At 37.3% G+C, this 72,089-nt stretch overlaps 1 protein-coding gene across 2 annotated transcripts; it reads left to right on the top strand.

Moving 5' to 3' along the window:
* The first annotated feature begins 38,588 nt into the window (after positions 1-38,588).
* Positions 38,589-62,465, top strand: VSTM2A (V-set and transmembrane domain containing 2A). 2 transcript variants are annotated; one of them, XM_022593175.3, is made up of 5 exons: positions 38,589-38,728; positions 40,526-40,692; positions 41,757-41,807; positions 44,593-44,929; positions 60,562-62,465. In XM_022593175.3, exons 1-5 carry the CDS (start codon positions 38,653-38,655, stop codon positions 60,648-60,650), a joined length of 720 nt encoding a protein of 239 aa, XP_022448883.1. In that variant the 5' UTR covers positions 38,589-38,652; the 3' UTR covers positions 60,651-62,465. The 2 variants fall into 2 exon arrangements, with proteins under 2 accessions (XP_022448883.1, XP_022448884.1); XM_022593176.2 differs by having other exon boundaries at positions 60,440-60,599.
* Positions 62,466-72,089: the final 9,624 nt, after the last annotated feature.

The raw sequence follows: 72,089 nt of genomic DNA, 5'->3' as shown, positions 1-72,089 counted from the left end.
ATAGTAAGTACCACAGAAGGACATTCTTAAAATGCAAGAAATCCTGGTATCTATGAATTTTTAAGAATATCAGAAATTACTGAAAAATGATATATTTAACATTTTGCTTTATATAACTCCTGGCTCAAAGGGAAAATATATATAAACATAATAAAAGCAGAAGGAAATGAATACAAATAAAAGTGAAAAAAATAATACATTCAAAAACAGAAAGACAGGACAATAGATAAATTAATCCAATAACAAGTTTTATTTTTAATCTATAAATTAGTTAATCATCTGGCAGGGATCATTAGAAATGAGAAAAATTAAAAACCAACTTTTGAGCCTTAAAGGGAGAATAAGAAAATGACATTGGCATCAAGCTATACAGGGTATCCTAGGAATATGTGTGTATATCTCCCAGACTTTCCCTGGCTAGCGTTTGGCTCCCTCTCTTTTCCAGGTTGAACACTGTATTTCATGTTCTGATTTTTCCACATCCATTAAACAGAGGCTCAAGCTGGTTATCTATGTCCTTTAAAATTCTTTGCTGTTATTCTTATATAAAAAATGTTGAATTATTTTTTTAATTATGGGAATAAACCATTCTTGGTAATGATATATCAATCTTTTTGGGATTTGTTATTGTCATGTTTGTATTTTTCATCTATGTCATAATCTACAGTATTAAAATCTGTATCCTCTAGTTTTTTTTTTCTGCTTTTTGTTTGGTTGTTTGGTTGGTTTTGGAGACAAGTAATCATAGTTCTGGTTTTAGGTATGTTCTTTACATTTTGTGCTCTAGAACATTTAAAGTAGCACAAGAATTCTTGGTTCTTGGAGGCTTTAGAAATAAGTCCTTGGTCTCAGATATGTGGGTTGAATTCTTAGATGATTCTTCAAATTCTGCCATGTTTCTCAACTATCTAGTTTCTCAGTTCTTGCTTGGGACAATTCCCCAAACTCATGAGTAGAATTTCATTCAATAATCTGTTTTGTCTGTTTTTTTCTAAGATCCTTTCTTTTAAAAATATTTTTATAATTTGTTTTTAAAATAGCATGAGGCTTATTGAGATATAATTTATATAAAATAAAATGCACAAGTACATAGTTTAAAATTCTGACAGATGTAAACACCTGTGTAATCAATACTCAAGATATTTCCATCACCCCCAAGACTTTCCTTGCGACACTTACAGTTAGTCCCCACTGCTGCCAGGCAAACACTGTTCTGATTTATATCACTATAAATCAGATTCACATGGAATATGTGTATGTGTGTGCTCTCAGTATAATGCTTTTGTGCTTTATGCATGCTATTACATGTAATAATAATTGCTTTAATTGCTGAGTACAATGCCATTGTTGGAATACATCACAATTTGTTCATCTGTGCTCTTGTTAATAGATATTTGAGTTGTTTCTGGGTTTTAGCTATTATGAATAAAGCTGCCATAAATATTCATGTGCATGTCTTTTGGTGGACACATGTGGTTATTTTTCTTGATAAGCATGTAGGAGTAGAACTGTTGGATCATAGAGTAGACGTATGTTTAAAAAAAAACCCACAGAGGGACACAAAGAAACTCTTAGAGGTGATAGATGTCCATTACCTTGACGTGGTAATAATTTCACAGGTGTTTACATATGTCCAAACTTATCAGATTGTATATATAAAGTACATGCAGTTTTTTTGTATATGAATTGTTACTCAATAAAGCTATTATTTAAAAAAGAAAGTGCCAACAAATTTCCTAGAATGATTTTACTCTTTTACTTCTGACCAGCAATGTAGGAGTTCCAGTTGTCCCACATCTTTTCCAACACTTAGTATTGTCAGTCTTATCAATTTTAGCCATTTTAATCTTTATACAGTAGCATCTCATTGTGGGTTTAACTTGCATTTCTTTTTTTTTTTAAAACAGATCTCAAAGACAAAGTCTTGTTGACCTTATACAGAGCTTCACTTCATAAAAATATGTTTCAGATCTTTTATTTATTTATTTATTTATTTTTGGCTGTGTTGGGTCTTCGTTTCTGTGAGAGGGCTTTCTCTAGTTGCGGCAAGTGGGGGCCACTCTTCATTGCGGTGCACGGGCCTCTCACTGTCATGGCCTCTCTTGTTGTGGAGCACAGGCTCCAGACATGCAGGCTTATTAGTTGTGGCTCACGGGCTTAGTTGCTCCATGGCATGTGGGATCTTCCCAGACCAGGGCTCGAACCCATGTCCCCTGCATTGTCAGGCAGATTCTCAACCACTGTGCCACCATGGAAGCCCCTAACTTGCATTTCTTAATGTCTAATTACAATAAGCACCATTTAATGTACCTACTGGATAGTTTTTCTTCTTTTTGGAAATGTCTGTTCAAGTGATATGCCCATATATTTTTTAACTAGGTTGTTTATTTTTATCAGCATTCATTTTTGAAAACTTCTCTTTAGTTCCTGCAGTTATAAGTTCATTCTTTTGTGCTAATTAGTGTGGATTCTAATAAATTATTCATCATAGTGATTAATAACCATATCTCATTTAATAGATGTTATAAATAGTTGTTAAATTTCAAAACTCCATTTTTGTACAAATAAAATATAATTATAAGAAGTAAAGGAATAAAAGACCAAGAATATTAGCCTCAATAAACAACCAACATCATACTTAAATGTAAAACTCTAGAAAACACACTTCACAAATCCTGCTATATCGTGCACTGCTAATGACAGTGAGGATGGAAAAGGTTTCAGAAAAATTTGACCTTTTTTCACCCATGATCCTTTAAAATGATCATACCATTGAGACTGAAATCTCACTTATAGGAATTTTTAGATATTCATGCAGAGCTCTAAAAAAGAATTTCATTACAATATTATTTACAACAGTGAATAAATTAAAGCAACTTAAATATCCAGTATAGGAAAGAAGTTAAATGAACCATGCTAAGGCAAAGTGATATTAGGTTAAAAAAAATCACATTTTAATAACACAAGAGAATGTATAAATGCTATGTATAATGAGAAGGATTATTCTTGAAGTGTGAAAAATTAAAAAAAAGTTCAAAGAAAAAAGTAGAAATTATATCTCATAGCTTTAAAACCAGAGATGAGATTGCTGACAAGAATTCTCCCCAACTGTATGGAAAGATAGATTTGTGATATTTGTGAGACACATCTATTATTTGCTGTATATATTAATGTTTAATACACATACATGTGATATATATCATATGTATGATACTGAAATTTATCAGATATGCAGTGCATGGGTTTTAGGTTCAGATGCCTGGGTTTGTGTCTTCACCTGCTACCTTGAGAATTGATTTTTTCCCTTTGACTCTTAATTAAGAACAGCAGCTTCCTAACAGGTTTGTTATAAATACTGAAAGAGTTAATGAGCAAAAAGCAAAAGGCCTGGCAAAAAGTGAGAGGTATCTTAGTAAGTATTAGCAAAAATTGCTGGCTTTCATTACAGTATTATTTTTACTATTATTATTTAGTTATTACTTTATATTATTGTTATTGCTACTTTATCTCTGTATTTCCTATTGCTGTTTAAAAGCACATTCGTTATTATCTTTCTGCATGAAATGCAATTACAAATCATGCTCCATATATAGTGTGCTCATTTAATACAATATGCTACCTTTTCGAAATTATGTGTAAATATATTGATGATTGCATAATGTTTCAACAATGATAGTGTCACTATTTAACCTCCTGTATAAGGATGATTTCGTAAGATCCATATCTTAAAGGTGGAATTAGCGCGCTGCCCGTTTGTGTCTCAGCTCCAAACCCACTCTTGCCGGCTCTTCTCTGCAAACCACGTTTCAGTTTTTCGCTCCCAGACATTTGGCGCTGTTCGGCCCTCTAGGACATTAGAGGGATTCTGGAATGCTCAGAGGGGGCAAGGACTTGCTCTGCCCTGCGCACTTTCTGTCCTTCTTTGCTTCGTTCCCCAGCAGGCTCCCGAGCAAGGCTTCCTCTCCCAGGCAGTGGCTGCCCTGCCCGCAGCCGCTGGTGACAGTTTGCAGCGCTCCAGGGTTTGCAGTGAGCAAGCTTCACTGCCCTCTGCTCCTCCCAGACCCGGATCAGCTCCCGGGAGTTCTGGTCCCACCTGCACTGGAGCCTCCGCGGAATTTCTGAAGCATCTACGCCAGCCTAGCAGCGCCCTCTTCAGAGACCTGACTCCCAGCTCCTCAAGAGTCGAATTTCAATTATCTCCAGCTCCTCGGTCGCCCCTGTCCTGGAAGTGGTACCTTCATAATACCTTTACATCCTATTACTCAGTCTCCAATACTCAATTAACATCCTTTATATTAAACTTTGTCTGTTAAAACAACTAGCATGGTTCCTTTGTCCGGACTAGATCCTAACTGGTGGAATGGGTAAAAATGTGAGTCCCCCCCAGACTCAGTACCGGTTTGGCTGTGATGTTGGAACTGCCCTTCAGCCAGTCCACTGTCACCAGCAGTAAGCTCCCCTTGCTGCCTCCTCTCCATCAAACTGGACACATCTGACATATTAATATGCATTTCTGTGATTTCTGGCTTGAAGAGTGCATCCTAAAATTATTGGCCATTTATTTGTTTTCTTACTAAATAATATTGTCATGTCCTTCAACTCATTTTTTTTTCATATTTTCTTCCTTTTATTCTGGTTCTCTTCTACTTCTTAAATTAAATCTTTATATTTTAAAGCAGCGGTCGCCAACCTTTTTGGTACCAGGGACCGGTTTCGTGGAAGACGGTTTTTCCACGGAAGGGAGGGGAAGTTGGTTCAGGTGGTAATGAGAGAGAAGGGGAGCTGCACAGGAAGCTTCCCTCGTTAGCCTTCCACTCACCTCCTGCTGTGCCCACCAGGTTCCTAACAGGCTGTGCACCGGTAGCACCTGGGGGTTGGGGAACCCTGTTTTAAAGTATTTTTTAATACTTTGATTTCAATTTTTCCTTAAACCAATTTCTGAAAGTTTTTTTTTATTCTTTTTAAAGCAAATCGACCACTGTCTGATAAAGTCCTAACTGTGGAAATACTGTCTTCTTTGGTCCCATGTTTCTAGTTCTGTTTCTCAACTTACATCCTGCTCCAGGAATAGCTCTGTCCTCTTTCCTCTCAGTTCCCTCAATTCTCATGTGTGTTTGATTTTGCTCCCAGATGGCTTGCACACTCTCCTCAGCACTGAGTCCCCCAAAACTTGGCAAGCCCAGCCTGCATGCCCTGGGGGCAATTGACGAAGGGGAGGGGGGAGGGAGGCTCTGCTCCAATATCTCCACTTTGATCACACATTGCAAAATAGTTCCTTGTTCAAAAAATATTTATTAAGTACCTGCTTTGTACCAGATATGGTTCTTAGCACTGGAGACAACAGAGTGAAGAAAGAGACAATGAACAAATACACACACGTATGTATCTCAATTTGTCACACAGAGTATTTTATATGTATTTCTGTGAGGTAGTTAGAAGTGCTGTGATCAAGAGGGCATGTAACTGATTAGAGAGTAATGGGCATAAAAGTTCAATAAAAACACATAGAAAAATCCCAAATGCCCACTGGAAGGAAAATGGATAAATAAATTATGGTATTGTCAATGAAACATCAGCAACAGTAAATGTAAATGAACTGCAGCTACACACAGTAATGTAAAGAAAAATTCCCAGTATAAAAGTGAGTGGGAGGGCTTCCCTGGTGGCGCAGTGTTGAGAGTCCGCCTGCCGATGCAGGGGACACGGGTTCGTGTTCCGGCCTGGGAAGATCCCACATGCTGCGGAGTGGCTAGGCCCGTGAGCATGGCCGCTGAGCCTGCGCATCCAGAGCCTGTGCTCCGCAACGGGAGAGGCCACAACAGTGAGAGGCCCGTGTACCACAAAAAAAAAAAAAAAAAAAAAAAGTGAGTGGGAGAGTTAAGTTCCAAAAGATTAAATAGCGCATAATACCATTTTTATGAAGTTAAAATATATATTTTTCTTACACACTGGACACAAGATTCAGTATGCCTGTTATGTCTGGTGGGAGTTGCAATAGGACAGAACAGAGGAGAACTGTATGTTTAGATGTAAACTACTGTCAGTATTCTCTCTATGTGTTAGGTGGTAATTTCAGGATGCCAAGTAGGGGAGAGAAAAAGTGAGAAAGGGAAGAGGCAGAAACAATTCTAAAAATTCTTTTAGAAGAGATAAGTTCCTTTCTTTTCTCCCAGAAAAAATTCAGTTCAAAACCCTACAGGCAGGGCTGGTGAACATAGGTGTCCCTAGAGGGGTGGAGAGACTGGATGCTACAATGGTCCAGGAGGGGACGCAGAGTGTGGTGAGGAGGGCAGAGCCATGGGTGGGTGTTATGGACTGAACGTTTGTGTCCCCCACCCCTAATTCATATGTTGAAGCCTAACTTCCAGTGTGCCTGCATTTGGAGCTGAGACCTCTTTGAACTCTGAGGTCATATGGGTGGGGCCCTGATTCAATAGGATTAGGGTCCTTCCAAGAAGACTTGTGAACTTGTGAAGGTCATAAAGTCAAGAAAAGAGTGAAGAGCTGCTCCAGAATGGAGTGTACTAACAGATATGACAATCCACTCAGCAAAGGATCTTGGATTTGATCCTTTTGTGGTACATGACATTAGTTGGTCAACTGGTGAAACCTGGTTGGGGTCTGAGGATCAGATGGACATAGTGTATCACTGATTTAGATGGTTGTTTGTGGTTATTCAGGAGAATATCTTTGCTTGTAGCAAATACACAGCACAGTATTCAGGAGTCATGGGCTTCAGGTCAGCAGCATACTCTCTCATGCTTCAGGAAAAATATTATTTGTCCTATTATTGAAACTTTTTGGCAAATTTGAAATTGTTTCAAAGCAAACAAATTTTTAAAAAGAGAGAAAAGGGAAATAATGATGGCAAGTACAGGTCAAGATATATGTCTATAAAACTAGCAAAACAAATAAACAAACAAAAAATACCATAGCTCGAGGGAAAGGTGGAGTCAGCTGAAGATTATCTTAAGGTGGGTATTGGGTATATCCAATGTGTTTGTAAGCTATTGGGATTGATACAGCAGAGAATGAAAATCTATTATTGTGTAAAGAAGGGTAGAGTGGCCCTTGAATATAAAGCCCTAGAATAGATGAGAAGGGTGGGATTCAAGCAGGAGGGCAGGAGTTGCCATTTTCTAGGAGCATAGAAAATTAATCTGAAAGAAAGATAAGACAAAATCTATCAGTCTAGAGGTAGGTGAGTTTGTAGATTTAATCATGGGATTATAGGTAGGTTCTTTGTTCTATTTTGTCAGTGACATATCAACTTGTCAGGCAAGGGAGAAAGGTTAAAAGAAGTTGATTGTGTTACGGATAATGGAACATAAGCTAGATAAGAAGAGAAATAAAGGATGATTGACCAAGAAAAGGTGATTAGGTTAATGGATTGGAGACTTTGATGGGATAAAGTATTGGAGAGGTCATGCTGGAGAATGTAGGAAATTTAGGGATGAATATTCAAAGAGTGGGAAGTTTGAAAATATGTCACTCATCCTACTAAGTTGTATTTCATAAGAATATCAGAAATAACATAGTTCAGTTTCTTAGGACTGGAGATGTGTCAGTGTCAGAGACGATGTGGGTGGATAAGAATGAAAACATTTTTGGAACAGTGTTAGATACAGGATTGTGGAGATGGTGAGTCTTAGGAATATCATTCAGGAAGACACTGGTATGCAGGAGAATCAAGTCACTCACATTTTTTAGTGTTCATGTTTTAGTTAAATGTATAAGTAAGGGATTTAAAAATCATAAATGAATAGATTTAAAAACACAGCCAGTAAATTTTTAAAACTTTATACAGTATGATAGAAATATATCCAGCCATTTTTCTATTCTTAATTATTTGTCCTTATTAGAAATGGGTTTATTTTACTAAGAAAAGTCTATGTCTTGCCTAATGATTGCTGAAGACAGGTAAACAAAAATGAGGAAACATACTCATTTTGATAATGCCTATGTTGAGCCACTTAAAAATATATTTGTTAAATAAAACCTAGGAATCATTGCAGAAGTTGTGGAAATCTTTATAACAATATGAAATCTCAAAGTTAATTTATATTTTATGATAAATAGTAACGACAAGTAATATGTTTGATGAATAACTTGGGTCTCTTTCTGCCATTGTTTTGCTTTTATTAGAGAACACAGGGCACCAACTGAGGACCTTTCTGAGGTCCTTCTGAGGTCTGTGAAGTAAGTGTAAATGGAAAGAGAGATGATTATTTTTGAGAAAAGCTGGGACTATAGTAAGTGGATAAAAACATGAGTATTTCATCTATTGTTTCAAAATAATTAAATCACAGAACATTAATGGTGAAATATGCATATTTTAATGAGTTTCAGGGTGCTTGTTTACTCCAGACTCATCTTTAATGTATTCTCAAACTTTTTTCTTCCTTTCTCTTAGTCATGGTTCATTAAATGTAGTTCACAGTTTCCATAGAACCTTGCATTTCTTCTCTCTCTCTTTTTTTTTATAGAGCTGAAATAGATTTTTTACAATTTCCATTTGTTCTATTATGCTTTAGAATCAGCACAAATAGGTGTAAAAGCTACTTTTATAGGTCATTATTTTTCTAAATTAAATGTACAACTTTTAAGTCCAGAGTTTATGGAATTATAGGGTAGAACCAGCAGTTAAAAAGATGAATGAAGTCCTGTGCACTTGTTTTCATGTTTAGGAGCTGTCAAAATCATCCTGGAGACAAAGATTGAAAATAAAAGCCTGGCAATCAATACTGTATTCTCTAAAATTGATAGATTTAACTTAATAAAATTAAAGAATGGCCCAATCCAAGGAATAAATTCCTAGCTTCATAAAATATAAATATGTGTTGCCTTTTAAATATATGATGCATTGCTTACATGTAGGAAAATATGTAATCTTAATTACAATTTATGAATTTAGAAAAATGTATATACATTTAACCTACACAACACAACAACAAGATACAGTGCATTTCTATCATCCCAAAAGATTCATCAAGCTCTCTCCCATCAGTCCCCCCACCTTGCACCAGAGAAAATCGTCATTGACTTCTATTATCATAGATTAATTTTTTCTATACCTGAATTATAATCATTCATTATTAAGCTTTTATGTCTAATCTCTTTTACTGAACATTACAGCAATGTGGTTCATTCATGTTAGTTTGTGTAGCAGAAGTTTGCTCTTTTTTATTGTGTAATATTCCATTATATGAATATACCACAATTTATTTATCCCCAACTCTACATTAATGGACATTTGGATTGTTTCTTATTTGGAGCTCTTAAGAATAAAGTTGCTATGAGCATTCTAATTCAAGCCTTTTGACAGACATATTTATGCATTCATACTGGGTATTTACCAAGAGTAAGACTGCTGAATCATAGGGTAAGTGTATAGTTATTTTCAGTGATCCTGAAAAAGTTTCTGACTTGCTTGTTCCACTTTATACCCATACAAACAGTAGATAAGAATTCCCATTGCTCCACATTGAATCCAGCATTTGGTACTGTCACTGTTTAATTTAATTAAATCATCCTTGTGAGTGTGCATTTTCCTGATGGCAGGGCCAGGACTAGGGTAGGCAAGTAAAATTCTACCTCAGGCACAATGTTTAAGAGGGAGGACACCAAAAAACTCAGTAGTAAAGATAAATAATATTTTAATTCAATAATTTAAAAAACAAATATTAATGAGAAAAATCCATGTGGAACAAAATATCAAAAATTTAAGGAAATATGTGTCATGCTGACAAAGATAGGGAAAAGACTTTGTGCTTTGCATTTAGTATAATGTTAGCAGTAGACCTTTGGTAAAAAGCCTGATGATCAGGTCAGATCAATTTCCTTCTATTCCTAGATTTTGTGCATCTATTGAGATAATCATATGGTTTTTTTCTTGACTATTAATTGATGTTAAAATTTCAAACCATTCTCCATTAATGTCGTTGTGATATGCAAACCTATTCATACATTGCTGAATTCAATTTGTAAAGATTTTTGTAGAAATTTTATCCCTATGTTTCTGAGATTGAATACCTGTGATTTTTGTGTTTTGCCAGGTTTTGGTATCAGGTTTACATTAGCCTCATAAAATGAGATGGAAGTATTCCCATTTTTTCTACTTTCTGGAATAATTTGTGTAAAATTAACATTATTTCTTCCTTAAATGTTAGGAGAAATTCACCAGTGACGATATCTGGACATGATAATATGTTCAGAATCAATCTATTTATAGATAGTATATTCAAAATGTCTACTTCTCCTTGTGTTGGTTTTGATAAAACTCAAGGAAGTTTTCATTTCATCTATGCTTCCAAATTTATTTGCACATAGCTGTTTATAATATCCTCTTATTATTGGTTTGTCTTACATTTTCTTTCCTGTTTTTTCTCTACCAGTCTTTCTATGGATTTATTAATTTTACTAAATTTTTTGAAAAACCCAGATTTAGTTTCTTGGTTGAGTTGCTCTGTTGTATGTCTCCTTCCTGTTTTACTGATTTTTTTCGCATATCTTTATATTTTATTGCAGTTTGATGATTTATTCTGCCACATTTTACTAGCTTCTTGGAATGAAAGTTTAGATCATTGGTTTTCAACATTTTTTCTTTTCTCATATATACATTTAAAGCTATAAATTTCCTTTCAAGCATTGCTTCAGCTGTATCCCACAAATTTGAGATGCCTTGTTTTTGTTTAATCTCTCATTTTAAAATATTTCAAAATTTTATTGTGATTACTTGAGTACACTGTAGGTTACTGAAAAAAGTTTGTTGCTTAATTTTCAACCCTCTGGGGATTTTCTAATTACCCTTCTGTCGTTAATTTCTAGTTTAATTACACTGTAGTCAAAGATTATAATCTTCATTATTTTATTCCTTCGAAATATGTTAGGACTTGCTTTATGGCTCTCTAAATATTTTTTTTTATTTTTTGGCAAAGAATCTATGTGCCTTAATGTATTTGAAAAGAATGTGAATGCTACATTTGTAGGAAGTGGTATTCTGTGTGTCATTTAGGCCAAATTGTTGATCAATGTGTTAATTGCGTTGTTCTAATCTTCTATATTGTTTATTGGTTTTGAGATTGCTTGTTCTGTTATTGAGGGAGTGAGTTAAAATCTCTAGCTAAGATTTGAATTTATCTATTTCTCCTTTTTTCTCTTATATTTTTGTTTCATATATTTTGATATTATTAAATGCATACAAATTTATGATATTATCTTTTAATTTTTAAATTTTTTAACATTTTTATTGGAGTATAGTTGCTTTACAATGTTGTGTTAGTTTCTACTGTACAGCAAAGTGAATCAACTATACATATACATATATTCCCTCTTTTTTGGATTTCCTTCCCATTTAGGTCACCACAGAGAATTGAGTAGACTTCCCTGTGCTATACAGTAGGTTCTCATTAGTTATCTATTTTATACATAGTATCAATAGTGTATATATGTCAATCCCAATCTCCCAATTTATCCCACCCACTTTTATCATTATAAGCTCTCCCTTTTTATTTCTAGAAATATTTCTTACTATAAAGTCTGATTTTTCTGATAGTAACATAGCCAACATAGTTGGTACCTGTCAGCCTCTAGTCACAACATATTCACCAATTGATAACTACATAACCTTGTTTTATATCTATTTCTGGCTAAAGACCCCTTATTTAATATACGTTGAACTCATGGGCAATAGCACTATAACACATGTCTGAATGAAGCTTACCTTAATTTCTCCAGAAGGCACATAACAGCCTTTTTGCCAGTAGGAACACTAGACATCACTTTAGTACTATTTTGGGAGGCCATTTAAACACAAAATTTCACAGAAAAAAACCCTCACAAAAACGTGAAAAAAAGTGGCACTAAATAGGCTGCAAAAAGGACACTTATTTACAGTATGAGAGTGGAAACAGGAAGGCAGAATGTCACCCTCTTCAACCTCCTCTGGAAACCTGTGTGTTGGGAGACTCAGATTTTTCACCACTCTGCACAGATTCACACATGACTTGAAAACACAGGAGCATTGATTTCAGGGTTACAAATAAATTTTAACTAGTAGGTGAATTTGAATATGTGAACAATGTGGATCAAGTATATATCTTTTTTCTGCCCTTTCAAGCTAAATCTTTCTGTGTTCTTATATGTAAAGTGTATCTCTTTTAAATAGCAATGGTTGAATCATGTTTGTTTTTTAATATCTATTCTGACAACCTTTATCTTCTAATTGGAAATTTTAGTCCATTTATAATTAATGTAGTAATTACATTAATTTTTGATGTAATTTTTGACTCTACAGTCTTTCTATTCATTTTATAATTTTTTCACATGTTCTGTGTTTCCCTATTTTACCTTTCTTGCCTTCTTTTGGAGTAATTATTATTTATCTTACCTACTTTTTAGTTATATAGTTTAAAAATTTTATTTAGTGGTTCTCTATGGAGCAGAATATTAGTCCTTTTCCTGTTACAATGACCTTAAATGAGTCTTGTAAAAACTTTCCAAGTAAATCAAGAACCTTACAACAGTTCAGAACAATAGGCTTCTGAAACATTTCAATAGTACAAGCCCCCAGAACATTTCAAAGTCACTTACATTCCCTTCCTAATTCAGTTCACTGCCATCACCATGTCGAAGAATAATTGGCTCTTTACAGTAAAGCTTTGTTTTAAAGAAATCAACTGAGAACTGTGTTACATTTATATTAAATTGTATTATGCAGCTCCTACTGCAGGAGACATCGCTCAGACATGCTTTTTTTATTGTCCAACATCAGCTCATCAAACAGGAGATAAACATTAACATTACATAAAACCTACAGAACAATCTTGTGCAAAGATTAAAGAGCTCCTTGAAACCATACCTTTGTTGCCAAAGTAAATTATAAAATGTTGTTTAACATTGAGCAGTTACTGTAATTAAACTATAATAATTTGTAATGTAATTTTATTCTCAGATTAGATTTTTAAGTTTTTTTTAATTGAGGTATAGTTGATTTACAATATTATATTAGTTTCAGGTGTACAACATAGCAATTCAAAATCTTTATAGAAATAAATCCATACACTTAATGTCAATTAATCTATGACAAAGGAGTTAAGAATTTACAATGGAGAAAAGACAGTCTTTCCAATAAATCATGTTGGGAAAACTGGACAGCTATATGGTAAAGAATGAAATTAGAACATTTTCTCATACCATAAAGAAAGAAAAAAAACTCAAAATGTATTAAAGACCTAAATATAAAACCTGAAACCATAAAACTCCTAGAAGAAAACAGCAGAACACTCTTTGACATAAATTATAGCAATATTATTTTTTGGATCTGTCTCTTAAGGGAAAGGAAACAAACAAAACAAAAATAAGCAAATGGAACCTAATTAAACTTAAAAGCTTTTTCACAGTGAAGGAAATCATCAACAAAATGAAAAGACAACCTGTTGAATGGGAGAAGATATTTATAAATGACATGTCTGATAAGGGGTTAATATCCAAAATATATAAAGAGCTCAAACAACTCAATATCAAAGAAACAACCCAATTAAAAAGTAGACACAAAACCTGAATAGACATTTTTCCAAAGAAGATATGCAGATATCACCTCACTCCTGTCAGAATGGCTATCATTAAAAAGTCTACAAATAACAAGTGCTGGAAAGGATGTGGAGAAAAAGGAACCCTCCTACATTGTTGGTGGGATATAAATGTAAACTGGTACAGCCATTATGGAGAACAGTATGGAGGTTTCTCAGAAAACTAATGACCCAGCAATTCTACTCTTGGATATATAGCCAAAGAAAAAAACACTAATTCAAAAAGATATATGCACCCCAATGTTTGTGGCAGCATTATTTATAGTAACTGTCACATTAGATTGATACAAGATTAGTTTAGCTTTGAAAATGATTTTTATGCTTTTTCAGCTTTTTCTATTCTCTGCAATAGAAATTTTCTGAATCTTGGTACTTTAGTAACAGACCTAAAGCTACATGGTGAGGTATTGCCAAATAGTAGAGTGAGAGAGAAGCAGAAGGGTATAACTAGTGAGTAGTTACTGATTTTTAATCCATAATTTATAATCCATAATTTTGTAAAAAAAATTGTCTATGTTATTAGTATTTTCTCCTTTTTACATGGTTTGTACATATTGTCCTCAAACATATTGCATATGTACTTTAATTGTGAAAGTATTAAATTCTATGATAGTAAATTTTAAAATACATTACAAAAATATCACTATTAACCTTAAACATCCAAAGAGAATCACTGTTAAACTTTTAGGGATTTATTAATCCAGTAATATCCATTCAATCTACTCATCTCAAAAGAGCTAATACTTGTATTGGCTCTATTTTATATTATTATGGGTTTGGATTGAAAAAGCAAGTTGTAAAAAGATACATTCAATATAATAATATTTAAGAATATTCAAAAATAATAATGAAATTATATTCTGGGCACATACATGTATGGAAAATATACTGGAAATACATAAAAATTATAGCCTTCAAATACTAGTTAACTAATGAAAGGCAGAAATAGAAATGAGATGGGGATACAGGGCTTTTTAACTCTCTGTAACATTTCTTGGATAAAAAAGAGAGTTGAAGCAAGTATGATAAAGTATGTTTTGTCTGTCTGACAAATATGTTGTTGCTTTTATTACTATTTTCTGGATTTTTCTATATTTTATCATTAAAAATGTATTAAGCAAATAAAAAAGAGCTAGTTACTGAACATACTTACCAATTCAGTGTTCTCTACTTGCTAATGCAACCATTTCTCCCCTTAAAATTCCATCCCTCCACCCACTTTCATGAAGTTTTACTTTTGATAACTTCTTTATTTGAATGTTTGATTTATTCATTTTTAATTTTCTTGGTTAGTAAGAAAAACATTTAAGTTGAGAAAAATTTTTTCTCAGTACAGCTTTAGAAAATTCCATCTGTTTTGGCATAAAGTATCCTTACTATTACAAATATATATATTTAAACAAATACCGTACATCTTTTGGATCATTTAGTAAACATTGATTATTTCCTAATATCATTGTCAGATTATTTATTATACATTCATATATTTCATGTTGCTTAATACACTCCAAATTACTCAAACGTATTTTTAAAAAATCAAAAAATTACATAATCTAAAATCTGTCCCAAATGTGACAAATTCATGGAGAATTCTAATGTAAATGTTCAAGTTGTACAATTTTTGTAACCCTCAGCATTTGTTACAATATTTTCTACATTAAAAACAAAAATCAGAGCACAAAAGTCAGTCGAAAGCCCATAAACACACTAAAAACTCACTCATTAAAAAAATAGTAAAATGCAAGTGGAAATTTTTGTTGTTTAAAAAAAAATCCCAATTGCACTATCATATTCTTATTACATTCACGTATTCTTCAACAAATTAAGTGTTTCTAGACCACCATTGGCAAGATCACAGTTTTCCAAGTAAAACTAAGACAGAAAACAAAGTAAATTACATAGCATCTTCCAGTTTGTTGTTAGCTCTCTGTGAAGACCATTGAAGTACTTCCTTCAAGATATTAAAATTTTTTACATGTTTAAATCATCCTACAACTGTTATACATCCCTCTCATAGAAACAATCGGAAAAACCTCACCAACTTTATTTCACACAAAACAACCAAATTTTATTTGACTTACTTCCAACCCAATTAAAGAAAATAAATCTAAAAGTTGAAGAGTCAAAGTGAGTTATTATATTAATAATTATTATATAAATTTATCTATAATAGAGTACCATCAAGAATATTTAATTTTATGAATCAAAAGGATATACACTTTAAATATTTCCAACAAAGAGATACCTAAAGTAGTTGACTCTTTCCGTGTGCACTATAGTTTATTCTGGGGTTTCCTATGGCCTTAGCTGCCCACCCACTCCTCAGTTCCATTCATTCAACAAATAATGTTGAGAATCTACTGTAGCCATCGAGTTAGGTGCAGTGAACACCATCGTAAATAAGAGAGATGTGGCCAATGCCCTCTTGGGTCTTATAGTCCAGTATGAAAGAAAAACATTAAATCAACTAAATGAGTAATTACTTATGTGGCATTGTGATATACTCTGGAAATACATAGGAGACAGAGTGCTTATACCAAGAGGTCTGAACTGGATTCTTGGACTGCTGAGTCTCTTACACAAATCAGCCCCAAGTGTCTGTAAAGAAAGCAATCATACATTTGTGGGACAGCTATGTCTGAATAGATTTCTATGCAAACAAATCGAATAAATAAACTAGGAAAAAAATGAAATAACTATAGAGAAATTTGGTTAAAAACTTTGGAGATAACCGCCAAATTCTAGCTCATAAAAGAATATATAGCTTGAAAGATATAGCATAGGAAATAAGCAATTTTTAGATAGTTACATTCTGTGCACTCAAATTAAATTATAAATTAAAGAAAATGTGTGTAACATATAAAAACTAGATTGTAAGACAATAGCCTAAGATGAAAGAGGGAGCAGGCTGTGATAACACAGTAACATCAAAGCAGAACTGAAGATTGCACTAGGAACTGAAGACAGCCTAGGAGGCATTTCGGGCAACTGAGTTAGCAATTGTAAGTGGATCTTAAAAAGCTATTCAGGGACTTCCGTGGTGGCACAGTGGTTAAGAATCCGCCTGCCAATCCAGGGGACACAGGTTCGATCCCTGGTCCAGGAAGATCCCACATGCCATGGAGCAACTACATCCCTGTGCCACAACTACTGAGCCTGCCCTCTAGAGTCCACGAGCCACAACTACTGAAGCTCATGTGCCTAGAGCCCGTGCTCTGCAACAAGAGAAGCCACCACAATGAGAAGCCCATGCACCGCAACGAAGAGTAGCCCCCGAGTAGCCTTTGCTCGCCGCAGCTAGGGAAAGCCCACGAGCAGCAACGAAGACCCAACGCAGTCATAAATAAATAAATACAATTTTAAAATATATTAGAAAAAAAAGCTATTCAAAAACGCAGCAGAAAAAATCAGAATAGAATATAATGAAAGACGAGATAATAGATAGGGAAGACAGAAGAATAGTGATAAACTGTATAAAGGGAACAAATCAAATGGATCTCAATTAATAATCAAAGTTATAAATGAAAAAAACATTTAGTTGAAGAAAAACAATGATGTAGAATAGAATGGCCCATCAAATTCAAGACAAGAAAACAGTAAAAATTACTAGTGGTTAAATTCTTTTTTATGTCTGTTAATAATTCTCTGAATTTTTACAATGGATATATAATTTTTAAAAGTAAAATCTTCATGTATTATTAAATAAACTTTTTATTTTAGAACAGATTTAGATTTATAGAAAGATTGAAATATCATACAGATAATTCCTATATTGTACACTCCACACCCAGGTTCCCCAGTTGTTAGCATCTTACATTTGTATGGTACCTTTTTTACAAATAATAAACAAATACTGATAAATTATTATTACCTAAAGTTGATAGTTTATTCAGATTTTCTTAGTTTTTACCTAATATTCCTGTTCCAGGGTTCCATTCAGGTTACCACAATACATTTAGCCATCATTTGTCCTGTCCTCAAGGTTCCTCTTGGTTGTGACAGTTTTTCAGACTTTCCTTATTTTTGATAGTTTTGAAGAGCGCTGGTCACATGTTTTGTAAAATGCCCCTCAACTGATATTTATCTGATGTCTTTTTTCATGATTAGACTTAGGTTATGGGTTTTGGGGAGGTAGACTCCTGAATGCCATTTTCATTATACAATACCAAAGGTCTATATAAGTATAGATTCATATATATTTATTTTATACTTTGGGTTATAATGCAATACTACCTCACTTACGTTTTGTTCAAATTGTTCCAGCCTTGACCTCTGAGAATTCTTTCTGTTGGCCCTGGTGTCCCTTTGAAATGTCCCCATCACTGTTCATTGTTGTCTTCAGCACTTCCTTACTCTCTGGCACTACAAGACGCTCCAGGCTCACTTTGTGTATATCCTGCCACTGTCCTAGAATCAGCCATTTCTCCAAGGATCTCTGGTTACTTTTACTGGAGAAGGGTGTTAGAAACCAACTTCTGAGAGGTAGGTGTGCTCATTGCTACTGCATCTAGGTCTTCTCAGCTGATGGAAATGGAAATATAAGTAGGTACTAACCATATATCAATATGTGCACACATATATATTTATTTCTGTGGGTAACCAGCTGCATCTAAATTACGTTAGACATGAGTATATACTGATGTCTCCAACTCTAATCTATGACCACATGGTCCTTCTAGCCTCCTCTCATTATTTGTCTGTAACTTCCCACTCCAACAGTGACTTGGCTCCCAACCACCTACCACCTGTTCACATTAATTCATGTAATGTGCAGTGGCTTGTGAATTGTTAATTCATGCCCTCATAGAAAACAGCTCTATCAACTAGAGCACAATGCTTGTGCTCATTTCCTCTTCTCGTTAGACTTTCCTACAGACTCCACTCCATTCCAAAGTTAGTGAGGTCAGCACCTTTCCCCCACTACATTCAGAAAATTTGTTTCACACACGTGTGATAGAGTTAGATCCCTTTGTTATATTCTGCATTCCATCCCGGAATCCTCAAACTTCTACTTGATTTTTTAAATGTGCATATGCTAAGGTTCAGTCTTCGTGCAGTAAAGTTCTATGAGTTTTCAAAAAAACATAATATTATATATCCACCATCACAATATCATACAGGCTAGTTACATTACCCTAAAAGTGTAATGTTCATCTAGTCAATATTGTCACCCTCTTTGATCCCCTGGCAACCACTGTTCTATTTACAGAATGTCATATAACTGGAATCAAACTGTATGTAGTCTTTTCAGACTGATTTTTTTTTCACTTAGTAATTCGTATTTAAGATTCATCCTTGTTGTATGGATTTGTTAGTTAATTCCTTTCCATTGCTTAAGAGTATTCCATTACGTGGATGTCTTATAGTTTATTTATCAATTAACCCATTGTAAGATATCTTTCTTGCTTCTAGCCATTATGAATGAAGCTTTATACGGCACTTTTGCATGCTGGTTTTTGTGTGGACATATGTATTCAAATAAGCTTGGTAAACACCTAGAAGCACTATTGCTCATCATACAGTAAGGCCATGATTAGCTCTGTAAAAAGCTGCCAACATGCCTTCTAAAGTGGTTGTACCATACTGCATTCCCACAAGCAATGAATGAGAGTTCTTATTGTTCTGCATCCTCATCAGCAATTGGTATTGTCAGTTTTTTGGATTTTAACCATTGTAATATGTATAGGGTTATAATTATAATTTTAATTTCATCTCCCTGATGAAAAAGATGCTGAGTGTCTCTTCACATGCTTGTTTTCACTCTGGGTGTCTTGTCTGCAGATATCCCCTTTGGGTATCCTAATCTCCTTGGTGAGGTATCTGTTCAAATCCTTTGTTATATTTTAATTTTGTTGTTTTCTTATTGTTGATATTTAAGAGTCTTTGTATGTTTGAGATCAAATATTGTTAAGTTCCTTATCAAATACGTTTTTCAAACATTTTCTCCAAGTCTGCAGCTTGTCTATTTATTCTCTTAAGACTGTCTTTCACATGGTAGACATTTTTAAATTTAATAAAGTCCAACTTAACTATATTTTTTCATGGATTATGCTTTTGGCTTCGTATCTACAAAATCATCACAAAACCCAAAGTCACATTGATTGTCTCCCATTTCCTTCTAGAAGTTACATAATTTTCCATTTTAGATTTATGTCTGTTATCCTTTCTTCAGATAAATTTTGTGAAAAGTATAGTGTATATGTCTAAGTGCATTATTTTACATACAGAAGTCCAATTATTAAAGCACCATTTGTTGAATACTATTTTTCTACATTGAGTAATCTTTGTGCCTTTGTCTCTTAATGTATTTTTAATCACTGACATGGGCACATATTCCAAAATCTCTTGAAGTAAGGATAATAGATTTAGACTAGTTTCATTATTTAATGAGCGAGTATTTATCTCAGCAATGGTCCAGGCATTGAACAAAAAATACATCCAGTTTCTAGGTATATAATGTTTTATTGAGCTGTGTTTGCTATTCCTTCCCAGGAACAACTTTTTTATTGACAGACACCAAGTTAGGAACTGAAGAAAAGATATTGAGCAAAATAACTCAGATTCTGCATCAACAGAGCTAATAGTCTGTCAGGAAAAACAGAATATTAAATAAGCAATTACCAAACAGTATAGCAAGTTTCACAAGAGAAATACAGGGTGATTAGGAATCATAGGACAGTGTATTCTAGTATGAAAGGATTGGGAGTGTACTATTTTTATGTTGATTTAGAGTCATAGGGTTGGGGTGGGGACTAGAAATGGCAGGGGTGCGAGTAGGGAAGGTATTGTTCAGAGAGAGAAGATTTTGTGCTGACAAAGCACAGTTCTTCACCAAGTATGAGAAGCAATGTAACATTTAAATGTGTCAGTGGCAAGAGATACGGCTAAAGAGGTAGGCAGGAATCTGGTCATAGAAGTCACCCTAAGACTTTGCAGCAATTATTCCAGTGATCATGTTGAGATAGTGACAATATCTGATTTGCAGTTTTGGAAAAGCCTTATTCCTACAGAGTGGAAAAGACATGGGTAGTGAAGAGTGGAGTGAAACGATCACATTCGAAAGTTGTGTGTGATTCAGGTAAGTGATTCTAGTGACCTGGTGTTGAAGCTAAGAATTGAAATTTGAGTAATAACAGCAGGTAAAATCAGCAGCACTTGTTGGCTCAGTGAACACAGGGAAAGAAAAAAAAAAAACGAAGGAAGCGAGGTGACTCTCAACTCTTTTAATTGCAGAGTGATTTACAATCTAAGGCCATTCCTGAGTTAGAAAGCAAAATAAGTACAGATTTGGAGAGAAGACCACAAGATAAGTCCTGGACATGCTGAGTTTAGTGTGCCTGGGAGATATTAGAGTTGGATATTTTCAATAGTCCTAGATCTTAGGAAAGACATTTTAAATTGCAGGCTCAGGAGTTACCAATAGTGTAATGAAATTGAAGTAGCTGAAACTTAAGAATTAGATAAAGAACAAACAAAAGGTGGCATGGAACAGAGTTCTTAGCAGTACTGACATTTAGTGGAGAGTGGAAAACAGGGTCTTGAAAAAAAGATACTGAGTGAAACTGAGCAGGATCCTGCAGGGCTCTCCCAGGTGTTCCCTGTTTCTTGTTTGTAGTAAAAGGTGTTAGTCTCTTAGGCCTTCCCTTAGTTCCAAAGAGTAGACTTAAGTAGTTACTAATCAGGGAAGTGAGGGAATGCAGAAACAAAGGAAAAGCAATCCAACCAGAAGAGTAATGAGAGGTTAAACAATAGTCAATGATAAAACAGAGTCCTAGTTCTTCCTCAAGAGATAAACATAACAATCTGATGCATATCTTTGAGTTGTTCTACAGAAACTAAGAAGACCCCTACCCATGTGGAGGATGGTGATTACATGCTGAGCACAAGCTCCCAGACTGGTTGGAACCAGAAGGTTTACAGTTAAGATTCCTGTTATCTCACTACCAAACAATCAGAAGAAAGTCATGCACCCTGCAGCCCTCACCTCAAATGTTGCCTTTATAAACAGTTCCCTAAAAACCATCAGGGAGTTTGGGTCTCTTGATTGGAGGTAAAAAATCAAGAGAAAGATGTTCAGAAATCAAGGGAAAAGACAGTTGATGAAGAATGGGGTAGCCTTCAGGATGAAATGATGTTAAGAAATCAAAGTAGGTAAGACGTGAACAATGTCTATGGGTTTTACTTTGCAAGAGAGATTTAAGTCATCGTGGTGAAGCAATTTCAGGGAATTTTTGTTGGCAAAATCTAGATTACACTGGATTAAGTAATGAATGAGAGTGAGTATATTACGTCCTTTTTTACTTGTGCAAATGGTTGGGTTGTTTGCACTGGAGCTGGCTGCACTTTATAGAAGCTCTTATGGATAAAATGTATTACAAATGGGAGAGAGAGCCAGTTTAGAACCATTCTAAATTTGGCCCATGAGGATGGTCAGGGAAAAAATGATTCCAATAGAGTGAGTGTGGAGTGAAGTACAGAAAATCAGTAAAACAGAAAAGCAGACCTAGAGGAACGTGCATTGTCCATCACAAGTCCCCCGCCCATCTTCATGTTTGTCCTGTGTCCTTTCCTTTCTCCTATGCTGCTGTCTGGAACGCACATGTGGCCGTGCTGAACTATGAAGACAAAGGCACATTCTGCCCTTCTGAGGCTCCCAAGGGTAGAAAGCCTGATGGGTCCTGAACCACCGACTTCCACTGACCCTGTTGTTTACGGGACTGAGAGATGAGGTTCAGTCTTGCTTAAGGTTATTATTATTTGGGTTTGTTTTTTTTTTTTTAATCACTCTGAGCAGAACTGAATTATTACTGATAAATCTGTCCTCTTTAAATAACTAACTTCAATCCTGCAGGTAAGTTTGTGTGTCTGGTGACAGAAAGTTAGATGAGCTTTTCTTCTGATTGAGAGATTCTATTTAATATCTGGAGTGAGAGCAGAGGGTATCTGTGCATCACAAAAGGGGAGCTCTGAGGCTGAAGGTTGAAGAAGCCGGCAAAAGTCTGAAATAGTCACTGTGGAGAATGTGGAGTGACCCAACTAAGAAAATAATAGATTTGCTATTGCTGCAGTGAAAATAACAGTTACAGGCTTCACTGAGGGCCGTTTGAGGCTGGTGAAAATGAATGTTTAAAGATGTCAATTTAATGGTGATGATTTTGAATTTCTTGTTAACTTTTTATTAAAGGGAACTACAGAAAACATAAATGTTCAAATCAATAAATTATCACACTGAGGATACCCACAGAACCAGTTCCCAGGTCAAAAAACAGATATGACCAGCCCCCTTCGTGCCACTTCCTACAATTTCAATATTGACTCCCAGTTGTGTGGTGTAGTGATATCTGGGGGGTTTTGTAATTGTATTGAATAGTACAATACAGTACATATTCTGTGTCTGATTTTTTGCTCAATATGTGTATGAGGTGTGTCAATTTTGTTGTCTATAGCTGTATTTGTTAATTTTCTCTGATGTCTGATATATGAATATGGCACAATTTACTTATCTATTCTACTATAGATAGACCTCTGGTTTATTTCCAGTTTTGAGTTATTAAAAGTAGTGCTACTGGGCTTCCCTGGTGGCGCAGTGGTTGAGAGTCTGCCTGCCGATGCAGGGGACACGGGTTCATGCCCCGGTCCGGGAAGATCCCACATGCTGCAGTGAGGCTAGGCCCATGAGCCATGGCCGCTGAGCCTGTGCGTCTGGAGCCTGTGCTCTGCAATGGGAGAGGCCACAACAGTGAGAGGCCCGCGTAACGCAAAAAAAAAAGTAGTGCTACTGTAAATATATTTGCACAAGCCTCTTAGAATACATATATACACATTCCTATTCTAATATCAGAATAGCTAAAGCTAAGAAATTGATATTCCCAAGTGTTGGCCTGCCTGTGTAGCAATATAGGAAAACTCATGTTATTTAGTAGGAGGAGTAGCAAATTGGTGCTACCATTTTTAAACAGAGTTTGATATATCTATTAAATCTAAGGTGTACTTAACACTACAAACTGTAATTCCCCTCCTATGTATATATACCATATGAATGTGTATATATCTATATATACAAGAGAAACTTGTACAAATATATTTACAGTAGCACTACTTTTAATAACTCAAAACTGGAAATAAACTAGATGTCTATCTACTGTAGAATAGACCTGTTTTCATTTCATTTGTCCATTTGTAATCATGCTAATGTGACAATATCTTAAAAATTCTTTACACTGTCTTGATATATCTAGTAGACCAAGTCTTCATTTCTCTTTTCTTCTAATCTTGCCTATTTTTATACTCAAAAATTTCCAAAAGAAATTTCAAATTAGTTTATCAACTAATGAAAATAACTTCTTGAGATCTTGATTGGAATTGCATAGATACATATGTCCATTTGTCTTCCAATCAATAAAGTTGGAAGTACATTCATTTTATTTAGGTCTTCCCTTATTTCTCCCCAAACGTTTATAGTTTTCTGTATAAAGACACTTGATATTTTTCATTAGATTTATCCCTGGGTATTTGACAATTTTATTCTATTGTAAATTCTATATATTTTTTATAATTGTATAGCCTAATCTTTATTGCTAGAATATAGCAATGCAAATGATTTGATATATTGACCTCTTGTCCAACAATTTTTTCAGGACTTACTCATAAATTCTGACAAATTATCTGCATATTTTATATTTTCTACATATATAATCATATCAACTGCAAATATTAATAGTTTCAACTTTTTTTATCCTTACCTATTTTATTTATTTTTCTTAATGCATTAATTTAAGTACCTTAAGAACAATGATGGGTTGTAGTAAAGATTGTGGAAATCTTCGTCTAATTCACAAACTCAGAAGTATGCATTAAGACTTTGTGATTAAATATGATGCTTAATATTGATATCTAATAGATATTCCTTATAAGATTAAGGAAGTTCTGTTATATTCTTTGTGTACTAAAGGATTTTTTACAATAATCATAAATGGATATTTAATTTTATCATATTTTTATTAATTTATCAAAATGGTTCACTAAATGAGATTCAAGATTTAAGGTGGTAGCATTAGAAGTTAAAAGTAACCTTCAGAATGGACTTGACTCAGTAACTAAAACTTGGATTTAAAGATGGCTTACATTCAACAAAGTCAAAATGATAAATTTCCTTAGTATAATGTGGAGGAAGATAGCTAAATGTTTAGAAACATAGGAGTGCTGTATGTATTTATTATATGAAACACATTAACCTTCCCACTGTTCCCTATGAAAGATAGGAAGACACCTCATTCATGAAGACTTCGGCAAATACCTTAGTGAAGTGTCACCAACTTCCATGAAACCAGCGCCATGGTGTCAATGTTCTGTAAGGCATCATTGTAATGAGCTCCTTTTCTGATGGGAATAATTACCTGGTGGCAGCACTCAACCACAAAAATACAATAATAAGCCAAAGGAATGCTATGGTAGTCAAAGGGTCTTGACCTCTAGGGATCTCTGGTTGTGGCCAATTGATCATGAGAGCACTAGAAATAAAATAGATGACTACTCTTTCAAAGCATTACTCAATCTGTACAACTCAGGAGAAAAAAAGAAAAAAAACCTTTATGTCTGATGAACAGAAACATGACTTTGGTCATTATCAAAAAAATTTTTAAAAATCCTCTAAGTTTCCAGACAGAGGTTAGATCACAGATGGGACCTCGGTACACACTGAAGTCATGCCAAGCCCTTTCCCTGATGTAACTATGTTAGATAGAACATGGCTCCATCAAATATAGAATTCTGGACTGTTGCCTTGGTACCTCCTCATACGCATCTCATGAATACAGCCTCAAGGCCCTAGTGTATTTTTTATTTAGTGTTGATGTTTTGAACTAACTCCAGTGTTTCTCTCAAACATCAGGCTCTTTATCCCAGAAACACAATTTTAATTTACTACTGTTTGCCTTTGGAGGAGCCCAGAATACTCCAATACTTTCCTCTTAAAAACTCATTGTAAGGTTTAACAAGACTTCCCTTTTCATTCAGTCTGAATTTTATAAAAAGGCTCATGAGTCAAAAATGGGATAAATGACAATAAAATAATAGCTAGCTTTTGCTGAGCCTTTACTGTGTACATGGCATTTTCCTCACAAGGTACAAAACAGGAACTCTTATTTATGGGGAAACTGGGTGACATCTAGGGATGACAAGTCACTTCACTTGCTTAAGGATTTAGAGATAATAAATACTGAGGGGAAACTTGAACTCAGTCTATAACACTCAATAATTGGGAAACGTGTACTTAAAAATGTAAGGCTAGTTAAATGTTTATAAATTGCTTTTGTTTCTTGAAAGCTTTTCAACAGCATTATTATAAGTTATTATTAACTTTCCTTCAAATTGTAAATATAGGCAAAGAACCATGGACAAGTTTGAAAATTATAGACTCTACCAAAAATTGCTGGTTTTCTTGTATTTTGGTTTTCTTTCCCCAAATAATTATCCGTTGTACAAAAATAGGTGTAGAAGGTAGTTATTCATGTCTAATCAAACCCACAGAATTTTTAATGAATAAAAAGCATATGTTAGAATTAACATCATAAAAGCTGTGTTTCTACTGCAGCATAACTTTGAAGCAAGAAGAAACAATCTGGAGGTAGTAGATTCAGTTACAAGATCCTCAGCTTTCTTTACCTCATGGCTTCTAGTTACAGATATTTTACTATGGGATGGACACATACCATTCATGTTAATTTTTTTGCTAATGAAGAACCGAACAGACACAATTTATATTTGATTATTAGCCCATTTTAAACTCTCCTAAGATAAAAAAAAATGGATATAAGTGTTCACGAGTTTTGGGAGGGGCAAGATCAGGGTAGGGGATTAAGAGGTTCAAACTATTATGCATAAAATAAATAAGCTACAAGGATATATTGTACAACACAGGGAATATAGCCGATAGTTTAGAATAACCATAAATGAAGTATAACATTTAAAAATTGTGAATCACTTTGTTGTACACCTGTTACTTATATAACATTGTACGTCAACTATATCATAATAAAAATAAAAGGGTCCATGGGTTTGTAGAGGGCATCTAAGTGGATCATGATATTAACTTTTAGAGAAAATGTGAAGCTTACCTTTGCTCTTTTCAGAGGTCACCTCTAGGCCACACATTACAGTTTTAAAATGACATAACATGACCTCATGAATAACATGAGTTCTAACTTCGTGAACGTCAGTTTCAAAGTTACATAGATCTCCACAGAATATAAGTTAGATCTAAGTAATTTACATTTTAGTCATGTGCAAAAGGAAAAGATAAAGGGAGAAATCCCACGCAGAAGTGTAAAATGTACAGGAGTCATATGATGGACAGTTAGAGTCCATATAGGCCACCTGCCTCTTTGAAATGGTTGATCACTTCCAAATACCATCAGTATCCTCTCTCTCTGTTTACTTTATAAGACACGAGATACGAGACAACAAGAAGTTGTATACAGGAGATTCAAAGACTATTCTCAGAGTCTGAAAATTCAAGTGACCTGTGTACTAGTGTTTAGGAAAGAGCTTGGGTGCAATTAATTTTGTTTTTAATGGTCATTTTTTCAGTATAAATAGTAGAACCTAGAGCATGAACAACACGGGTTTTTTTTGTTTGTTTGCCTTAAAATATTTAATCCTCTGCCCTCTAAGTATTCTGGAGCTGAGAACCTGAAGAAATAAGGTCTTGATTTGATTTTTGTGACTCTAGTGACTATACTAGCAGCCCTAGTCCTTCGCATGTGGAATGAGTGGTTTGGATTAATTCCTTACTGAGCTCCATTCCGGTTCTGAAATTCACTCATTTTGTGAAGAAACGCTGTGTGCATGTCTGAAAAGAATATTATACATGCTGTTTCTTCTGTCATTATTGTGTGTCCTTGACTCTGTCAATCTTTGGGAATTCAACAATGTGGAGGATACTGGCAAACACAGCATTACCAAGGCTTCTAGAATTCAGTGGAAAACAAATTTTAAAAGGTCATCTTTAGTTGATATGAGTTAGTGGCTTTCTCCTGGACACTTTCTTCAGTTGAAATAGAGTTTCTTTGGATTTTTAATATTGCTTCCATATTTAAAGACTCTGTAATAATTCCTCTTATTTCCCCAAGTGAGAAAGAAATAATAAAGGCATTCGGTTACAAATTAAAAATTTCCTCAATACCCTGAAATATTCTCTCCTACTCAGTTTTGAGCTTCTCCAAAGAATGTGTTCAAGACCACAGAGGGATGCACTTTAGGTGCAGGAATGGAAAAGTGTGCTCAGCTCCATAACCCAGTGAGATGCCTGCAAGAGAGGTGAAGAAATGAAGCTTATGCCTCCAATCCCTAAGGGTGATCTTCCTATTCCATAGTTGGCTTTATTGTAAAGGTTATTTCTAAATAAAATACCTAATTTTGTGTCTTCCAATTATTCAGAAAATGAAAAATTTTTACATTGGGCACTTAAGTCCCAATTTAGGAGAGATGATGAAAATGCAATATGAAACATCATTCTACCATGAGCCTACGCAGGTGAAATATGGTGATCCCCCTTTAAGTCCAAGATGCAAAAATGCCCCAAAGCCTTCTTAGGAGAAAGAAATGATATAGTCTATAATCACAGAACTTGAAGAGACCCCTCTCCAGTTAGCTCTTGGATGGATCAATGGCTCTGAAAGCCTTTGTAAATGCCTACAGATATCATAAGGGAGCAGTATTTGAAAGACAAAGTTAAACAAGTTTTTATACACACAAACACAAAGAATAAATCACAATCAAAATAAGATACCAAAGGAAGGCAATGGAGTGAACTCAAACTGAGGAAGGAGTATATAAACATTTATATTATAAATTTTAGGGGAAAAGTAGCTGTGACACAACACATATTTAAACTTTAAAAAGAAAAATAAGAAACGAAAAGCTAATTTAAAGCGCAAGAACAAAATAATAAAAATGAGATCATAGGATTTTATTTTTGGAGCATCTATTTCATAAATAAGTATTTTTAAAGAAGAGATATGCAATCATTCTTATAGGATAAGGCATCAGCAATAATTTCGGGTAGGCAGAAATGGGCAGGAAATATCTCTCCCACATCTAGATGCAGACCAGTTGTCTTTCCTCAAAAGTTACTTCCAATCTTGCCGCGAATATAGTGTTTTACAAGGACTTATTTAAAATAATGGGCCTTAGTCTCAGAACTGTGTCATTTGATATACTGGATGTATTTGGTTTTTAATTCAATTTTCTTATTTCAAACTGTTTATACAGAGACGCTTTGTCTTTAATAAGGCAAATGTTCTAAAGGAGATAATACAAATGTGTTTAGAAGCACTGTTTACAGTCCTTGAGATGATGTACCAGGTATTAAGATAAAATTTTTGGAGGACGAGGGGAAGATGGCGGAAGAGTAAGACGCGGAGATCACCTTCCTCCCCACAGATACACCAGAAATACATCTACACGTGGAACAACTGCTACAGAACACCTACGGAACGCTGGCAGACATCAGACCTCCCAAAAGGCAAGGAAGTCTCCATGTACCTGGGTAGGGCAAAAGAAAAAAGAATAAACAGAGACAAAAGAATAGGGACGGGACCGCACAAGTGGGAGAGAGCTGTGAAGGAGGAAAAGTTTCCACGCACTAGGAAGCCCCTTCGCGGGCGGAAACTGCAGGTGGCAGAGGGGGAAAGCTTCAGGGCCGCGGAGGAGAGCGCAGCAAAAGGGGTGCGGAGGGCAAAGCGGAGAGATTCCCACACAGAGGATCGGGGCCGACAGGCACTCACCAGTCCGAGAGGCTTGTCTGCTCACCGCCGGGGTGGGCGGGGCTGGGAGCTGAGGCTCGGGCTTCAGTCGAAGTGCAGGGAGAGGACTGGGGTTGGTGGCTTGAACACAGCCTGCAGGGGGTTAGTGCACCACAGCTAGCGGGGAGGGAGTCCGGGGAAAAGTCTAGACCTGCTGAAGAGGCAAGAGACTTTTTCTTCCCTCTTTGTTTCCTGGTGCACGAGGTGAGGGGATTAAGAGCACTGCTTAAAGGAGCTCCAGGGATGGGCGCCAGCCGCAGCTAAAAGCGCAGACCCCAGAGACGGGAATGAGATGCTGAGGCTGCTGCTGCCGCCACCAAGGAGCCTGTGTGCGAGCACAGGTCACTATCCACACCCCCCTTCCAGGGAGCCTGTGCAGCCCGCCACTGCCAGAGTCTCGGGATCCAGGGACAACTTCCCCGGGAGAATGCACGGCGTGCCTCAGGCTGGTGCAACGTCAAGCCGGCCCCTGCCGCCGCAGGCTCGCCCCACACTCCATGCCCCTTCCTCCCCCCGGCCTGAGTGAGCCAGAGGCACCGAAGCAGCGGCTCCTTTAACCCCGTCCTGTCTGAGCGAAGAACAGATGCCCTCCGGCGACCTACACGCAGAGGCGGGTCCAAATCCAAAGCTGAGCCCCTGGGAGCTGTGAGAACAAAGAAGAGAAAGGGAAATCTCTCCCAGCCTCAGGAGGAGCGAATTAAAGCTCCACAATCAACTTAATGTACCCTGCATCTGTGGAATACATGAATAGACAACGAATCATCCCAAATTGAGGAGGTGGACTTTGAGAGCAAGATTTATGATTTTTTCCCCTTTTCCTCTTTTTGAGAGTGTGTATGTGTATGCTTCTGTGTAAGATTTTGTCTGTATAGCTTTGCTTCCACCATTTGTCCTAGGGTTCTATCCATCCGTTTTTTTTGGTCGTTGTTGTTTTTCCTTTTCTTTTTAAAAAAATTTTGTTCTTAATAATTACTTTTTATTTTAATAACTTTATTTTATCTTTATTTTACTTTATCTTCTTTCTTTCTTTCTTTCCTTCCTTCCCTCCTTCCTCCCTTCCCTCCTTCCTTCCTCCCTCCCTACCTCCCTCCCCCCTCCTTTCTTCCTTTCTTTTTTCTTTCTTATTTTCTTTCTTTCTTTCTCTCTTTCTTTCTTTCTTTCTTTCTTTCTTTCTTTCTTTCTACTTTTTCTCCCTTTTATTCTGAGCCGTGTGGATGAAAGGCTCTTGGTGCTGCATCCAGGAGTCAGTGCTGTGCCTCTTAGGTGTGAGAGCCAACTTCAGGACACTGGTCCACAAGAGACCTCCCAGCTCCACATAATATCAAATGGCGAAAATCTCCCAGAGATCTCCATCTCAACACCAGCACCCAGCTTCACTGAACGACCAGCAAGCTACAGAGCTGGACACCCTATGCCAAACAACTAACAAGACAGGAACATAACCCCACCCATTAGCAGAGAGGCTGCCTAAAATCATAATAAGTCCACAGACACCCCAAAACACACGACCAGACGTGGACCTGCCCACCAGAAATACAAGATCCAGCCTCATCCACCAGAACACAGGCACTAGTCCCCTCGACCAGGAAGCCTACACAACCCACTGAACCAACTTTAGCCACTGGGGACAGACACCAAAAACAACGGGAACTACGAACCTGCAGCCTGCAAAAAGGAGACTCCAAACACAGTAAGATAAGCAAAATGAAAAGATAGAAAAACACACAGCAGATGAAGGAGCAAGATAAAGACCCAACAGACCTAACAAATGAATAGGAAATAGGCAGTCTACCTGAAAAAGAATTCAGAATAATGATAGCAAAGATGATCCAAAATCTTGAAGATACAATGGAGAAAATATAAGAAACATTTAATAAGGACCTAGAAGAATTAAGAGCAAACAAACAATGATGAACAACATAATAAATGAAGTTAAAAATACTCTAGATGGGATCAATAGCAGAATAACTGAGGCAGAAGAACAGATAAGTGACCTGGAAGATAAAATAGTGGAAATAACTACTGCAGAGAAGAATAAAGGAAGAAGAATGAAAAGAACTGAGGAGAGTCTCAGAGACTTCTGGGACAACATTAAACGCACCAACATTCGAATTATAGGGGTTCCAGAAGAAGAAGAGAAAAAGAAAGGGGCTGAGAAAATATTTGAAGAGATTATGTTTGAAAACTTCCCTAATATGGGAAAGGAAATAGTTAATCAAGTCCAGGAAGTGCAGAGAATACCATACAGGATAAATCCAAGGAGAAACATGCCAAGACACATATTAATCAAACTGGCAAAAATTAAAAACAAAAAACACATATTAAAAGCAGCAAGGGAAAAACAACAAATAACACACAAGGGAATCCCCATAAGGTTAATAGCTGATCTTTCAGCAGAAACTACAAGCCAGAAGGGACTGGCAGGATATATTTAAAATGATGAAGGAGAAGAACCTACAACCAAGATTACTCTACCCAGCAAGGATCTCATTCAGATTTGATGGAGAAATTAAAACCTTTACAGACAAGCAAAAGCTGAGAGAGTTCAGCACCACCAAACCAGCTTTACAACATATGCTAAAGGAACTTCTCTTGGCAAGAAACACAACAGAAGGAAAAGACCTACAATAACGAACCCAAAACAATTAATAAAAGGGGAATAGGAACATACATATCCATAATTACCTTGAATGTAAATGGACTAAATGCTCCCACCAAAAGACACAGATTGGCTGAATGGATACAAAAACAAGATCCATATATATGCTGTCTACAAGAGACCCACTTCAGACCTAGAGACACATACAGACTGAAAGTAAGGGGATGGAAAAAGATAATCCATGCAAATGGAAACCAAAAGAAAGCTGGAGTAGCAATTCTCATATCAGACAAAATAGACTTTAAAATAAAGACTATTAGAAGAGACAAAGAAGGGCACTACATAATGATCAAGGGATCGATCCAAGAAGAAGATATAACAATTGTAAATATTTATGCATCCAACATAGGAGCACCTCAATACATAAGGCAAATACTAACAGCCATAAAAGGGGAAATCAACAGTAACACATTCATAGTAGGGGACTTTAACACCCCACTTTCACCCATGGACAGGTCATCCAAAATGAAAATAAATAAGGAAACACAAGCTTTAAATGATACATTAAACAAGATGGACTTAATTGATATTTATAGGACGTTCCATCCAAAAGAAACAGAATACACTTTTTTCTCAAGTGCTCATGGAACATTCTCCAGGATAGGTCATATCTTGGGTCACAAATCAAGCCTTGGTAAATTTAAGAATATTGAAATTGTATCAAGTATCTTTTCTGACCACAACGCTATAATACTAGATATCAATTACAGGAAAAGATCTGTAAAATATACAAACACATGGAGGTTAAACAATACACTACTTCATAACCAAGAGGCCACTGAAGAAATAAAAGAGGAAATCAAAAAATACCTAGAAACAAATGACAATGGAGACACAACGACCCAAAACCTATGGGATGCAGCAAAAGCAGTTCTAAGAGGGAAGTTTATAGCAATACAATCCTACCTTAAGAAACAGGAAACTCGAATAAGAAATCTCGAATAAACAACCTAACCTTGCACCTAAAGCAATTAGAGAAAGAAGAACAAAAAACCGCAAAGTTAGCAGAAGGAAAGAAATCATAAAAATCAGATCAGAAATAAATGAAAAAGAAATGAAGGAAACGATAGCAAAGATCCATAAAACTAAAAGCTGGTTCTTTGAGAAGATAAATAAAATTGATAAACCATTAGCCAGACTCATCAAGAAAAAAAGGGAGAAGATTCGTATCAATAGAAATAGAAATGAAAAAGTAAAGTAACAACTGACACTGCAGAAATACAAAAGATCATGAGAGATTACTACAGGCAACTCTATGCCAATAAAATGGACAACCTGGAAGAAATGGACAAATTCTTAGAAATGCACAACATGCCAAGACTGAATCAGGAAGAAATAGAAAATATGAACAGACCAATCACAAGCACTGAAATAGAAACTGTGATTAAAAATCTTCCAACCAAAAAAGCCCAGGACCAGATGGCTTCATAGGCGAATTCTATCAAACATTTAGAGAAGAGCTAACACCTATCCTTCTCAAACTCTTCCAAAATACAGCAGAGGGAGGAACACTCCCTAACTCATTCTACGAGGCCACCATCACCCTGATACCAAAACCAGACAAGGATGTCACAAAGAAAGAAAACTACAGGCCAATATCACTGATGAACATAGATGCAAAAATCCTCAACAAAATACTAGCAAACAGAATCCAACAGCACATTGAAAGGATCATACACCATGATCAAGTGGGGTTTATTCCAGGAATGCAAGGATTCTTCAATATATACAAATCAATCAACGTGATACACCATATTAACAAATTGAAGGAGAAAAACCATATGATCATCTCAATAGATGCAGAGAAAGCTTTCGACAAAATTCAGCACCCATTTATGATAAAAGCCATGCAGAAAGTAGGCATAGAGGGAACTTTCCTCAACATAATGAAGGCCATATATGACAAACCCACAGCCAACATCGTCCTCAATGGTGAAAAACTGAAAGCATTTCCACTAAGACCAGGAGCAAGACAAGGTTGCCCACTCTCACTACTCTTATTCAACATAGTTTTGGAAATTTTAGCCACAGCAATCAGAGAAGAAAAGGAAATAAAAGGAATCCAAATCAGAAAAGTAAAAGTAAATCTGTCACTGTTTGCAGATGACATGATACTATAAATAGAGAATCCTACAGATGCTACCAGAAAACTACTAGAGCTAATCAATGAATTTGGTAAAGTAGCAGGATACAAAATTAATGCACAGAAATCTCTGGCATTCCTATACACTAATAATGAATAATCTGAAAGTGAAATCAAGAAAACACTCCCATTTACCATTGCAACAAAAAGAATAAAATATCTAGGGATAGACCTACCTAAGGAGACAAAAGACTTGTATGCAGAAAATTATAAGACACTGATGAAAGAAATTAAAGATGATACACATAGATGGAGAGATATACCATGTTCTTGGATTGGAAGAATCAACATTGTGAAAATGACTCTACTACCCAAAGCAATCTACAGATTCAATGCAATCCCTATCAAACTACCAGTGGCATTTTTCACAGAACTAGAACAAAAAATTTCACAATTTGTATGGAAACACAAAAGACCCCGAATAGCCAAAGCAATCTTGAGAACGAAAAACGGAGCTGAAGGAATCAGGCTCGCTGACTTCAGACTATACGATAATACAAAGCAACAATAATCAAGACAGTATGGTACTGGCACAAAAACAGATAGATCAATGGAACAGGATAGAAAGCCCAGAGATAAACCCACGCACATATGGTCACCTTATCTTTGATAAAGGAGGCAGGAATGTACAGTGGAGAAAGGACAGCCTCTTCAATAATTGGTGCTGGAAAAACTGGACAGGTACATGTAAAAGTATGAGATTAGATCACTCCCTAACACCATACACAAAAATAAGCTCAAAATGGATTAAAGACCTAAATGTAAGGCCAGAAACTATCAAACTCTTAGAGGAAAACATAGGCAGAACACTCTACGACGTGAATCACAGCAAGATCCTTTTTGACCCACCTCCTAGGGAAATGGAAATAAAAACAAAAATAAACAAATGGGACCTAATGAAACTGCAAAGCTTTTGCACAGCAAAGGAAACCATAAACAAGACCAAAAGAAAACCCTCAGAATGGGAGAAAATATTTGCAAATGAAGAAACTGACAAAGGATTAATCTCCAAAATTTACAAGTAGCTCATGCAGCTCAATAACAAAAAAACAAACAAACAAATACAAAAATGGGCAAAAGACCTAAATAGACATTTCTCTAAAGAAGATATACAGATTGCCAACAAACACATGAAAGAATGCTCAACATCATTAATCATTAGAGAAATGCAAATCAAAACTACAATGAGATATCATCTCACACCAGTCAGAATGGCCATCATCAAAAAATCTAGAAACAATAAATGTTGGAGAGGGTGTGGAGAAAAGGGAACCCTCTTGCACTGCTGGTGGGAATGTGAATTGGTACAGCCACTATGGAGAACAGTATGGAGGTTCCTTAAGAAACTACAAATAGAACTACCATATGACCCAGCAATCCCACTACTGGGCATATACCCTGAGAAAACCATAATTCAAAAAGAGTCATGTACCAAAATGTTCATTGCAGCTCTGTTTATAATAGCCCAGAGATGGAAACAACCTAAGTGTCCATCATCGGATGAATGGATAAAGATGTGGCACATATATACAATGGAATATTACTCAGCCATAAAAAGAAATGAAATTGAGCTATTTGTAATGAGGTGGATGGACCTAGAGTCTGTCATACAGAGTGAAGTAAGTCAGAAAGAGAAAGACAAATACCGTATGCTAACACATACATATGGAATTTAAGAAAAAAAATGTCATGAAGAACCTAGGGTTAAGACAGGAATAAAGACACAGACCTACTAGAGAATGGACTTGAGGATATGGGGTGGGGGAAGGGTAAGCTGTAACAAAGCGAGAAAGTGGCATGGACATATATACACTACCAAACGTAAAATCGATAGCTAGTGGGAAGAAGCAGCTGCATAGCACAGGGAGATCAGCTCGGTGCTTTGTGACCACCTAGAGGGGTGAGATAGGGAGGGAGGGAGGGAAGGAGGGAGACGCAAGAGGGAAGAGATATGGAAACATATGTATATGTATAACTGATTCACTTTGTTATAAAGCAGAAACTAACACACCATTGTAAAGCAATTATACTCCAATAAAAATGTAAAAAAAAAATTTTTGGTCTACACTGGCAGAACTGAAAATAAAATATGTATCGGCACTTTTCGTAAGGAAAAGAGCATAAATCCTTTCCTAATTTTATCTTCCTTCTTTCTTAATTTCTTACTTTTTCCTTTGCTCCTTTCCATCATTCTTTTTCTTCCTTTCATTGCTTAAATGCTTATAATTTTCTATTTAAAGTAGCCTGATGGTTTATCTGTCCTATAAAAATTTTCTCACACTTTACTTTTCACCTTTTTCAACTTATTTTTATTGTACTTCTGCAGTTACAGTGACCAAGTTCCCCTTAAAAGGAGCTGAAGTGCTTTGCTAAATTAATTCAGAACTTCCCTTGCTTAAAATGGATGCCCTTTTATTTATATCGGACACTGTTCTAAAAGCAGATAACCTTCAAGTCAGGTCATATTCATGACATATTAATCTCATGTTTATGTCAAATGTTCAAAGAAAGCTAAAACCTTGTGGTAAACACTGAACACATCTTGTTAGGCATACAATTGAAAGCTGGAGGTGACTAGCCTCTGAGGATCTAATACCTGCAAAGTTTTGTTTACTTTTCAGATAATGTTTAATATGGGGTAGGTGGATTAACTTGGATTTTTTTTTTCCTATATTGTGAACACATTCCCCATGAGAGACTGTTTGGGTATAAAAAGATTTATTTTCTTGAAATGACATCCTTCAGAATCCTTTGCTCAATAGAAGGATGTGGAGTCTTGCTGGCCTAAACATGAACAGATACAAAATGTCCTTCACGACTTTCTCCACATCTTATATGCTGCCACACACCACAGTGAAAAATAAATATATCTTCAGAAAATAATATTGTTATGAAGCTACTGTGCTTTAATTTTCTGATCATTTAAGTTACTGCTGTATTCAACAGAAGGATAAGCGGTTTAATAATCCGACAGTAATTTGTTTTTTCTGGTCAGTGAAGGAATTAGCCAACTACAAATTTTATAGCAACAAGATGAAAATGCATATACTGCCCTGGTTTCCTGACAGCATTGTTAACACTGAGTTATATTTCTAAATAATACCGAAGATCTGTGGCAGAGTTGCATAGAAGTAAGCGTGGGAATGAAATATCTGGTACTGTGCTTAGATGGCAAATGATTTTAATTTTGTTAAAAAGATTTAAATGCACTAACGTTTAGACTTCATATGCACAAACAGAGTCTTTAAGGCGACAGATACTGTTTTTAGATTCTTAATAAGAAATAGAATATACATCTCAGGTCTTCTCCAGGGAAGATAGCTAGATGTGTTCCAAATCCTAAACCTTACTGGGCTTTTTCATCCTAAAACAATATTCCTTATTAATACAATCTTAGGGAACATTAAATCATTACTGTGTCAGGCAGAAAAAAAAGAGCAAATAAACAAAACAAAAATAGACCTTGCAATAAAGACCTTAATGGTGTTTGAAACCCCTCCTCCACTCCACAATACAAAATACACGTGAGATGGAGGCTGGGATTGCGGAGCGGTATACAAATTAGACAAAAAAAAATTTAAATAAAAATAAAAGTAAACGTGCTCTGGGTTTTCTTTCTGGAAAATTCTCTCAAGACGTGACTTTTTGTACTTTACGTCTCTTCCATTCACCAGCGAGAGTGGTACGGTCCCTGCATGAGCTGCTTCTCTTCCACTAGAGGCTGCTCAGCAATAAATTCGTGTGAAATAATAGCCTGCGCTCATTCTAGTTAGCAGTTAATAACTGGTTAACAGACATTTCCCTCCAATGGCTGTTTTCATCGCCCCAGAGCAGTGTCTTTCGCCCCGTCCCATCCCTCCCGTCTTCAGCAAAGCCCCAACCTCCCCCTCCACCGCGGTCCGCCCTCCGAGCCTCCGCCGAGGCGAGAGAGGGTTAGCCGACGGGGAAGAAGCACTTTACGAAGGAACTATGCCGCCGCTCTCCGGAAGGCGAGCGTAGACGGAGCGCGGCTCCGGCGCGCACGGAGTTAAAGGCGCCGCGGCGCTGAGAGGGGAGCCGGCGCGAGCCCGCGAGGTCCCCGCCCCTCGCCAGTCCCCGCGCCACGCGCCCCACGCCGCGGGCTGACGCCGGACCCGCCGCAGGAAGCGGAAGGCGGGCGGCCGAGCGGCCAGGCACTGCCCCGCGCCGCGATCCGGGTGTGCACGCGCAGCCCGCCGGAGCCCAGCCTGCCGGAGCCCAGCCCGGTGCCCAGCCCGCCACTGCGCCGCCGGCTCCCCGCTCCGCGTCCACAGAGCCAGTCCGCGCCGGCGAGCAGCAGGATGTTAGCGGCGCCGCGCCCCGGGCGCTGAGACCGAGCCCGCGAGACAGTGGCATTCCTTTCTTTTAGGGCTTTTTGGCTGTTGGCTACACTGATGTGACGACCCCCACCCCCCCCATTTTTTTTTTTTTTTTGGAACGATGGGGATCTTTTTGGCGTATGTTGGATTTGTTTTCTTTTCCGTTTTATATGTACAGCAAGGGCTTTCTTCTCAAGGTAAGTCTGTGCTCACTGGCAAATATACATTTGCTTGCGCTGTGTGTGTTTGTGTGCCTTCTCTGTGTTCAAAGAATGGCCAGGCAGATGTGGTGAGGTTCTTAGCAAGTAACAGAGGAATAGTGTTCTGTTTGGCATTTTTCTTTAAAGTTTATTAAATAGTAGCCCTGCTAGATTTGAGAGCAGATCTAGTTGGTGCCCGACAACGAGGTGGGTTCCTTGGTGAGCACAAACACAGGGTTATAAGTGTGTGTGTGTGTCCCTTCTATCTGTGTGCATGCACAGGGTGACCACTCGTGCATACATAATCATCGCAAGCAGAGCTGGGGATTGGGGACTCTCCATGGCCAGCTCTCCTCCTCGATGTAGGCAGTATGAGCTTATAGTTTCCTTTTTCTGGGTCCGTGTGACTTCGTTTGCCTGTGTGTTTATCAAAGGACAGACTCCTCTGAGGACCCATAAAAAGGTACAACTTGCATTACAAGCAGCAGCAGCAGCAGTAGCCTGCTAAATCCAGTTGTTAGGACTTCGCAGGCTGCAGTGATCATTTCAGCACCATGAACAGATCACACCTCTGCTGTCAGAGGACTGCATCGCTTCTGCAAACAGAAATGCCACACTCTTCGTTCCAGCTTGAACGGAAGAATCCTTTTCAGATCAGAATGTCTTCTTAACATTTCCCATTTCCTCTAAGTATAAATACAGTTCAATTTCAATAGAGATCATGTTGGGATTTTATAAAAAAAAAATTTTGGAAAGAGACACTGATGGTGCCTCGCATTGAAAAGTGGGGGCAAAGTGCATCCACCCTGAATCGGCCCTGCAGCCCCCTCAGCCCTCCTCCCCATGAGTTCGCATTGTAGCTGTGCACTTCCTTCAGCCACAAATCTCTCCAAGACTTTTAGGGAATCATCAGCTCTTTGCAAAATATTTCTTAGACAAGATAAGAACAACCATCAAAGCATTCCATGTTGGAGAAGTGCCTTTGGGAGAGAGGAAACATATTTTTGTGAGTTTCACCATGACTCCATGAATCTTGCAAACTAGCAGTGTCAAGATTGGTAATGAAAAGGCTGGGAAAAAATGTCTCTAGTGACTTCAGAACAATCTTTAACCTGAACCAAGCCCAGGTGTGTGATTCTTACATCCCACGATGTATGACAGTTTACAATACAGTTGCTTGATGAAGGTTAATTTGGAAAGAAATATCCACAGCTTAGAAAGTGTGCAACTTGTTTCACTGCTGTAGGCTTTGAATCACAATTGCTAATAAGTGTCATCATATATCAGGAATGCATATTTTGACAGATAATCATGATCCCTTCTCTATTAACATGAAACGTCCAGTTAGTCATAGATTGTTTAGAAACTTGGAGGCAGGAGGCTCTCCTCTTGTATCAGCTTGACAGATCTGTCAAATATACTTAAATATAAATATAAGTAAAATATACTTCACTGAAACCCTCAGTAAGTTTTGGGGAATACTGCAGTTTGGCAAAGGGTATTTGTATCTAACTGTGGGCATCTTGGCTAACAGAGGGGAGTTATTGGCAAGCTTGTTAACCTTTCCATTATCTGGACTTGATCAAAAACAAAATGATTTAGGCACCATACCAAAAATAAGACAAGAAAGAGGCAAAGGAAAGGGGGTTGGGGAGCCTCTGGGATGTCACAGAGGGCTTTTTGTTGCGGTTTTTATTTATTTATTTTTAAGTCGAAGGAAAATGTAGTGAGCTCTCAAGAGACGCTGTCAAGAGTGGTGTGTATATTCCAAAAGGGTGCGTTTCTGTTTTGCAGCAAAATTTACCGAGTTTCCACGGAACGTGACGGCAACCGAGGGGCAGAATGTGGAGATGTCCTGCGCTTTCCAGAGCGGCTCCTCCTCGGTGTACCTGGAGATCCAGTGGTGGTTCCTGCGGGGGCCGGAGGACCTGGACCCCGGGGCTGAAGTGGCCAGGGCACAGGTAGCGGAGTCCCGTCGCCTTCGCGTCCGTCCCACCCACTGACTTAGACCTCTGAGTGTCCAGTCGGGGTCGGGCCCAAGATGATGCCTGGGCGCCCATGGAAAGCCCCCTGGCTCTCTCGGCAAGGAGGACGCCCAGGGATGCCAGGGGGTGAGCCGCGTGCCCTGGTGACACCACGTTAAAACCAAGGGAAGGCATGTTGTCCAGTCTTTCCCGGTTAAAGACTGGGAATAACCTCCTCCTTTTCGTACGGGTCATTGTGAGCTGTCCGTGATGGCACTGCCGTGTTGATACGTCTCCGGACACTCAATGTCCCCTTCGGGACGGTGGTGTGAGGACAGGAATTATGTCGGTGTTTCCATCACCCCGGCCCTCCACCCCCGTCGGTTTCTCTCACCTCTGCCGTAATCAGAGGGGGGAGGGGGGAGAGAGAGAGGAGGGGAAGTGGAGGGGGAGAGAGGGAGGTGGGGGGAGACGGAGGACGGGGAGAGAGAGAGGAAAGGGTGACGGGGAGAAGGGGATGGGGACTGACGGAGGGACCCGAGGCGACCCAAGTGGAGAGGGGGCGGGGAGGGGAAGAGAACTGAGCAGGAGCGGAGGGGCGGGGAAACGAGGGTCTGAACTGAGGGGCAGACAGTTTTGCAGAAGAGGCGGCGGCCGTGCGGGGGCGAGAGGAAGCCTGTAGAAGGGACCGCAGGGAAGGGACGCGGGCCGGGGACGACGCAGAGTGCCGTCCCACAGACTGGCGCGCCCCGGGGGCCTGACCCGAACGCAGACCCCCCGAGTTCTCGGGTGCCCCTTATTCCCCACCCTCCGGAATCCCAACCTCCGCGGTCCCCCCGCCCCGGAGTTCCCACTCTCGGGAGTCCCTAATTCTCCCGCTCCCCGAGCCCCCGCCCCCCAGTCCCCACCCTCCGGAACCCCTAATCCCCGCTCCCGAGTCCCCGAGCCCGGCCCCGGGGCGGCCCGTGGCAGCGCGACCCCGCTAGGTTTGCATGGCCGAGGGCTCAGGCCGGGCCCGGTCTGAGCGTCGGTGTCCACCCCCCCTCCCCCGCCCCCCACAGACGGAGCTGCTGCCATACCGGGACCCGGACGGCGACGGGACCAAGATCAGCGTGAGTGTCACCGCGACGGCAGCCCTCGGGCCCGGGGGCACCAGTTTGGGAATTTCAGGTTTTCAAAAGCCTATTAACTTACTGCCCCTGAAACAGGCAACTTGCATACGCAGGGCAAGAGCCCGCTGTCTGTGTCGTGTCTTACCTCACTGGATACATACACACTGAAGCAGAGTTCATACAATAAAATTATTTATCTTAATGACGTAGATATTTGAACAGTTACTAGGCAATCATTTTGCCACCCAAAGAAGTGTGTGAGACTTTATTCTTGCTCTTATTAACAGTTACATAACTGTTAAAGGGCTGCAATGCTAATAATATCCGTTCAAAATTATACCAGTAATTATCCTTCAATAGCAAGTAAAACACTAACGGTACGAAAGTCTTCCCAGGCTGAAAAAAATTAGAGCATCCAACAGAGTGTTGAAGTTGTAATGAAAACAACTGAACTTCAACGTCATTCATAATGCATGCAACGTATTTCTAATGCCAATGTTCAAAATCATATAAATGTAAATATAAAACCAAAAGCCAATATAAATATAAAAACATTATTGGAGGAGGTTAACCTGTTGATAATACAGAGATGTATTTCTACTCTGCTGGTTATTGCTTTTCATAATTGTGAGTGAAATTAGAAAAAAAATCTTTTTTTTACTACACCTCAGATGAAGCCATCTAGAACCATTTTATACTGTACCACTGCTCAGCTTGTTGATAATTAGTAAACAAGTTACCATTACTAGAAATAATATATGTATAAAGAATCTAAAAATCCAATGACCCACATTTTAAAAAGAAATTTATTCTGAGACTATTATAACTAAAAGTGTAAAAATGTATTATACTAATAAAATCAGATTCTCTAATTTAAATGTATAATCTCAACATGGAAGAAAATATCAAACAAAAATAAGATACAAACCAGAAACTCCAGTTTCTATTCATAAACTCATGGACTTTTTAGAATCTTTCAATTCAATTATCCTTATATCACAGAAACTCTTGTTTTCTGACAGTGCTAGAAAAGCTTTATTGGTAAGATCCATTATTAACGATGTTTTTTAAAAATATTTCATTTTTCACATACACATACAATTAGGTAGATTGTTTATTTCCTATTCATCCTTCATCCTTCACCCATGCCCCAACCCTCCAAAGACCAGTGGTGAAGCAGCCTCACATATCTTGACCTAGGGAAGCATGCAATCAGATGCACAGCCATGCACACAACTGCTAACAGTATTATCTATGGCCAGAGTTCATATAATCTAGTAAACTGGAAAGAGTTCTAGACACAAACTGAGGTAGAAAGCAGTGTGTTCCCAGTTTACCTGCTGTGTGACCTTGAACATATGTCCTAAACCAGCAGTTAATTTGAATTCTCAGGAGAGCTTTCACAAAATACTGATATGACCTTTGCCCCCCCAGAGATGCACACAGTGTTTCTGCATTAATCCAAATGAGAGCATTTTCTAAACCTCCTCAGATGATTCTAGTGGGCAGTCAGTGTTGAAAATCACTGACCCAAACCCCCTACGCCTCAGTTTACTATACTGTAAAGTAGGATAATAATAATATAAGCACTCTGACTACCCCAACCTTAATCGGAGACCCAGCTGAAAATATATTTGAAACTATCGATTCCCTTTATTTTTACAGTATTAGTAATATTCATATGTAATTTTTCATACACATAAATGCATACTTATGGTTCAGATGTTGGAAACTATTTGTATATACAACTCTATATGTAAAAACCAGATGAACACTTCCCAAATTTTCTTAATTACTTATGGCTATTTGAGACTGTAAGGGCCAGTAGAGAAATTACTTTATGCCTTCCTCGCTTCTTACCTGTTGAGATTATCCAAATCCTTAAATCTTGAATGTCTTATGAAGTCCATCATTCTGTCAATCATGGATTATATATGATGTTTATCAAATCTAGTTCTGATAAAGATGCTTATAGATATATATATATTAAATATTATAGAATTTTATATATTATACATAACCTTATATATAATCTTGCTGTTAATCTGGCATATAAATTATTGGTAGAAACGAGAGTCAGTTTCTATTTTGAAAATCAAAGCAGTGTTTAACTGATGGCATCTCAAGTTCCAGTAGCACACAGACCCTATGGTAGCAGGAGGTATGTACTCTGAACCATAGGATTTCTGGTGACATTAATCCGCTCCCTAAATCATGCCACCCCATGACTATAGGTCAGACTGCACCAACAATTTGAGAAAAAAACATTACTGTCCAAGTCTATTTTGTCAGTCCCTTTAGTAATCATCCCAAAGTGGGGATAAAAGCACATTCTCATTTAAACTCAGTCGTGACCAACAACATGTCTCTTTGATCTCTCAAGAGCGGTCGCCAGCAGTGAAGAAGTGAGAGAGGCTGTGTAAACTATACACTCAGCCTCATTAGGTCGTGCTTCATTCAGCTGAGCTCACCAGGCAGAGGCCAGTCCCACGATGGGAACATGGCAGAGCTGGTCCCACAGCCTGGGAAATGGGAACCACATGGCTAATGGAATCTGGCCCAGCTGGACTGAACTAATGTCTCCATGATCTTGTGAAGCCAGGTGTTAGTAAAATAGGATAAATAAGTTCTTCCAATTTGACCGCTGAGAAAATAAAAAGCTTTCAGCCTATGGCTGTGAGACCAATGAGACCCTTTAATTTTCCAGCGTTAGCAAGCTCGGGACAAGTTACTGGAACCCAGTCTCTTGATGTAGCACTTTATTTTTTTACTTGCAATTTTTCAGACAGTGAAAGTCCAAGGCAATGACATCTCTCACAAGCTTCAGATTTCCAAAGTGAGGAAAAAGGATGAAGGCTTATATGAATGCAGGGTGACCGACGCCAATTATGGAGAGCTTCAGGAACACAAAGCCCAGGCCTACCTAAAAGTCAACGCCAACAGCCATGCTCGGAGGATGCAGGCCTTCGAGGCCTCGCCCATGTGGTTGCAGGATGTGAAGCCTCGCAAGAACGTCTCGGCGGCCGCTCCCGGAAGCATGCACAGCTCTGCCAACCAGCGAGTGCTCTCCACTTCCAGCCCTCAAGCGGTAGCCAAAATCCCCAAACAAAGTCCACAATCAGGTATGGAAACCCATTTTACCCCTCACAAACCCTCCGCAGGAAGATGGTCAGTGTAGACAGATTTATGTATGACGGTTTTAAAATTGGAGACCTAGTTCATTTGAAATGAGGATGAGCTATGAGAGCCAGGGAGGCTGGCCTTCCCAGAGGATGTGAATTGCCCATTAGTCGCTGGCAGTGCTTCATGTCCAGGGGATCTGAGAGCTGGACTTCTTTTCCTTCTGTGTTTACACATTATAAGCACAATAAATCATGTAATGTTTGGTTGCATTATAAATGCATGTTTATTTTCTCTGCAGATTTATGTATCGATAATAGCCCAAATTAAGAGACTTTCACTTAATCAACATGTAAATGAAAGAGACACACCACATTTTCAGGGACCCGTAGCCTTAAGCAGGACCACTCGCCAAGGGCTTCTGATTTTGAAGGAGAAACTTCAGCTGCCTGTGACGAAAGTGATGATGATAATGGGAGGAAATGAGGGGGGAGGGGCGAAAGGCAGAAAGTGGTGCAGAGATAAGGCAGCTCCTGTCAGTGTGGCTCTGATGCCAATTTAGAAGCTTAGTCAAGCTTAGTCACACGCTTCCTAAGTCAGCTGTGCAAGTTAAAGCTGCTCTGAATAGCATTAATTTATGCGCTCATTCAGCCAGTGGAAACTCATTGAAGTTTTAACCTTGGGATAGGCAGTAGTTAACACCACCCCAGACTGTTCTGTATTTTGATAACACACTTGACGTAATATTATAGGATGAAGGGAGCATAAAATCTATAATTTCTCACTTTTAAGTTTTTCCCTTTATAGTTTATCATTGAAGAATTATTGACACTACTGTTGGTAATAGAAAATTCTGTTGCTACCATTCAAATTCTTTTTAGCCATTACATTTAAAAAATCTCATCATTTTATCAGGGTGATATTTATATATATATAAATATATATTTAAATCTTTATATATTTACATTTATATGGAGAAATATGTATGTGTATATATATCTTTAAATCCTTATTTGTAAACAACACTTTTAAAATAATGTGTGCCGCTCTAGGTTCCTCCTTAGGCTTCATGTGCTAATGGAGATAATTTGTCCTGAGCTTAACTCAGGGTCTCTGTGAGTTTGTCCTGCCTTTAAATGTAGGTGAGCAGCTATCCCAGCATGCCTTGGTCATGGCAACTTATGTCAGTCTGATGAATAGACAGCTTAGCCTCTCTGAAGCCAAATTTGTGTGACTTTGCCTTATTTTCCTCTTTATCATCTCTTTTATATCCCAAAGTAAAGAAAAATACCAAAGCTAGAATCTGTGTATATATATTCACACACACACATATATATACACACCCATATATATATATATATATATATATACACCCACTCACACACACACACACACACACACACCTAGTGGTTATAAATTTTTGTAGCCATTATTTGGTAAAGATTTTATATCTTTGGAGACATTGCCCTCCTCCCTTTCATACCATCAAAAGAAGAAGCTAGACACTATATGCAAAATTACAGAGTACCCTCAGCCGACAGTTTACAACCTAATTGGTGAGGACTCCAAATCATGGAGTTGAAATTATTAGCCTACATAGAATATTCCAGGCCAGAAATCATAAATCCATTCTGTGGAATCAAACAGACAGATTACCTATCCCAAGTGAAGGATTCTAAGTATAGAATGAAATGTTCTATTTCTAAACTCTTTACATTTTGGATTGAATAACATACTCTAAGAAGATCCATTTTACTTTAGTCTCTTTCTTAGTATTGTGATTGGTGCTAAGTGGTAAACTCTACACATCTTCTAACAATTTTCAAATAAAAATCACTGCTCATTTTCCACCCCATCACCAGCCTCACTCATTGCTTGTCCTAGAGGAAGAGTGAAAGGAGACAGGGGATGCTGACTCATGGAAGCCCGTATCCATTCAAAGTAATTTCCACTAAAAATTATCTGCTCTAGCAAAGATTAATCGGAAATACATCAACGTTTTTCATTTCTATATTTTCCTACCAGTGAATACTGGAAAATATTTTATGTACATTTAACATTTTCTAACTTCTAGTGCAGAAGCTCGGGTGGCTCAGCCACACCCATTTTATTCATGTGTAAGTTTCTGTGCTTGCACAATTATTGCACAAAATACCATATTTGGGATGGATATTTATGTAATATTATATTTCCTGTAACGCCCACGTCCTGATTTATAACTTCACTTTATAATTTTTCAGGTTATATTCAAATAAAGCGGATTTCAATACCCACGCTTCATTTATTCACTCATTTATTCACTCTCCATCCTTTCAAGAGCTTATATGCCAGGCACAATGACACAGAAATGGAAGACATACTTCCATTCTTCAAAGGGTTTATATTTTTTTATATTTTCATTTGTGAGAAACAAAGTATTTGTAAATTCCATTAACCATGCATCTTTCTTATTCTGTTAAAGGCAAGACATGATGAAGACACAAAAATTAAAATCTTGCCTTTACAGACCAAAAGCTATACTAGCCTTTTGTTATTCTCACTTCATACAGGGAGGCGTGCATCATCTGTGGTATATATGACACTGTAATACAACCTGTTACCCAAAGGCTGATCTGTCAGCCTTTTAGTTTCATCATAGTTTTTGACTTAGTTGACTGAACTATTTAGATTGAATACTCAACTCTTAATTCATACTTTTCTCTGTCAGAGAATTTCTGTGTCTCTATGAAGGAAAAGTATTAGCTGAAAATAACGCTGTATGTATACACATATATACTGTTCAAATTGTCATAGAATTACCTAGTTTTCCTAAAGCAGAAATTTACATGAAAAAAAGATGGAAAAATAATCTATTACCATCTACATATCACAAGATAAAGAAAAGGTTTAACTATCATTCAATATAGCTACTTTTCCCAGATATTTTTCCAAAAGCTAGTGAGCATGTGACTATCCCATTGGGCTGTATCTTTATGATATCTCTCTTTAAATTCTTTTAATTCACAGTTGATAATCCACAATTAGAACCAAAACAATGAAGAAAAATGATAAAGCAAATAGGTAGAGCTTGGCTTTTGCCATCCCTTAGTTGTTTCTTTTCTCCAGCTCTTTGTCTGTACCCATAACTGACATTGAAGAGTATCCTGTAGGTGCTCTGAGGGTAACAGTTCCTGATTCTAGCATGAAGTGGTTTAGTTTCACCTGCACAGAGAACAGATCTCCAAATACCTCAATAAACGACACCGTTCTCTACGTGTTTCTTCTTGTCTCATGGAGAACATCTACTCCTTACAGAAGCCAAACATCCCCTCCATTCACCACCACCCCACTTCCCTCCCTTTGTTCCCCCCATCTATGTTCCCTTCTATGGGTCCTCTCCCCCAACCCTGGCCAACAGGCCAACAAAAGTGTGACTACAGCCCAGCCCCGCCCCCCCGGAGGTCACACCTCCACCCTCCCTCCGCACCCCTGGACCTCCCGTCTCCCCTCCTGTGTCCCGAGTCCTGGCGGGCAGGGGGGAAGCTCTCCCATCGCTGGTCTCCTAAACTCCCCTCTGGACCCTGCTTGTTGGCTGTTAGTGTTCCCCTCTCTTTGTGGGCTTCTCCTCCTAAATTCCTCTCTTAAATGTAGTTCTTTTCCCGTTCTCAACACCCTGACCTCATCCGTTTCTATGGTTTCGACTGCTAATGTTTCCTTAGAAAACTTAACAGTTGATATTCCGATTCTGATTTCCCTCTGGAGAGCCGGACGGGAGCACCCCGCTGTCCCCGTCATGCTCCCCATGTCTGTCCCACGAGCACCGTGCAGAGCAGAGCCGCTGCATGTTGTTGACACCAGCCGTTGATGTGTGGTGCCTCTTGTCCTCACCCCCCCCACACACGAGTCTGGGCAGGCCTGTGACCACTGTGACAGTGAGATGGGAAGGAGTAATGCCACCCCAACCAATTCCAGACCTACCCTGCAAGGGGACAGCCAGCCTCTGCTGTGGCCGCTTAGAGCCAGCCACCGAGTAGGAAGTGCAGCTGCCTTGAGACACGTTGCTGACTGAAGCCAGCCTTTGACTTCAGCCCCAGCTGACTGCCCCCCCAGACTCCTGAGAGAGAATAATAAATTGTTGATTTAAGGCACTAGGTTTTAGGGTGGCTTGTTTCACGGCAATAAATATTCAGGTCAGGCCCCTAAACTCAAATATTCAAAATCAAATTTATTATCTTAGCTGTCAAAAAAGAAATGTTCTTCCTCCTATTGTCTTAGAATTGCCTGTTTCCTCATTCAGGTCCCCACAGCAGTTTGTTTACACTTACTTTGAAGCCCTCTGTTGTGTCTTATATTATAGTAATTTTTTCCCTGGGGTTTTTCTCCTTTTAATGCTGGAAGTCCCACTTTCTGGGAGGCCTGACCCTCAGGCAAAACAGGGTAGGTGATCACCCTAAAGATAGCTTCTTGGCTACAAAGATCACCACTTCCTTTTGCATTCCTCTAAGTGCCTAGAACACGTGGAGCTCATGTGTGGCAAGAAAAGGAAAAGAGAGAGAGGGCCAGTATGTCTCTGCTTTTATCTTCTTTTTCTTATAATTATATTTGCATAAATAGATAATATTGCCACTATTGCAAAAATGATCAAGACTCCTAAACAGTGTTCCTCAAAGTGCAGATGTCCTGTGCCAGACTTACCAGAGAGCTTGTTAAAAATTCGTATCCCAGGACAAATTTCTGAGTCTAGAAGCAGAAATATGCATTTTTATGTGCAGTAAATTATGAGAATCATTCTCTCTAAAGAGTTCTTATGGGTGAGAGAACATTTTTTTTTTATTATTTACTATGAGATGTGTGTGCATGTGTGTGATGCTACAAAATACACTTTTAGAAACTGGTCTTTTGCTATTATTTTTTCCAGTAATGTGATGGACTTTCGTGAAACTTTTCTTTACTCCTGTGATCAACAGCTGGCACTCATAAGAAAACTGGCCATGGTTAAGGTGTAGTTATGTTTCCACGTGTAGTCGCTCAGCAGGAATACTGATCCTCTGAACTCAGAAATATGGTGATTGTGTTTTCAACACGATGTGAACCTGAGCATTCAGAGGCAGTTGCTGCTACAGCTGCTAGAAGCCAAGGGCTCCGGAAGCTCCTCTGTGGCTGACAAACATGGCAGCTTTCCAAAAGTGGCCAAAGTTAGCAAGAAGGGTCTTACAACGGATTTCAGAGCTACTGAGGGGAGGGAGATAAGGGGCTGAGTGTCATGCAGGAGATTATGTTCCTGATTTAAAATATGAGGAAATGGTTCACGGCATCCAGGTAGAGAGCCGCTTGTATAATCCAGACCTCAATGTTGATTTTGGTTTAAATGATCCAACTTGGCTGTTTACACAGGCTAAATTAATTTGATCATTGTAATTCTATCAGTTAAATGGCTGCTATGTAAATCAAGCATCTATGAGTAAGGTGAAAAATAGATTTGAGGCAATGCTTTGGATAATACAGGCTAAGGAATCTGCTAGAGCTATGTTTGAACCGGAATTACACAGATGAGGAGTCTATACTTGCTAAATTCTCCTGCAAGCTGTATTTAACTTAACTCATTGAAATTCAGTAACTGGCTGGGTCTGTAAAACTAAGGCTCCGCTGTGTGCCGGAGGGGTTTTTCAACGCGTGGCCACCTTAGGGCTCCTTCAGGTTCATTTGTGATTACTAGGAGCTCTGTGATCGAGGAGCCATGAAGCAGAATTTGCCAATGTTTTAAGGTCTTGTCTCGAATGATTTCATGATCCTTGAGATTTCAGGAAGCTTCCAGAGGAGCAGTTTTCTGGGTAGATGACCAACGGGTTGAGAAGTTGCTGGAAAGACCTCACTCTGTTGGTTAAAATAACAAGAGCCCTCCAAGAGAAAAGAAAGGCAAAGTCTCCTTCTCCCAGGGAACACTGCTGCCACCTATAGCCTGACACAGGTGCATTCATTTCAGCTGCAAAGGAGCAGAAATCCACTGGAAGATGCTCCTTAGACCTGCAGGGGCCTCTCACCAGCAGAGGGGGTGGGCACAATTGTTAAGGAGAGAGACTGTTCACACCTCATGGCCATCACACAGAGCTGCGTGTACTTCCAAGTCCTTGTTTATTAAATGGAAACTGTAGTGTGATTCTCACAGAGTTTTGAGGATTAAATGAAATTACATACATAGAGAGCATGACACCGATCAACTCCCAATAAGTGACAACTAGCTGCTCTATTAATACGACTGTTATTGCATGTACTTATATACTATTATTATTAGCAGCAGCAATGAAATGATGAGAGTAAATGGTCTCCACCACCTGGCTCTACTGTGGTGAATATTTTCCTGGTTGGCTGTGTGTAGGTGACTGAGTTAAAGAAAGGAGACTGGGTCTTCATTCCTGACTTATGTTTTATTGTTCATAATTTCAGAGCTTCCTTTTTTCCTTCTATCACAGTGATGTTAATTGATGATAAATTGTCCCCTACATAACTACATACCATACTAGCCACCAGCTGTCTTGCCTAAGGCTGTAACTAGGTGGTTAACTTTATTGGTAAAAAATAATAAAATTCCAAAGGATTTTTAGGACTTTGAACTGTGTGACCTGAATAAAGAATGTGTCTTAGGAAGCTGAAGTTATACACACCGGCTGCTACCATAATTAAATTCAAGCTTTCCAAAAAGACCCTTGGAATTTCTTAAATCACAAAATAGTTATAGATAATGTAACTGAAAATATAAACATGTGAGAATATTATTAAAAGCTTTAAAAAGAGAGAAAAACAAAATGCATTTAGAACCTTATACTAAGAATGGCATAGTTTGTGGTGGTAGATAGATACAGATTTGACTCCTAGATTCACTCTCTACCAGCTCATTTGTTGAGTGAGCTGCACACAGAATCTCAGACTCTTTATATGTAAAACTGAGGCAGTGACACATGTGCCTCAAGGGTCGTGTTAGCATTAAGTGACATGATGTATTTTAAATGTCTAGCAGAGTAAACCTGGCACGTGAGTGAGCTTGGCCCTTATTAGTTCTCTTCCCCTTTACCTACCAGATATTAAAGTATATTAGCAAATAACCAGGAGTTAAGAGGGCCATAAAGGAACAGAAATATGAATAGAGATGAAAGAAAATAAGAAGTGTGGAAGCTCTAAAACTGGTAAGATAAAATAATATCTGATGAATTAAAAACGTAATAACTAAGGGAGGATTTATTCAATTAATAAATAACAAATAGAAACATATTGTTACAATTTACGATACATATCCAAATGAACGTCAATTAATTAAAGAGCTGAGCAGAAAAGAAATATTTGACATAGGAAGATCAGCATGAAATTAGAGGTCTGAGACTTTGAAGATTTAAAGTTACAAAATATCCAAGTGAAAATAACATTTTACTATAAATAATTTAAAACATTTGTTTGATTAAATCAAGTGTAACTAATAAGTGATATAACAGACAAGGAAATATTTGTGTCTAATATTCAGGAAAAGAAGGGAAAATGTCCATTTTACAGATGCAGTGGTTATATGATCCACTCCAGATGACTTAGAGATATCAGATGTGATCAAATAATATTGATAAAATCAAGGTAAAGATAAAATTAAATTAATTCTCCATATGACAGCAATAACCAAACAGAAAATATTTGTGGCATAATATATAATCCTCAATAGTAGCAACAAGAAAAAGGTATGAAATATCTTATTTTTTAAGGCAGTAGCAAATAAGTAATATAAAGATGAAAACCATTAGAACACTTTGTTAAGAGTTTAGGTTTGAATAAATGAGTAAACATGGTGTTTTTGGATGAACAAGCTCATCATTATAAATATGTCAGGTTTTTCAAAAGTATTTGTAGACTTACTGCAGTCCCAGTCAAATCCCTAGTCATTTAAAAAAAATTGACACGTATAATTTTGGCAAAGGTTTTAAAAATCAACATGTGTCAAGCTTACAGTGACTCAGGCATTCTGCTGTATCATTACTTGCAAGGTGAATGGTACTTCCCTTCTGGAGGAAAATTGGCAGGAAAGATAAGTCACAGGGCTTGAGATTGTCCCTGAGGTGATGCTCCTGGGAGGAAATTCCAAGGAGCTCAGGAGAGAGGCAGACCCAGACCCAAGAACAGGGATGCATATCACAGAGGTCTGCCCACAGCTGGAAGTACTCAAAGGGCCAAGAGTAGTAGGGAAGTGTCGCAGTGAATGTGACGAAACCATACAATGAGTATTAAGCACCTTCTAGAATCATGTTTTCAAAAATGTTTAATGAAATTAGAAAACAACCAATATATAATGTGAAAAAATATAGGATACAAAACTTTAAAGTGAAAAAATAAAGAATATATAATATAATGTGAAAATATATAGGATACAAAACTTTAAAGTGAAAAAATAAATACTAAATTTTAAATCAATCTCAGATATGTGCGTATAAAAATGACAAGAAATATATGAAAATGTCCATCAAAAGTCAAGATATCTTACAATTTTTAATTATTTGATTATTTTGTTTGTATTGATAACATCTGTACATTAATAATTCATTACTTTTGTTATAAGAAAAAAATAATATTATTTTAAATTTCCCAAATTTAAAAAGAGGCCAATGACAGACAGCTCCTGAGAAAACAAACTAACAAACAAAATATATTGAACAAATAACCAAAGAAAGGCAAAGTAAAATAAAGGTGTTGTGTGATTGTAAAGCTCATGACAAAAATATACATACATGCAGGTACACATGTGCATATGAAAATTGAAAGCACTACTGTGAAAGTGATGTCCTCAGAAATTGCTAGTAGCATTGAAATTAAGAACGTTATATCTTATTTCCTGGGAGCTGGGTGGAGAATCTGACCATCAAATTATTCTTTTTGTTTTTCTAAACTTAATGGGTGTGATCTTGATAAATACATTGATAAAATAAAGCAAGCACGTATAACTTTCATAAATAAAATGTCATGCAATCATTTTCCTCTCCATTGTGTGACTCACTGAGCCCCCAGTTTGGAGGGAGATCAAAGTGGTGAGCAGTGGTGCGGTCATTGGGAGATGATGACTGCACCATCATTTATAAATCAATACACTGGGAGATTTATAAATGATTATTATGTTTTATTTCATATGACTGCTTTGAAAAAGTCTGAGAGAGCATTTCTTCATGAATTCAGAATCCTATCTGCATAGAAATATAGGTTACACTCTCAATGCTTGAATTAAAGCAAATTGTAAAAGCTAAGAGCACCTCTTATCGGCTTCCTTAGGACAGTGTCCTCACCTGTGATGGGATAAGTGCTCTGGATCACAGCCCCTCAGCAAAGCCATCCCACATTGGCACCACTTATCCTCATAGTTATTCTTGAGTTGAATGTGCTTCTTTAAGCCCTCAGACAAACTCGATACTTCAACAACAGTGTCAGCGCAACAAGGCTACACATGTGTGCAATCCCTAATGTGGTTTTGTGATCATTCCAACAAGGTGTGGATGAATATCTACCTTCTCATTATGAATAAAGAGTTCGATCATTAATAATGAAAACATACCCACAGAAGGCATATTTAAACTGTGAGTAAATAGTTTCAAGCACTTTAGCAGCATTTATTTATACACCAGTAAAATGGAGTGCCCTTAACGAATCATTCTTATTTATGCGTTAAAGTAGTGATTAAATATATGTAGCATTAAACTTAATTCTTGGAAAACATTTTATTTGTTTTTCCATGAATTTATATTGTTCTCCTATTTTGTCAAAACCACTCGTATTTCCATATATTTCTAATAGGCAGAATTGAGAAAATTTAGAGTTTTCTGGAATGAAGACTCTCCAGCTGAGATTATGAAGCAAATCAGTTTATAGTGTCAGACAGAACTGGTTCTGAGTCTCAGCGGCCGCCATGTACTCACCGAGCAAACTTAGTGTGTTATATAATCCTTCTCGGCTTCACTTCCTTAATCAGCAAAACGATCATATAGCAGCCTCCCGGGACCACGGTCAGAGGTACCTGTTAGCTGCTGCTGTCCTAATCATCACCCTGTCTGCACCGAGATCAGTTCCTACTTGAATAAGTCAAATTACAGTGAAAGTGTGCAGTTTTGAGAGATGCACTGTGGCCTTAGCAGGCAGGAGGCAGCATCATTTTTTTGCCCATTCTTGAGTCGCTGTAGAAGGTAGGAGCCCTGAAAGCCTGCAGGGATTAGCTGTAAGCAAGAAAGTCGAGGACATTCTGTGGTGAATGGGGTATCACCCATGCACCTTGTCACCTAGACCCTGTGTATGTGGACAGCTGCACTTGGCTCCCTCAGCTACAGTAAGAGGCCTCAGAACTGAATAGATGTGTAAATTTGCTGACTAAAGGAAAGCAGGAAAGGAAATTTTAACAGCTGCTGCCGACATGCCTGGGCAAAGTAAAACAGGCGATTTATGTATTAGGTCAAAATGAAGCCTGTTTCTTCTAAAAAAAAATGGGTTTCTGGAAGAAATCGGCCTTGGACCCATAAGAATCTAATAAAAAGATATTCTTTTCAAAAAATTATAGAATAAAATCATCCTATTATTTGACCTTTCCCCTTAAGTCATGATTTAGTATGTGCAAACCTGAATAAAAATTGCATTAAAAGCTAGCTCAAATTTTCTCACACAGCTCTTTTCATATCTTAAAGCTGGCATGTGTAATGAAAGAGAGGTAAGTCAAAGGCCTGTCCATCCCTAGAGCTGTAGCGGACACTCCATTCTTTATAAGCTTAGCCTCTTCACAGGCAAAACAATTATTTGAGTGTTGCTTCTTTTATTATTGGAAAATTTCCATTCTTAGGTTTGTTCGTATGATAAGCATCACGAATATTCACTTCTACAAACTAAAGATGCTGGAGTCAGACCAGGGAGCCACAGCAGGAGAGAAATTGTGTTCTTTTTCTTTTCTTGCTCCTTTTGACCCTACCTGATACTCAAACAAGAAAAGAGAAAAACCTATGAGAATTGTACTTAAATCTGTAGACAGGTGCCCTGAATTATGACTCTTCCGTATATTGAAACCAAGAGTTGTGCTCACGGAGGAAATCAACCCATCACAAAATAATCCCAGCCAAGAGAAAGAGGATATTTGAAGAGCTGGCAAAATATAGATGGGATAAATTGTCTAGTTAGTTGTCTTAACATTCTACTTACTTCTTTGAATTAAATACCCATATCCCGTATCTTTTCTGGTGGCCAAGAGCTCTGGTTGTCTTTCTCTCCTGTCACTAATGGTTGCACTTTGAACATCAACTTAACCTTTCCTGGTCCCAGACTATAAAATTTGCATTAAAAGTTTAGAAAAGAGAAGTTCATAGAAAGAAGAGGGCATGCAAGAACAGTGGTGGAACCACCTCTCATTCAAATATTTAAATAAATTTGGAGGTACCTTCAAGATTTAAAAGACTACAATATGAAAAGTTCAAAATATTATATCATCAGACATTTGGCACACTATATGGAGGAAAACAAACTTTACTTATTAATGTTTAGGAAAACAGAGAAGCTGACAGTGTTTTCATATTCAATATTTATCAGTTCAGACTTGGGGAAAAGAGGTTTTCTAATTTTTCTCTTAAGTGTGTTATAGCCAGTGCATTTTCGCTGAAAAGATAAATGTACACTTAAATAATAGCTTCACATCTTGATCTAACAGGTGTGGAGACAGTGAGGCAAGGTTGCTTGCCTCAGGGAGTTTCGGAAAGAAGCACATCCAGACTCTGAGTCGATCTGATTGCATTGCTCTTTCTTCATTTCTGTACCTTTGCTTTACTACCTATTAACTGTGTAACCTAGGGTGAGTTATTCCATGCTGCTGAGTTACATTTTCCTGACCTGTATGTTTACTATACTGGACTGATGAGAGGATGAACTAAGACAGTGTATGCATGTAACATGTATGCATATTCCCTGACATAGCAGGTACCCAGTCCACTGTAGCCATTTTGCAGATTGATGTGAAGGAGAAGAGGGTGCAGCTTTGTTCAGTATGCCCAGTGTCTTCCAGCCTCATGGCTGTAGATGCAGGAAAGACATGGCAATGTAGATAGAAGGTGCAGAAAGGAGCCAAGTTCTTCCATCAGGCATGACAGATGAGGGCCAGGCAGGCTTTCCCGGCTGGAAGGCTGTGCTGAGTTAAACAAGGCAGGCAGATGCACTGACTCTGAGCAAATAGTGATAAACTTCTCCTCCTCTACCTGATCTCTGAGGATGCCAAGATCTCAACTCTGTGTGGTTGTGATTCGTTGTTATTTTGTTTTGTTTTGTTTTTCTTTTAATAAATAGATGGAATTTTCTGTTATTCTCTGAAATAATAATTATACATACTGAAGATAAAATATTTGAGGCTTTTTTTTTCCTATTTCTCCTTGGCCAAACTCATTTGTCACAGACACTGTCTTGGGCCATGCCTGATGTCCACATCCCAGTGAGGGCGATGTGATGCGCTATCGCATGAAGTATAAAAAGGGCTGAAAAATGGATCATTAAACTTTTAAGAAGACTTCTTAGACTTTTCCATTTGCAAAATGGAGCAAATCCTCCCTCCCCATACCTTACAAAGGCATGAGAAATTACACCCGAGAGAGCACCGAGGAAACCTTTAAGCATAAAAACAAATGAAAGGCATCATTATTAAGTTGACGTCAAAGGACATCGTGAAATCACACTCTGAGTCAGAGAGAAATCTCTAGGTTGTATGAGGCTACTCTTCATCGAGGCATGTTATCTACACATTTTCTTCCCATAATTTAGATAATAGCATTTCCCTTTCTTCTTCACAGGGAATTTTGTGTTGGGGACAAAAGTTTAAGATCTCAAGGCATTGTTTTAAACTTTGAGAATAATAAAAAATTGCTAAAATTTCATCCTTGCCTTTGATGAGCTTATAGCGTAATCAGTGAGGTAAGATACGAACATAATGAATTACAAGTCAGTGTGAGCCATGTTACGGCCACAAGAGAGGGAAAACCAGAATACAGAGGAAGTTCAGAGGAGAGAGAGCTTACAGCTAGTTGGTGGGAACAGACACAACGGAACGCAGCTATCTGAGGGCAAGAGTTGCTTAAATGCATGATCGTCTTAGGGGATCACAGGTTATCCTGCTTGGCTTGGGCATAGAGCAAAAGGAAACCAAATAAGGCAAAACAGATAACCAAACACAGTGTCTGGCATACTCATGAAAACATATATATAAAACAATAATATGCAAACGATTATTATGCTCATTTTAGAAAACATCAAAGAAATAAATATCTTATTTGGGATTTCAGAAGTGAGTGGCTGCAGAGGAAACTGGAACTCAGGGCTTCTGATTGCAATCCTGAATCCCTTTGTTTCAAAACAGTAAAATGTTTCTATTTGTAAAAATGAGACTAGAGTATGACACATGGCCAAAGTTTGCATTTTACAAAAAACATTTGCTTAATTTTCTCTAGAACAGACCATAACATGTTTGACAAATAGTAATATTATATTCAGAATGGTGTACATCTGAATGAAATTGACTATGATGATTATTTGTTAAAATTACACAGGATAAATTATAGCATTTTAGATTCTCAGATTTCACTGTCAAAGTCTTTGGGATTACAAAGATAAAGGAGCACATACCCCTTCATTCCAGACATAAATAAAACCTAGAAAGAAGAGCAAAACAATCAGTGATTTGATGACAAAACAGATTTGCTTTAGAATTTACTGTGCAGGAAAAATATATATATTTGGCTTGACAGAAATAAATTTCATTTAATGAAAAATATGCTAGGAAATGCAGGTGCCTAGAGTGGGTGAATGATTACAATCTGGAAAAAAAAGTCGTGTGTTGCAATGGTTTATTGCATATCTGATGGCTATTCAAATTTTTAACTTTACTCTTTACAGTATATCATTGGGTTTGTTTCCAATTATACTGCTCATGTAACTTTTGTTTTAACTTGCACATACTGGACACAGTGTGATAGGAAATGTTGAGTTAGAATGACATAGCTGTTCTCTTCGAATCTCACGGGGAATGATGGGCATCTCCTGTGAAGGGTTGATTAGTCGAGAAATGAGCTGCATAATTCACAGTTTCAGCAAGTTTGAGCCCATCTGCAATGTTCATGCTGAAAAGGAAACCATTATTTCACAAAATATTGTTTTTGAAGAGCAAATCATTTTCCTTGGTTTTATTGTTTATAGCATTCTTAAAACCTTTATTCAACACCAGACATACTTTGTGTCAAGTGTGGTTAGCAATTTAAGGAGCCATGTAATCATTTTCTTTCTTTTTTTTTTTAATTGACTGAATCCCTGTCAAAGAGTCTCTCTTCAAAAGATAACAAGGGCGTATATTTAATTTTGGAAAGCTCTGATGCTAGTGGTTCTACATAGATTTTATATGTTTTCCTTTCATGATCTTTGTACTTAGAGCCGCATGTGGACTGTACTTTACTTTTGCAGTTTGAACCTTGTCACCCAGCTTGAGTGAAGCAACACTCTCCAGAGACCCACCACTAACCTCTGGGTCCTCAGTCATTACGTTTCTGTGTTAAATACATGACTCACCTCCTGAACGAAGGCAAATCGATGATGACACTAAAGTAACCTAACTGAAAACAGGAATATGAGTCTGCTAAACAGCCCCTTTAGAAGCCCAAATATTTACTTCGCAGAGATTTTTTGAGAGCATGTGTTTTCACCACAATTTCTATCATTGCCAATGTGGACCTGAACATGATTTAGATGAAATATTCAAAAGATTGAATTTTCCTACCCTCACCCCTTCAAACCTTTTTAACCTTTCTTAAATTAAAAAAAAAAAAAGAAGAAAGAAAAGAAATGCTTTGAGGTCCATCACATTTTTGTTTTCTCACTAATAAAGGTATTAAATACATCATTTGTAGCTTACTGGATAAAATATGTGAAGAAAAATGCAAAAAGACTATTTCATTCTCTCCCTTATGTAGTCTCAGAGCGCTTTCAAAAATTTCCAATTCTTGATAGCACTGACTTTTCTTCAGATTTTAAGGATAAAAAGTTGAGAAAGATCTTCCTCTAAGAGCAGATACCCCAACACACCCACTCCAGAACCCGTTCTGCAGGCCCTTGAGAAGGCTGCTGCTCTTGGTTTGGGTTTTATCTCCTGTGGTTTTACGCTTGCAGTAGTAAAACAGGGGATTTGTTTTAGACACCCATATAGGAACAACCAAATGACTATAGGGAATCATCCTCAAAGAATTACTTGAGGGAAAAGTATCTGCATTTGTTCCTCTAAGTGTTCCCAACTGTGGGATGGCATGGCTTGAAAACAGACAAAGCAAACAAGACCACTTCCTGGGACTGAAATACTTTGTATGTGTTGTTATTTGCAGTGCATGCCAAGACATTCATGGGCACCAGAGCCAAGCTGGCGAGCTAATTAAATATATATATGTATGTGTTTAAAACAGCCTAATAAGGAGCATTGGAAATCTTCGAGATGAGCGAATATCTTATAACTTCTTCCGCAGGTGCGAGGATAGCTACAAGCCATGGACTTTCTGTCCTGCTTCTTGTCTGTGGCTTTGTGAAGGGTGCTTTGCTTTAGTCTAAAGTGCTGACTTTTTTCCAATATCACTTTCTCTTCTTAAAGCAAAGAGCAAATCGCCTGTAAAATCTACGGAGCGGACAGCAAAGTTGACCCTAAACTCCAAGCACCACTCTGCACCCACTGTACTCTAATTACCTACACAAGGAGCACCTGCTTTCGGAAACAAACGAAGAGGCTATCTCACTTTGTTCATCACATTTTCTTGGGCAAATCACTGATCTTTTATTTCAAGAGAATTAGTGTGAAGTGATAGAACATTTTCTAATAGCAAGATCTATTTTTTTTCCTTTTCTTTCGGCTACTCAAAGCATCATCTCACTGACTGCTCAGGGGTTGGCCTGACCGTCATCAGTATAGTGAATATTTACTACAGATACCACTGATTTCCTACTAAAAGACCCATTATCTGCAGGAAGTAAGCAGAGATCAAAAGGCTACAGAACATAAACTATCATCAAAGAAAACTCCTGTCTGGGGGCAAGAACAAAATTTTCAACACTGCGAGTCAACAATGAAAACATTGTTTTAAATAAGAAATAATAAAAGATAATTTCTTTTTGAATTTTTCCCCTTTTCTTGGGTTTTTCTCCTTTTTCTTGATTGTAGTTCTTGTTCAATATGGCAAGTGCTGATTATGGCCAATCCCTGTCAATCCTGGGAGGTTTATATAAAAACATTTTGAGTGTTCTATATTTCAGTGCATTTTAATTCATTTTGCAATTCTTGTATATGCAAATGATAAATTCTGTAAATTGCTTATAGTATGTGCGATATAACTTCAAAGTAGATAGACTATGAGCCTCATGCAAGCTGATTTTTACCATTCTCTGTATAAATATATACAAATAAGTATCTATATGTTGGGTCATCAGCCAACTTTTTTTTGGATAAAACATATGTTTTTCACTTATTCCTATATTGTGGGCATTTTGTAATGCATTGTTTCACTTCCACAGGTTTGACAGTTGCAGATGGTTTCTGTTGCCCTCTGCTTCCTTCTGGAAAATGCATATTCAAAATCATATCGGTCTCTGATAAATGAATTAATTTTGCTGTGTGTATGCTGTGTTGAAATTTGCTATGTTCCTTTATATGTGGTGTTTATTGAGGTTTGAGGATCTTTTGACTCTGAAGAATGTAAGCTCTCTGGTTTTGACAGCCATTCCTGTATTATCATCATCGTTATTGTCAAAAAGCAATGTCGCATCTAGAAAATTTGCCTTGGAAGTGAATATGGGGTAGGTAAAGTGGTCATCGTGAATCCCTAAATTCATAGAAGAACACTTCTTGCTGTGGCTAAAAAAATGCTGCTTCCTTTGACCTTTATGAATTTTTGTACCTTTGTCATTCTGTTATTTGCTGCTAATTATATTTTAATGTCTCCTAATTAAAAATTGAAATTTGGTTGTTGGCTAAATATAATATGCAAAAGATGACTGCAGATCCCCGACTAAAGAAGATAATGTGTTCAGTGTTCACTAGTTAAGTGAATTATAACTTTAAATATTACATTCTTATTTTTGGCTTTATGATAATTCAGACTACTTTATTTAGAACCTGTTTTCTACTCTGGCAAAGAACTATAGGCAGGACTAGCAATGTGTTCCGAATACACTGTGGAGTAGATATGGTTGAGATGGAAATGACCTAAGTTTTCCTTCCAGAGAGATTCTTCCATTTTCTTTCATAACAAACCAGAAGTTCATCTCTATAGGACCGTCAGCACCAAGCCTAAGGTCCTAGACTGAAGCTTGAAGGCAATGAATACCTCTGCTTTTCAAAGGTAAATGCATTGATTTTCTGCAGTTCAATTACAAGCAATGTGATATTTTCATAATATCCTTGACATTATCTTCTGAGAAAATGTTTCATGCTAAATATTTTATTGACATTTTTCTTGTTCCTTTGGTTTATTATTTCAGTCTAATGAGAAAAATAAATAAAAGATTTGATTGCACTGTTTTATTAACCTAGAAAAATTATTTTCTTTCAAAGTTTAATGCCTAAACTGCATAAAATAATGATAAGACAAATATTACTTAAGTCTATCTGGACTCTAAAGATTGCATACATTCACGTATAAATAAGTATACTGATGCAAATTCAGTCAGTCTGGGAAAATCCACCATGTAATTTACTTTTACCCAAAGTTCAGGTCATGAGATTGGTCAGTTCTAAAGCAAGATGGACATGTATCTGTGTATCAGTGATGTCCACCATGCTCGCTTGTAATAAAGGACATTATGTTGATTGGGAAGAACTCTCATTACACTCATTGTGTCAGGGTACAGAATGACAAAGATTTCTTTGTCAGTGTGCTACCAAGAGTCTGACTCGCTAACTTCTTTGAGAAAGAACACGGCATACAATCTGTTTCTCCAAACTAGAAAATTTAATGTGGAATCTTAAATATTGGAACAGAAGCTATAACAACTTAAAGAGACCTCTAGTTCTTTTCACCATATATTGTCCCTCTGGGACTATTACTTGGTGTGTAACCGTAACTATAGAAACAAATTCGAAAAATAAATTATTTGACTTTCTCAACCTTGATTTCCAAGGTTAAATGATAAATATTTCTATAAGAGGGAGTCACAAAAAGTTCAAATTGCTTACATGAATTCAAGTCAAATTCTTGAGTTATTTCTTAAAGACTTATGAACTGCTTACAAATGAAACAATGCAAATGAAATCACTTGAAGATAAAATAACAAAAATTATCTAAGGCAAGAGCTCTTAATCTGAGTTAGTAAATAAACTCAGTGGACTTCATAAACCCACTGAAACTATATGCATATTTTTGCATATGTGTATTTGTTTTATGGAGATGGTCCTTCACATTCATTGATTCTGAAAGTGACTAAATTATGACTTACTGACCTAAAAGAAGAATGCTTAGATGCTTCTGAGCACCTAAAAGGTCCTACTTATTATAATTTTGAACTAGTTTACCTTAAAGTTCTTGGAGAAAGACATATTTAGGGAAATATTATATATATATATATATATATATATATATACACACATATATAGGCAAAGAAAACATACATTTTTAAGTACAGGAAATTTTTATCAAATTTCTCATGTATAGCATGGAATAACAAATATGGGATGATGTTCATTGAATTTTTAGAATGAATGTTAAGAGTTTAAAATATGATTTTACAAAATATACACAGGTACAATTCAAATTAATAGTCCTGGTATTGATCATATATATAAGACAAAATACTTAATTTAACTTAGTGGTAAATTCTATGATAAAAAATAATTAGAAAGGGCAAATGTAATCTGTCTCAGATAATACATAAACTCTGATGATTGCATCTTGGAATTAAGACTATGAAGCTACAAAATATGTATTACACCCAAATAATTTTAATTTTAGAACTTTTCATTAATAAGGAGAGAAGTCTATTATTCAGGAGGTGTTATAGACCTCATGGTTTCAGGGATGGAATAGATAAGATTGTTTCCTGTATCTAGGGAGAGACAGACAGTAAACATTCAAAAATAAGAAAATATAACATGGCGGTAAATTCCAAGAAAACGCAGTAAGATGACATAAAGGAGTTTGACTAGGAGTGGTCAAGCGAGGCTGCTCTGAGGAGCTAACCTCTGAGCAAAAGTTGAATGATGAGAAGCCAGTCAGGAGAGGATCTGAGAAAAGATGCTCCAGAGAGAGGGAACTACTTGTGCAAAGCCTCTAGTGTGAGTGCATCCAGGCTCCTGGGCTGGAGGGAGGGCAGGGGTGTGGGAAGTGAGGGTCAGAGCAGCCAAGGGAAAGCCAGATAAGGCAGAGGAGCAGAACAGTGCTGTGAAAATTCCAGTGTGAGCTGTTGTTCTGCCATCAGGACACAGGCTCTCCCTGGAGCCCACTTCTTATTGGGTAGAGTTTAGCTTGTAAGCAAGACTTCCTTGGGAAATAGTCAAGTTATACTTTTGCATAGAAGCTGCAGGGCTATATTAAGCATGAGGGAATTGAACTCAACATTTTAATGCTAATTTGAAATTGATAATTTTGAGGAGGAAAAGGAAAACCTGAAAGATAACCAGGACTGCTTTTTGTGTAGCACTGAGCTAGTTACAATAATTACAAACGTCATTTGAACTAAAAACATGAGTATATAAATTGAAAGTGCAGACAGATTGAAAGAAAGGAGACTTGCCTCTAGACACCTGTTGGTAAACATTGTGATTAAAACAGTAGAAGGAAGGGGGAAAAATCTACATGTACCCAGAAAAAAGAAAAAAAGAGTGATCCAATAATCAAAAAATAGGAGCTTAGACTTCTCTATAATACAAATCCCAGAAGACAATGGATTAAAGAGTATAATGGGGAAAATACTGTAATAAAATAGTTTTATACCTAGTTAAGTTATATTTTCATTGTTAAATAAAATTATTCTGAGGTAGGCAAGGCTCATAGAAAAATAGCATGTATGTACTCTTGAATGCTCCAACCAAGATAGGAATCAAATGTGATGTTAAAAATAAATAGGCATAGTATAAACTGTCTACCATATGAGCTTTGAAAGTGTTAAATCCAAAGAATCATTGAATATTTTATTGTATTTCACTGTATATGAATGAAACAAAAGTTTCACAAAACAATATTTACCCTTATTTTGTGCATGCAATGAAATGCACTCTAGTATTTTCTATTTTGTTCTATTTTGTTGACACTTGTCACAAAACATTAAATTGATTTTACAATGCAAAATTTGGAGAAAAAAACATACCACAGGTGTATTTTATTCCAAAATTTGGTGCAAATGGCAAGCATAATTAAATGACAGTATATAATATAAAACAATAATTTGAGTTCTGAACTCTTACTATGCTCTTAAAAAAACAGGCAGTTAGAGACCATCCAAGGGAGAAAATAATGCATTCTTTGTCTCTCCTAAAGTGGCATGACTTGTGTTGGGGGCAGGAGAGTAACAGGGCTGTTGTATGCGTCTGTGCCCTTCCTGTTCTGTTTCAGGTTCCCCTTCCTGTTCTGTTTTAGGTTCCTATCTTTTTCTTTGCTGGTTTATCATTATCTGAACCCCCTTCCTGTTTGAGATATCCCCAGCCCCTAGTTACAGCTGATGAGGTCCTCCAGAAGACTTTTCCTTCTTCAAAGCTGAGAAGTACATTGGAGAGTGGCATGCCAGCATATGGAAATCTACTCCCATGGTTGTCCCCAGAGACCAGGGAAGTGGTGGAGGACATCGAGGCAGTGATATTTAACCACTAGAGGAAAGGCATGAGTGGTGACCATAATAAGAAGCAACCCCAAAAAGGTAATAAGAAACCCCGTTTGGAATCGTCAGTTAATTGTGGGATCTCCAGGAGGAACTAGAAGGGCAGGCTTCTTGAAGTCACACTTGATTTGTGTGAAACCTTATAAGAAAAATCCTTATTTCTTGAAAACAGAGTTTTGAGCCACGACACTGAAGTCACAATCCTCATCTAAACCCATCACCAGAGTCTGATTCACTGAAGCGATCACTGGCCTCAATGGTAATCCTTTGTACGTACGCTGGTAATATTTCTCTCAGCCTCCCGCAAAGGGAACCAAGATGCTTGGAGAGTAACTGTGCATCGAAGAAAGAGGAATATCCAGACCTTCCTGTGTTACCAGGCAGACCTAATACTATATCCTGGGGCCCCTGGGGTGCACTAGTCCAAGACTTAGGGGGCTAGTGATTAATAGGGTATTTATCATAATCCAGTGTTGGCCTTCGGAGACCACTATACCCACCTGCAATTAGTTCCCCAGCATCTAAAAACACAGTTGATATGTATACACTTAGCAGTGAAGACAAACGCTGCATTGGTATCTGTCCCATAACGTGATGGCTATAAGTTTTTAAAGGACCCTGGAGTTTCTCCTCTTTACCAAAATAGTCAATAAAAAAAACATGACAGAGTAGTCAATTTTTTTAAATGACAGTAATGAATTACACTACTAAAGTCATGGATGAAGCATTTCCCCTTTAGTTTGGTGTACAAAGGATAGCTGAGTCTTGAGTCTGGGTTATCATAAGCATAATTAGGTGCTGAGTGCAATTGTAGCTGCTGGTCCAAATTTGAGCACTTACTGGAACAAATTAGCAGAGCTCCAGTTAATAATTTGGTAGTTTTCTCCTTTATTGCAATTAGAATAAATTAAAGGGATTTTTTTTTTTTACCTGGCAGGGATGAAAATACTCCTTTACCATCTTGCCTCAAAGTTACATTGATTCTCCAGGACTGGAGAATCCACTAGTCATCCTCACCAGCCCCTCAGACATCCTGTTGCTCTGTTACAGGGATGACAGCATGATGGTGAGATCTGGAGGTCAGGAAGAAACAGCACCCTGGAGGCCTTAATAATATACATACACTCCACAGGATGGAGGATAAACTCTATAAAAAAATTTAAGGCCATGATAGCTTCAAGCATACCTTTAAACATTCAAGGAAGTCATAATCTCAGTCTTTCACAAAGTATTCCAGTAAATGGAAAAATAAGGGTTGCTCTCAACTCATTTTATGAGACAAGCGTTACTTTGCAAGAAAACCCAACAATGGCAGTGAGAGAAAGGGCTGTTACAGATGCTAACTCATGAATGTAGCTGCAAAAGTCATCCACAGAACAAAAATGAATTCATCAATATATAATACATCATATGGAATAAACATGGTTTATTTCAGGAATGCAAAGTTGGAAAAGCCAACAGTGGTCTTGGATTGTTGTCCCCAGAAGCAGATACTGAGACCTGAAGCGGATTCAGGTCTAGTTGGTTTGTCTGGGGATTCATGGACCACGAGTAAAGGAGGAGGTAAGACGAGAGAAGGCAGGCTGTGTGTCAAGCCAGCTACCATTCCGGAAACTAATCAAGCGGTGTAAAACGCACCTCAGAGTTACCCTCCTGCGCAGAAGAAGGTGGAGTAGTTAAATACCAGCCCTGCCAGCAATCAGTTGAGGGTGGCCGTCCGTGGGGGAGGAAGACGGTAGGGGGGTTCATTTCCAGGCCCTTCAAGTCTGCTTTGCTCACAGACAGAATAGCCGTCTGCACCTTCGGAGGCAATTTTCAAGAAAAGGACTGCAGGTGTTGGCAGTGAGAAATGAGCTCGAATACACTGAAATGCTGAGGCTCATTGGATGTGGACCACAGCAGCTTCTGCTGCCACATTAACAAAACAAAAGAGAAACGATGCATTTATCTCAGTAGATGAAAGAAAGGCATCTGATGAAACTCAACATCCGTTCATGATTTAAAACTCTCAGAACACTAGGAATAGAAAGGTCCTTGCTTACCCTGGAAACGGGTATTTTCAAAACTTTTGTAGCAAACACCATGCTCTATTATGACACTGAATACTTTCCCTTTATAGTTGGAAATGGGAAGCCCACGATCCCACATGTATCTACCAGATAAGAATGATCTTAGAAGCATTTTAATGATCCATAATTGGGAAGAACACAAATAACCATTAATGGCAGATTATATAAATAAATGTCATGTTCATAAAAGGATATACTGGACAGCAAAGAAAATAAATCAACCAAGGGCTATTTACAACATTATGGGTGAATCTTAAAGCCGTAATTGATAGTTAATTGATTAAAGACATAAGGGGATACATACAGTAGTATTCCATTCATACAAAATTCAAGAATAAGTAAGATTGAATCAGTGTCTGAAGTGTGCTGGAAAATTCCCTCCAGAATGGCAAGATTTGTCACACCTTGTCCTTCCTAACACTAAGAAAGAGTCCCATGTTTCATGGATTTTGAAAACAACACATTTTACAGCCTTGTATGCTGCTCTGATTAATTTACTGAGTGACCTGAAAGTTTTCCAAGTTTGAGTGTAAACCAAAGGAAGAGTAGAATTTTTACCTGGTCCAGGCCATGATGGATGTAGCTTTGCCCATTGACCCTTATAACCCTAAAGGTCCCACCATGTTCAAAGTGTTTCCTTAGTTTCAGGACTCTCTTTGGGGCCTACTGAAAATCTTTCTAGGAGAATCATTATGAACATCAACAGACTTTTGTAAGAAAGCCATGCCTTCTCTGACAAGTCACTCATCTCCTTTTAGGAAACCATTTACCACTGTTCCCTGGTAGAGATTAAATAAAGATGGTACACCAGGCAATTAAGCAACCTCTCAGGATTTAGCAATATCTATAAAGTCCAGGATACCACAATAGCGCCATCAAGTAGAAGAAAGTATCTAAGAAGGTCCTGAAAATACAAGTAATTGCATAAAAATGTCACGCCCTTAGTTTCCCTATTCCATCAGTCCTCTATCAACCCACATTATAGTGTCATGATGAATTAGTTCTCCATAAGGAAGAAGTTTAAATTCGACTTATGGATAACTTTGAAACCAGAAAATTCTCTTCGTTTAAGATATCTAGAGAACATACAAAATTTGACGTGAAATATCCAACTCAGATCCTTGACAATCAAAATTGTATATATGCTTGTTTTACATATGAGTATATCAGATAGTATATGATAAAGACAACATTCCTAATCAACTGAGAAGAGAGTTCTATAAGCAATCTTGGAATAATTGTTTAACTCTTTGGGGAAAAAACTCAAGCAAAATAAAGTGAGGAAAGAATAAATTAAAGGGCAGTATGAAACAAAATTTATGTCAGTAAAAATTCAAAATCAAAAGAAGAACTAAGGGAAAAAAGACTTCAACATACATGATATGCCCAAATCAATATCCTTTCCATAATTTTTAATCTTAAATCAGTAAGCAAAAGAAAAACAAATCAGTTTTTTAAAAAGCAAATAACCGAAAATTTTCAAGAACTATAAATAGCCAATATACATGAAAATATTCAATGTCACTAAAAATAAAAGAAGCGATAACAAGAGTAATGCTTTGTAAACATAAATCTGAATTTGAGAAAAATGGATATTTTTAATGTTTTATTATGAAACAAGTAAGAAATTGTATAAATTATATCCTCAGCCCAAGAAGGTAAAAATTACCATTTGAGTGAACCAGAGGATTGGAAGAAATAATAAACACAAAAATAATGAACAGTATAATAGAAAAACGTTAAAGAGTAGATGTAAGAGAACCTTGTTTGAACAAGTAGTAAAATAGGCAAAATTCTGGGTGACAGACTCAAAAAATGTGGAAGAAACTAAAAGGTTAAGACTTACAACAAAAGATGAGACACTAAACATTACCCAAGAATACAACATATGTGTCCACAATAATCCATAGTAGGTTCAGTGGCATAAAAAGCTTCCAATGACAACTGGTAACCTCAGCTTTCAATTCAAGGAAGCCACTGTCTGTCACCTAATGGAGGCATGCCTCCCTCCAGAACCAAAATCACCAAATAAGCAGAGGTGGAAAGGGATGGAAAACAAAACTCCTGTGAGTGGATAATTAGTATGAGGAAACAATTTCACTCCCAGCCTTGGTTCCTGCACCCATGTATGCTGACTTTGGGAAAATCAGTACCACGTATCAGATGCTGATTCAAACCATGTATTATCTCTCTGGGTGTTGATACCAATTAGGGTATAACTGAGTCTCAGTAGACCATATCGTTGTCTACTGCTGCTGCTTCTGGGTGATGAGGTGTGTAGTAACATTGGTGAATTCTATGGGCATGCATCCTCTAGCACACTACTGAGGAATAATTCCTTGATCAAAGGTAATGTTGGGATGATAGTGCCAAAAGAAGAAAACCCATGTGCAGAATGTTTGTATATTCCACACAGAACAAGTGGTATCCTCTCTGTGATGGAAAGAATCCAATGTAATCAACCAACTACCAAACAGGTCTTCCTGGGAGTGGTGCCATATCAGGGGCTCAGCACTGGTTTCCACTATGGGAAAGTTAGTTAGTTAGGTACTTGGCCAGAACAGACTTTGTGTGGGGAACCGCAGCCACTGAGCCCAAGCATATGTGTTAATATAAGATGAAATAGGGTAATATAATAAAGATTGTAATATGGCTAAGAAAATAATGATCACCTCTACAGTTAATATTTGATAAAGTTCAAAATTCTTTAAAAAAAACTTTGTAAAGTTGAACAGCTAATGTTGTATTATTTCTGATAATATAAAAATAAGAAACAAAATCTGGAAAGAAGACTGTATAAATTGGCAGTAAATAATTATCTGCTGAAAAAGCATAAGAGGGTAAAATGACATATTTTAGGGCTAGTAATTGACCATAATATGATAACAGGTAAATGTTAATATGCTAAAACAGCATGTACTTTCCTCTATGCCAGTTAGAAAAACCTAATGGAAAAGAAATGCATTCACATTGAGAACACACACAAATAAGAATAATGAATTAAATAAGAATAACGATATCAAGAAAGATGCCAAACCTAAATGAAGAAAACTTGAAAAAAAAAAACAAAACTGAAGGCACAAAATTAATCACTGGAAAGCATACCATGTTCCAGAATGATTCTTTATAAAGATGACAATCCTTCCCAAAGCTATGCATTTCCAAATATATCCTAGCTAGGGTTTGGGTGGGGGGTTTTTTTCAGGTGGGGGGATTGGAATTTTGCCAAATTATTTTAAACTTAATCTTGGAGAAGAAAGGAAGGAAAATAGCCAAAGAAAATATTTCAAGAGTAATGAATGCAGAGTTAACCTCCCAGATAATGAAAGCACGATAATTAAAATAATGTGGTTTGGGTCCAAATATTGACAGGAAGATAAATGGAACACAATGAATGTTCCAGAAAGTACTCAAGTGTATATAAAAATAATACATGATAAAGGCGATATGAACAAGCAGCTGGGAAAGTCGAATTATTCAATCAGCAGTTATGATTGAATTCATGAATATTAGACAACTAAATTGTTGATTAGACAATTAAATGGAAAAAAGGAAATAATTGGTAAAAAATGTAAGCATAAAAGATTAGAAAAAACAATTATACAGTCAAGTAATCAATAGATAAAATATATAGAAATATAAAATTTCTGTAATATAACTTTTGAAAAGTAACAACTTGGAAAGAACAACAGGCAAAAAAGAAGCAGATGAGTAGATTATATCCTTAATATTTAAGGAGATCGTAAATATGGAAGGAAGGCAGTAACACCCCAGTTGGAAAATTGGCTAAAGACACAAATAACTATTAGACAAAAGAAAAAAAATATATTAAAATTAATTTTTATTGGAGTATAGTTGATTTACAATATTATGTTAGTTTCTGCTATGCAGCAAAATGAATCAGTTGTACTATATATATATATATATATATATATATATCCACTCTTTTTTTAGATTCTTTTCCCATATAGGTTATTACAGAGTATTGAGTAGCATTACCTATGCTATACAGTAGGTTCTTATTATCTATTTTATATATAGTAGTGTGAATATGTCAATCCCCATCTCCCAATTTATCCACCCCCCCACTTTCCCCCTTGGTAACCATAAGTTTGTTTTCTACATCTGTGACTCTATTTTTGTTTTGTAAATAAGTTTGTTTGTACCATTTTTTAGATTCCACATATAAGAGATACCACACAGTATTTGTCTTTCTCTAAGGGATAAAACAACTGAAAGGAAATTGAAATTA

Source organism: Delphinapterus leucas, chromosome 9 (genome assembly GCF_059928025.1).
Source record: "Delphinapterus leucas isolate spDelLeu-1000000601 "Yukka" chromosome 9, BTC_Dleu_Yukka2, whole genome shotgun sequence".
Classification (NCBI taxonomy): domain Eukaryota; kingdom Metazoa; phylum Chordata; class Mammalia; order Artiodactyla; family Monodontidae; genus Delphinapterus; species Delphinapterus leucas.
The sequence above is the reverse complement of the archived record's forward strand: the minus strand, read 5'-3'. Positions and strand labels throughout refer to the sequence as shown.

Coding starts and splice junctions, on each gene's coding strand:
- VSTM2A (XM_022593175.3), top strand. CDS start 38,653: ATGGGGATCTTTTTGGCGTATGTTGGATTTGTTTTCTTTTCCGTTTTA. Junction 41,808..44,592: donor GCGACGGGACCAAGATCAGC/GTGAGTGTCACC, acceptor GCAATTTTTCAG/ACAGTGAAAGTCCAAGGCAA. Junction 44,930..60,561: donor CAAACAAAGTCCACAATCAG/GTATGGAAACCC, acceptor CTCTTCTTAAAG/CAAAGAGCAAATCGCCTGTA.